At 47.5% G+C, this 72,089-nt stretch overlaps 1 protein-coding gene across 1 annotated transcript; it reads left to right on the top strand.

The window, feature by feature from the left end:
* Positions 1–10,610: 10,610 nt before the first annotated feature.
* ACSBG2 (acyl-CoA synthetase bubblegum family member 2) lies at positions 10,611–42,970 on the top strand. The gene is made up of 14 exons (XM_029217800.1): positions 10,611–10,669; positions 12,208–12,437; positions 16,099–16,187; positions 17,021–17,141; positions 19,419–19,505; positions 24,102–24,251; positions 28,939–29,115; positions 33,429–33,610; positions 33,743–33,976; positions 36,177–36,394; positions 38,231–38,370; positions 38,459–38,705; positions 39,943–40,118; positions 42,336–42,970. Exons 1-13 carry the CDS (start codon positions 10,615–10,617, stop codon positions 40,014–40,016), a joined length of 2,004 nt encoding a protein of 667 aa, XP_029073633.1. The 5' UTR covers positions 10,611–10,614; the 3' UTR covers positions 40,017–40,118; positions 42,336–42,970.
* The last annotated feature ends 29,119 nt before the right edge of the window (positions 42,971–72,089 follow it).

Consider the following 72,089-nt stretch of genomic DNA (forward strand, 5'->3'; position numbering starts at 1 on the left):
TCTTACCTCCCCGACCAGGGATCGAACCCGCACCTCCCGCACTGGAAGGGGAAGTCTTAACCACTGCACTGCCAGGGAAGTCCCTCATCAATCTTTTTTTAATCACCTGTACTTTGTGCTTAGAAACAATGATTTTTTGCCCTTGTATTGCGTTGGTGGGTATAATATTTAATTAAATCATGCTGTTAGGGTAACGAGTACAACTGGCATAAACAGGTTTGGGAATAAACACCTCACCCTCACTAAGCACACAGCTCATCCCATGTGGGATAGATGCACGTGCATTTCAGAGTAACCCCACGAGGGTTCTGTATGAACTAGGGCCATCTGCATGCTTTGTAAGGGGGACAGAACCTGAGTTAGTGGGTGAGTTGGTTAACTGGGGAAAGTTGGAGGTTGGCTGAGAGCTTCCCCCGTTCTCATCCTGAGAGACGGATGCGGAGCAGATCCTGAAAGCAGCCCGCAGTACTCGGGGTCCGACTCCCCCTTGCCCAGCGAGGGGGGTGGAGGACACCCAGGTGAGTCACCCCTTCCCCGATGTCCAATGCGGGCACCTGGGTCCTTTCACAGAGTTGCCCTCAGCTTCAGTTCGTTTTGCCCTTGGCTTTGGGAGAGGGGGAGTCTTCCGGGGTCAGCGGGGTTGGGGTAGATGGATTTTGCCAAATCAGGGCTTTTCTTTCTGTAGCTGCTGCCTCCATGCAATCCTGTTTTCTACTGTCAGACTTTTCTCGATTAAAATGTGCGCGGTGGCCTGGAATAAACTCTGTCCCTCTGCTTGGAGGAGGGGCTCCTCCACCACTCAGAGAGCATGGTCACTGCTAATGGCCAAGACTTGTGGGGAAAGAAGGGTCCCTGCTGCTACATTAGCTGGGGCAGGTAAGAGAAAGGTAAGACAGGGTCAACGGAGGGATTCGAGTGGGAGACGATTACTGCTTTTGCACTATGTTGGGCTCATTGCGAAGCAGAGGAAAACTGAGCTTGCAAAACTGTTTATTTAGGGAGCATTCAGGATGGACACTGGTGGGAGGGGAGGAAGCAGGACTGGGCTTCCAAGGGAGAGAGAAGGTCACCTGCCCCCAGGGAGGCGGCTGGGATGGCCTCTCAGAGTTGCTCTGAGTTGGGGTGACAGGCAGGGACTTTATGCCATGACGTGGATGTGGGCTGCCCTGAGAAGGGAGTGTAACCCTACACGCTGGGGTGCTATTCAGCGGAGGCTGATCCCAAAGGGCCAGCAGCAGAGGTCTGCTTAGCATTTCCGGAAGCTGGCAGCACGCCCTTTATCCCTGAATGAGATCTGGGCAAGCACTGCAGCATCTACCCCGTCCTCACCAAGGCTCAGCTGAGATATCTCTGCACAGGTCTTTCCCAAGTGGACTTTTCTGTGGTGAGAAACTTGTGTGTGCATGTGTGTGAGAGTATGTATCTGTGTGAAGATGTGTGAGTGCACGTGTGTGAGCATACGTGTGCAATCGTGTATCGAATGAGGACGCACGTGAATGTGAGGTTGTCATGCATATGTGTGTGAGCATGTGTAGATATAATTGTGTCTGCATAGAAGTTTGTATGTGTATGAGTGCCTATGTAGGACAGTGTGTATACGTAATTGTGTCTGTAAAAGGGTGTGTGTGACTCAGTGTGTGGCTGTATGCAATTCTGTGTCTGTAGGAGGGTGTGTCTTAGGATGTGAGTGGGTGTGATTGTAGGAGCAGGTGTGCATGCATGTGTGCATGTGATTGCATGTCCATATGAAGGTGTGTTTGAATGTGTGTGTGTGTGTGAGTGTGCATGGAACTCTGTATTTGTCCAGGACTAGCCAGGTGGCTCCACAGTCATTAGGGACCCAGGCTCCTTCTCTCTTGTTGCTCTGCCTCCCTCACCGTCCAGCTCCCCTCTTGTCCAAGGTGTCTGCTTCAGATCCCAGCCTCCCACTAGGGAACTGGGGTGCCATCTCCTTTCCATTAAGGGCATAACCCCAAAGTGACCCCCACCACCTAGGTCCACATCCCACAGGTCAGGATTTAGCCAGATGGCCACATGTCGCAACAAGGGGGCCTGGGAAACAATCTTTAGGTGAGGGGTCTAGAAAAGAAGGGGCAGAATGGCTCATGGTGGATGCTCACTCTCCCAACCACAGCTGTCTCACTGCTCTGCAGAGTGATATTGGTCAGTCGTGGATGGGAACCACCCAGAAGGGTCCAGAGACAACGGAACCCTCCTTATTCTTCTCTCTTGGCAGAGCAGAATACTTGGGTAATAAATCTTTATTTATTGAGCACCTGCTGCGATCCCTGCCAGGCACTGTTTTAGGCACTGGAATGCAGCAATGAGCAAAGCCGACGCATAAAGCAGGGCAGCGTGATAGAAAGTGGTGAGGTCGGGGCTGAGACCCACCCAGCTTCTAGACCTCAGCTTGAGGAACCTCTCGCGACCTCCCTGCCTAGGTCAGCCCTCCCCCCAACACCAACACCCTCTTGACCAACATACATTGGGTCTCCCTGTTTGCATGACTCTAGGTTTCCCCGCTGGCTCCGTGAGCAGACCTCATCTGGTTCTGCACATCTTCACGGTCCCAGCATCTAGCAAGATGCCCAGCGTAAGTGCTGTGGCTCCGTAAAAACGTCACAATCAGGTGCAGGAGTGCAGTGCGTGAACAAATGGATCCGTGAAAAGAGAAGCAGGAAGTGCCCCAGAAGCAGGAGTGGGGGCAGGGTGGGGAGGCAGGGACAGCCAGTGACGTCACAAGAGGTGGCTGGGAGGAAGGTTCCAGAAGTGCTGTCAGGGAGGGGAAAATCCCCGCCTTCCTGCCTCTTGTCACCACCACTATCCTGGCTGGACCCGGTCAGTGACGAGGGCCGGGAAGGGGCAGCCCATGTTCAGGCTCCCAGGAGGAGCAACTTGTTTATCATCTCTGTGGAAGAAGGAAACACCCTGAGTGCCCAGGTGTCTCGGCAACCAATGCCTTGCTGTGATGGCCAGAACCGCACCTGGTGAAGAGTGGCAGGTGCCAGTGGTATGGGAGAGGGGCACACGAGGGTCCTCTGGGATTCGGTGTCTGACTATCATACTTGACTTTTCATGTATCAATACGTCAATGTAGCATCCAGGCATATTTCGGTAGAAGCCGGATTCACCACAGACACACATTTTGGCCTTGGGATACTCTCAGTATCTTTTTCTACTGCTTTTTTTTTTTTTTTTTTTTTTTTGCGGTACGCGGGCCTCTCACTGTTGTGGCCTCTCCCGTTGGGGAGCACAGGCTCCGGACGCGCAGGCTCAGTGGCCATGGCTCACGGGCCCAGCCGCTCCGCGGCATGTGGGATGTCCCTGGACCGAGGCACGAACCCGTGTCCCCTGCATCGGCAGGCAGACTCTCAACCACTGCGCCACCAGGGAAGCCCCTCTACTGCATCTTTTAACTTGTTGCTGCTGGTGTACAAGAAAGCTACTGGTTTTTGAATATTGATCTTCTATCTAATCACCTTACAGAGCTGTTTTTATTTCTAACAGCTTTTCAGTTGACTGAACAGTCTAGGTAGTCGATCACATTGTTTGCAAAATGGCGATGTTGTCTGTTTCCAATCTTTATTCCTCTCACTTCCTTTTCTTATCTTACTGCATTGGCTAAGTGCCTCCAGAACAATGCTGACTAGTAGCAGTGACAGCTGATGTCTTTGTCTTATTTCTGACTTCATGGAAACTCTTCCAATACTTCAGCTGCCATTGTTAAGTATAATATTTATAGTTCTGGTAGGTAGCCTTTATCGAGAAATGGAGAGTCTTCCATTGCTTATCGGCTAAGGGACTGTCATTTAAAAATGGATATTTCATGAAATTCTCTCTTGAGGAGATGATATAGTTTCTCACACTTGTCCCTTAAATTCAGCGAGAATTTGAATGCTGAATAACTTCTGCATTGCTATAATAAACCCTACATGGCTTTTTAAAATTGTGAAACACATCTTGCGTATAAAATGATGCACAAAACATTTTAACGTACAATTTAATGAATAGCAATAAATGTCTGTGTACCTACTTCACCTTATGAGACAGAATATTATTAGAAGGTAGAATATTATTAGAAACTTAGAAGGCCTCTGTGTCCTTTTTCTCATTTTCCTCCCTCGCCTGAATGAGGTAACACTGTCCTGAACTGCCTGTAGAACTTTTCCTTCTTGTTTTACCACCTAAGCCAGGACTAATTTATGTTGCCTGTCTGTGAACTTTATATTAATAAAATCATACTGCCACCTGCCTCTTTATCAGCATCAAGGCTGGGAGATGCACCCAAGTTTTTGTGTCTGTTCCTACATTTTCATCACTGCATAGCATTCCATGATGGATGCATGCATTCTCCTGTTGATGAATATTTGGGCTGTTTCCAGTTTGGGGTTCTTATGAACACGGCCACTGTGATCATTCTTGTCCATGTCTCCTGGGGCTGATGTGCAAGAGTTTTCTCTTGGGTATATATATAACTGGGAGTGAATATGCCAAGTCAGGGATATGCATGTGTTCACTTTTAACCGTTAACACCACAATGCTTTCCCAATGGGACATGTCATCTTTAGTTCCCCTGGCAGTGGAGGAGGGCTCCCATTCTTCTTTCTCTCTAGCATTTGATGCATTTTTGTACATCTGCTGGGGGTGAAATAATATCTCATTGTGGTTTTAATGTGCATTTCCCTGATTACCAAGGAACCTTAGCATCCTGTCCTGGGTTTATAGCCTGTTCATGTTTCCTGCTCTGTGAACTGTCTGTTCATGGTTTGCACCCATTTCCTATGGGGTTGTCTTTTTAAAACTAAAGAGGAAGTCTTTTCATGTTCTGTATATGAATTCTTTCTTGGGATATAAACAGAGCAAACGCTTCATCTTGGGTCAGTGACTTATCTTCACTTACTGTTTCCTGATGTCTTGATAAACAGACATTCTCCATCTGGCCAAGATTCTTTTAATCTATAGCTTGATTTGACCTTAGCTTTGTGGAAGAATCATACTGCCTCCGCTTATGAGCTGCTCATGAATGATGAGCTGGTTTCAGGATCAAAGAGAAAGTATTACACTGTGACCACAGGCAAGCTCAGTTTGCCAGACTCTAGTTCCCTCATTTGTAAAACGGGGAACAATAACAGTAGCTGCCTTGAAGGGTTGTGAAGATGAAATGAGTCAGTACATATAAAACTCTCAGAATCGTCCTTGCAGAAAGACCCACGTTACCTGTTTTTATTGCTTTTGTTGGTTTGTATTAACCAGAGTTTAACCAGAGTTTAACTGTCCCTGGTTTTACAGGGAGCCTCTCAGCCCAAGAACACAGGGAAATGTCTCTCTTCGTAGGGCTCCCTCTACTACTTCTGTGTACAGAAAAGACGCTGACTGTGCTTGCTATTTTCACGTTATAACTGCCTTGTCTAGTCCAGGGTTTCTCAGTGTCGGTGCTTTTGACATTTGGGGTCGAATCATTCTTGGTTGTGGGGTGCTATCCTGGACATTGTGGGATGTTCAGCAGCAGCCCCAGCCTCTACCCGATAGATGCCAGTAGCACCCCCAACTTGTGACACCCGAAACTCTCCAGACACTGCCAAGTATCCTCTGTGGGGCAGGGGTGGGGGAAGCACAGAATCACCACTGATTGAGAACCATAGGTCTATTGAATCAATATATTTACATATATATTCATTCATCTAATATTGATCGAAACCCAGGTGCTGTACTAGGTGTTAGGGATATAATGATCAACAAGATAGTCGCATACACACACCCATACACACACAATTACAAAGCTAGATGGTGCAATATAGGGAAAGAGGGTGGAATGAGAGGGTGTAGGGTCCGGCCCAGCCTCGGATAATACAGGATGTTTCCCTGAAGAACGGACTCATAAATAGAGGAAGCCATAGGTGAAGATTAGTGAGGACAGTGTTTGGAGCAGAATAAACAGCATGTGCAAAGGCCCTGAGGTGCGAAGGAGCTTGGAGTGTGTGTGTGTTGGCGGGGAGGGGGTGGAGAGAAGGTTCCAGTAGCTGGAGCTGAGTAGATGAGGGCATGTGGAATGAGGGGGGGACCGTCTTTGTATTTATCTCCATATGCCCCTTGCTGCCTGGAGGCCGGCCACGCTGCATATTACCTTCTGCACCGGGAACATGCTAAGCTGCTTCCCACCTCACAGCCTTCGCCCTCACGGTTCCCCCTGCCTGGAACACTCTCTGCAGTAGAACTCCGCGTCCTTCAGGTCTCAGCTCAGATGTCACCTCCTCCAAGAGGCCCTCCCTGACCACCCCAGTGCTCTCTATCACAACGCCCTGCTCTATTGTCTCCATTCTGGTCATCATTAGTCTGAATTTTTTTAAATTAATGGCAGACACACCAAACATAAAATTCACCATTTTAAAGTGCACAATTCAGTGGCATTCAGTACTTCCACAATGATGCACAAACACCACCACCATCTAGTTCCAAAATACTTTCAACACCCCAAAAGGAAACCATACTCTCATTAAGCAGCCACTCCCCACCCACCTCCCCCAGCCCCAGCCAACTATGAACCCACGCTCTGTCTCTGTGGATTTGCCTGTTCTGGACACTTCCCATAAATGGACTCACACACTCTGTGTCTTTTGGTATCTGGCTTCTTTCTCTCAGCCTGATGTTTTCGAGGCTCATCCTGTTACCGTCTGAATTGATCTTTGTTTGTTTTCTGGCTGTTTCTCCCAATTAGAATGTCCGTTCCAGGAGGGATTTCTGTCCATCTGGTTGCCCGGTGGCTAGAGCGCTGCCCGGCACACAGCAGGTGCTCAGGAAGCACCAGGGGAGGAGAGTGGCTGACCCCTGGGATGCAGCCCCTCCCTTCCCCCTTGCTGGGTGTGCAGGATGGGTTCTTGGCGGTGGTGAAGCTGGAAGAGACCAGCACAGGCCTGCTGATGGCCACAGGCCCCTGGGGACTTTGTGATCTGAGACCTCTCTCTCATCGTCCCATTCTCAGGGCGTCAGCGGTCAAATCTGGGGTCAGATTGCTGGCATTCTGCACTGTGTCCACCAAGGAGATAATGACCTCTTAGACCGGAGACGCAGAACTTTCCTCTTGAGTCACACACGCGTACCCGTCTGCCTGCCCAGTCACCTTCTTTATCCGTTGTCCTGCATCTTGCTTTTGAAATTTAATGTTATGTCTTGGAGAACGTTCCATTTCGGGAGCCATGAATCAACATTTCTGGTGTTTTTTAATTGAGGTGAGATTCACGTAACGTAAAATCAACCATTTTAAAGTAAACCGCTCGGTAGCATTTGGTACATTCACAGTCTTGTGCAATCATCTTTTCTATTTAGTTCCAAAACATTTCCATCACCCCCAAAGGAAATTCTGTGCTCATTAAACAGTCACTCCCCAGCCGTCCGGCAACCACAAACCCACTCTCTGTCTCTATGTACATTTATATAAATGGAATCACACACTGTGGGTCCTTCTGTGTCTGGCTTCTCTCACTGAGCATCGTGTTCTCAAGGTCCATCTGCGTTGTAGGGAGTGTCGGGGCTTCACTCCTTTCGGGGGTCAAATAATGTTCCATTGTACGAATGGACCACATTTTGTTTAGCCATTCACACGTTGAGGGGTGTTTCGGCTGTTTCTACCTTTTGGCTACTGGGAACTGTGCTGCTGTGAACACGGCTGTGCGTTCCTGGTTCCTGGTGTTTTCTTACACAGCTCTAGAACATTCCACCATGTGGGGATTCCATAATGCATACTACCAGTCCTTCATCGCTGGATATTTCCATTTCTTCCAGTCTTCTGCTGTCCAAACAGTGCTGCAGTGGTCATTCTTTGTATGTAGTTTAAAATTCTGTTAGGTGAATAATACTTTGGTGTTTCCAATTTACTTCGATTTTTTTTTTCTCTTTGGCTGCGCTGCAGCACGCGGGATCTTTGTTCCCCGACCAGGGATCAAACCGGCGCCCCCTGCATTGGAAGTGCAGAGTCTTAACCACTGGACCACCAGGGAAGTCTCAATTTACTTCCGTTTGCCCTCAAGTGGGAGTTCTATTCCCGATTTTATTTTATTTTTTTGTGGAAGCAGATACTTTCTGAAAGTCCTTTACGGTAGCCCCACACAGCTTGTCATGGTGCTTGGCATGGGGTAGATCTTTCATTACATTAAAAAATTTTTTTATATTTTATCAAAAATTTCACATTGGGGTAGGGATATAGGATTTTGGTGTATAGTACATCTTTTCTTTTCTAGTTTGCCAAAGGAAACCTTTATTTATAAAACATTAATTGACTGGAGGAAATTCTTCTCCGTATGCTATCACCACGTAACACATTTGGAAAAGTGATGAAGACTTTTTAACAATCAAAACGTAATCGATATATTATGGACAAGACCTAAGTCTATACTGAAAATGGGAAGCTACTGCTCATATTATTTTCTCCTTACATTTTATCTCTAGCAACACCTGGAAGCCCAGTGAAATTAGCCACGAAATATTTTTAAATTGTCCATCCTAAGCATAGTATAGTATTTTCACATATCATAGAATTTATTTATTTTTGGTGTAGAGTTCTATGAATTTTCAATCACGCACAAATAGAGCTGGCGCTGTCGTGAACCACAACGTACCCACTATTTGGCTACAATAATTGTCAACGTGAAGTTGACCTTGTTCATCTCCACGCGACCACGCCCCCCGCCTGCTGGTTTTAAAGCCAACCCCAGACAGCACGCTATTATTCCAGGTTGGGAACGCCTTAGCGACAGGGATTCTCTTCTGTAACTGAGTCCCAGAGCCGTTGTTATCACGCTTTCAAAAGCTACCATCCTCTCTTCGTGTCACCTGAGATCCAGGCAGCGTTCAAATCCTCGATTGCCTCACAAGCATCTTGTTTGCGTTGGGATCCAGCCAGCAACCACACAGCGCATGCGGGTGATGGGCCCCACCTTGACTGGGGTCCCTCTGGCTCACGCGAGGGAGCCCAGGCTCGAAAGCGGTTGGTTTGGGACTGATTCTGAAGGCTGAGCTGATAGGATTTGCTGGTGGACCAGATGTGGGGGGGAGGGGGGAGGGGGGAGGGGGGGGAAGAGAGCGGGAGGGGGGAAGGGAGGAAGGAAGGGAGGGAGGGAAGGAAAGGAAGGTGGGGAGTGAAGGGTGAATCCAGGGTGACCCTCAGGTTCTGGACAGATCCAGTCGCTCCATCCGGACCTTGGACCTCCTTCTAGTTTCTTCGTTTGCCGCATGCTTTGGGCACGTCTTCACGTGCATGTTTATAGCTTCTTCTAAATCGGCTGTGCTTTGCTGCTTGCTTTGCTCCGCTGATTGGTCTACAGTTCCTGAGTGTGCAAGGACCCTGGGCAGCGAGGAATCTGCAGTCCTCTACCAATGGATTCATGGCCATGTGACCTTAAGCTTGATTACTAATACAACATCCTCTAAAGGGGCTGCATCAACTTTTACCACAGTATTTGAGAGCCCCTGTTATCCCACATCCTCAAGAATATAAGGTCTTTTTCAACCTTTTTGGTCTTACTTCATCTGATAGCTGAAAACTGCATTGTATTTTCTATTGCGTTTCTCTCTGGACCGAGATGGAGCATGTTTTCCTGTTTTTAAAAGTCATTTAAAAATGTGTTTTCAGAGAATTGTCTATTCAAGTCTTTGTCCCATTTCTCATTGGGTTATTGATCTATTTCTTATTGATTGTTTGGCGTTCTTTACATATTAAGGAAATCAGGCCTCTATTGATTAGATGTGTTGCCTATATATTTTTTTTCAGTTTGTTGCTGATCTTTTGATTCTGTTCATGGTATTCTTTGCTATGTGAAAAATTTTAAACTTTTTATGTAACAAGATTTACCCTGTTTTTTCCTTTATGCCCTTTGGGTTTTCACGTTGTACTATCTTTTTTTAAAAATATTTACTTATTTATTTTTGGCCGTGTTGGGTCTTCGTTGCTGAGCATGGGCTTTCTCTAGTTGTGGTGAGTGGGGGCTGCTCTTCATTGTGGTGCGTGGGCTTCTCATTGCGGTGGTTTATCTTGTTGCAGAGCACGGGCTCTAGGCACACAGGCTCAGTGGTTGTGGCTCGCAGGCTCTAGAGCGCAGGCTTGGTAGTTATGGCACACAGGCTTAGTTTCTCCGCAGCATGTGAGATCTTCCTGGAGCAGGGCTTGAACCCTGCATTGGCAGGTGGATTCTTAACCACTGCGCCACCAGGGAAGTCCCTCATGTTGTACTATCTTTAAGGCAACCAACCAGAGCAGAACTCTCTTGTGTGAGTTGCTTTCCTTCAGGAGACCTCAAAATGTTTTCTCACCCAAAGGATCACGTGTGGACTTGGCCCCTATATTCTAACTGTTTAAGCCACTCTTCTGGAAACTCAAAGACTGAACACCCTTTGGACTTTACAACTGCTCTATGATCTGGCATACAGGCCACTCTCCTCTCCTCCTAGGCCCAGGACAGGCATGACTAATCAACCCCAGGATTCTGGGAAGACATGACTAAGCAGACACGGGAGTTGGCTTCAGACCTGCAGCCCCTTTGCCAGGCCTGCTAAGTTCCCTGCTTTGTGCCTTGCAGCACTGTGAAGACTGGTCTCTGTGGACCTGGAAGGGCTGAAACCCCAATGACTCGAGAAGAGAAGGCCGAGGACCTTAAGGCAGACATGAGTCAAGAACGAGGTATGCTGTGTGAGACAGAAAGGTGCACTGAGTCAGCCATGGCTTTTTATAAAGGGGTCTGGGCCGGGAGAGTCAGGCACAGTTCCTCCCTGCCCCAGCTGCTGGCCTTGGCGGAGGTGCCCGAACCTGGGAGGCCAAGTCTCTATATGTGACGGGGAGCAGAGGTGGCACAGGCAAGTGGTTGACAGCTGGGCCCCGTCGTTCAGAGCAGAGCTCTGCTAGCCGGTGACAATGGGCGAGTCACTTGCTCTTTCGAAGCCTCGTGTGTATTGTTGGTACTGGGGGCGGGGCGGGGCGGCATTGATAATAGCACCTCCTTATTAGGATGGTGAGCCTGTGTGGGTAAAGCACATAAATATATAATATTATATGTTACATATTACATATATATTATATATAGTGCAGATGTAACTGTGTGTGTATATATATGTGGCAGATGTAATATGTAATTGTTTATATAGTACAGATGTAATAATATTTAGACTGAGAATATAACTATATAGTACAGATGTAATTATATACATATATAGTGTAGATGTAATTATACATACGGTACAGATATAATTATATACGGTGCAGATGTAATAATAATGTAATGCAGATATGTGTATATATATATATCATTTGTAAATAATGTGGAATTCTAGTTAATGATTCAAATACTAAAGGCTGATTCACACCAAATGATTAAAATGTTTTTAAAAAGAGTGAAATAATGCCATTTGCAGCTACATGGATGGACCTAGAGATTATCATACTAAGAGAGGTCAGAAAGAGAAAGACAAATACCATATGATATCACTTGTATGTAGAATTTCAAATATGCCACAGATGAACCTATCTACAAAACAGAAACAGACTCACAGACATAGAGAACAGGCTTGTGGTTGCCAAGGGGAAGGGGGGTAGGGAAGGGAAGGATTGGGAGTTTGGGATTAGCAGATGCAAACTATTATATATAGAACAGATAAACAACAAGGTCCTACTGTGTAGCACAGGGAACTGCATTCAGTATCCTGTGATAAACCACAATGGAAAAGAATATATATATGCATAACTAAGTCACTTTGCTGTACAGCAGAAATTAACACGTTGTAATAAATCAACTATACCTCAATAAAACTTTTTAAAATGATTCAAATGTTGAAGGGTGAAATGGATGGACAGCTGCAGTTTACTTTGAAATGTATCAAAAAGTAAGATGGAGGAATGGATGGATAAACAGAGGGATGGCTGGATGGAGATGTGATAAAGCAAATACAGCAAAATGCTAGAAGTTGTAGAATTTGGTGGTGGGTAGAGGTCATTAGCTATACAATCCAATTTTTTGTACGCTTGAAAATTTTCATAATAAACTGTTGAGAGGGTAAGGAAGAAATAAATGAAAGAGGAAGCTTGAGTAGATCAGCACTGACCACGTGACTTCACTCAAGGTGTGGGATTAATTCAGGTTCAAGAAGACAGCCCCCCCCCCCCAACTCCTGAGTTATTAAATGAATTAAAAAAGTCTGCCACCCAACCCTGGTGACTATTTGCAGTTACTCCTGGGCCGTGGACCATTCACCGAGATGGAGAAGTCCTTATGAGGCTTTCAAAACACGGGCCAGGCCATGAGACCCCCATGACCATCCCTGAATTTTTTCGGGAGTCAGTCAACCGATTTGGGACTTATCCAGCCCTCGCATCAAAGAAGAATGGAAAATGGGAAGTTCTGAATTACAACCAGTACTACGAGGCTTGTCGGAAAGCTGCAAGAGCCTTACTCAAGGTAAATGAGTCATTCATTCATTCCTTCATTCGTTCATCATGTATTAAATCATTCCTTTTATGTATACATACATATGGGACAAAATGCACAAGGCACCCCCAGATACAAGGTTAACTGGTGAAAAATTTCCTTCCAATCTTTGTCCCCTCTCTTATGGAGGTAGCCATCATTTGCAGTTTTTTCTATGCTCTTCTGTGGAATAAATTATGTGTACATGTTATATAATTCTATAGAAGTACATTTTTACACACATGGTAGCATACTCAAGAGTCTACAACCTGCTTTTTTTTCTGTTAGCACAGTATATGTGTGTTTTAGTTAGCTACTGCTGCATAACAAATTACCCCAAAACTTAGTGACTCAAAATGACAGAGCGGGCTTCCCCTGGTGGCGCAGTGGTTGAGAGTCTGCCTGCCGATACAGGGGACACGGGTTTGTGCCCTGGTCCGGGAAGATCCCACATGCTGCGGAGCGGCTGGGCCCGTGAGCCATGGCCGCTGAGCCTGCGTGTCCGGAGCCTGTGCTCCGCAACGGGAGAGGCCACAACATTGAGAGGCCTGCGTACCACAAAAAAAAAAAGAAAAAAAATGACAGAGCTTTATTATCTCTTGGTTTCTGTGGGTCAGGAATCCAGGAGTGATTTAGTTGGATGTTGCTGGCTCAGGATCTCTCATGAGGCTGTAGTCAAGCTGTCAGCCTGGGCTGCGTCATCTGTACATGGCTTCTGTACATGGCAGGCTCTTGGCAGGAGGCCTCAGTTCCTTGCTCCATGGCCTTCTCTGTAGGGTTGCTTGAGTGTCCTCACAATATGGCAGCCAGCTTCCCCCAAAATGAGTGATCCAAAAGAGAGAATGAACCAGATGGGAACCATGATATCTTTTATAACCTAATCTCAGCAATGACATACTATCACTTCTTTCACAAGGTTAAGCAGACCTTGATACAATATGGGAAGGGATTATAGTAGAACACAAATACCAGGAGATGAAACTCATCTTGGAGGCTGGTTGCTGCATTCTGAGATCCTTCCATATTATTTTTTTTAAATCCATATTCTTTTCAACAACTGCAAATACGTATGTAACAGTATTGACTTAATCAGCCCCCTACGGGTGGGCATTTAAGTTGCTTCCAGCCTTTGCTATGACACGTGGTGCCATATTGAACCTTCTTTGTACAATGAGTTCCTACAAAGACAATGCCCTTTAAGTCCACTCACAATGTATGAGAGAATCTGTTTACCTATGTTATTGTCAACATCATATTATCAAAACTGTTCATCTGGGCCTATTTGATAGGCATGTTAGGCAGAATTCTAAGGTGACTCCACCGAGATTCCCAACCTCTGGTGTACTTGTGCTGTATAATCTTCTCCTTGTGACTGTGGGCTATGATGGGATTTCCCTCCTGAGATGGCAAAGGTGAAGGGATTTCACAGATGTCATTAAGGTCTCTAATCTGTTGACTTTGAGTTCATGAGAAAGGGCAGGTGCTCTGGGTGGGCCTGACTTAATTGGGTGAACCATTAAGAGAGATTCTCCTGCTGTCCTGGAAGCAGGCTGCCATGTTTGGAGAGGGCCATGTAGCAGGGGATGGCATACAGACTCTAGGAGTTGAGAGCGGTCCTCAGCTGGCAGGTAGCAAGAGAAGAGGATCTCAATCATTCAACCACAAGGAAATGAATTCTGCAAACAACCTCCAAGTGCAGGGCCCCCAAGCTTCGGAGGAGGTCATGGTCCCCACCGATACCTTGATTGCAGCTTTGGGAGATCCTAGGCAGAGAACCCAGACGTGCCGCCCCCCAGACTCCTGACCTGTGGAAACTGGGATAATAAATGTGTGCTCTTTTAAGCTGCTACATTTGTGATGACAGGTTATGCAGCCATAGATAATGAAGGTAGCAGACATCTCATACTGTAAAAGGGCACCTCCTGATGGTTCTGATTTACAGGAAATCCGATCACATTTTGACCTAGACCCAAGCTCCTCTCTCCCCTCCTCTGATGCCCATGTGTCTTCATCTAGAGACTGTGAGAGGTCGGAATTAGGAACCACCTGCTTGGGCTGGATTTCTTCTTGGCTGCCCTTACCCCCACGCCATAGTACTGTGCCAAGTTCACCCTTCCTGAAAGATGGTCCTCTTTCCCTCTGCCCTTAGTTCTGGACTTCAAGGACCCCTGCTCTCCTAAATCTCAGGGATCCAATCAGAAAGAAGTCAGTTTATCTACACATTGACGCAGGCAGATGCCTTCCAAATGCTTAGGTTTCCCCCGGGGACAGAGGGTCACTGCCAGCCTTGCCCAGGTGACTAAAACAGCCAACAAAATTGGAGTTTCCAGGACAAAAGGGGGGGCGACCACCAAGCATGATCACTTTCACGTCCAGGTCTCCTGATTCATCCTCAACCACGTTCAGATCAGGGCTATGCCTTCAAAAGTGCAATTTATTACCACTATAGGGTATCACTCTTTGAGTACTGTTATGATTAAAACTAAAAATGAATTCATTAGGATGGCTAATTAAGAAAAAAAAAACAGACAATAACAAGTGTTGGTGAGGATGTGGAGAAACTGGAGCCCTCAGTCACTGTCAGTGGGAATGTAAAATGGTGCAGCCACCCTGGAAGACAGTCTGGCGGTTCCTCACAAAATTAAACTTAGAATCACTATATATGATCCTGCAATTCCACTTCTGGGTACAGACCCAAAAGAATTGAAAGCAGGGACTCGCACAGATATTTGGACACCCACGTTCACAGCAGCATTGCTCACAACAGCCAAAAGGTGGAAGCGACCCAAGTGCCCATCAATGGATGAATAACCAAATTGTGATCCATCCATACAATGGAACATTAACCTTAAAATGGAGTGAGATGCTGACACCTGTCACAACACGGATGAACTAGGGGATGTTATACTAAGTAAAAGAAGCCAGACACAAAAGGACAAATATATGATTCCACTTATAAAAGGTCCCTAGAGGAGTCAAATCCATAGGGACAGAAAGTAGATGGTGAAGGCCAGGGGCTGGGGGAGGGGGTGGGGAGTGAGTGTTTCATGGGGACAGAGTTTCCGTTTGGGAAGATGAGAAAGTTCTGGAGATGGATGGTGGGAATGGTTGCAGGACAATGTGAATGTTCTTAATGCCACTGAGCTGTGCACTTAGAGTTGGTTAATGGTTAAAAAATAAAATACATAGGGGACTTCCCTAGTGGCACAGTGGTTTAAGACTCCGCGCTCCCAATGCAGGGGGTTCGGGTTTGATACTTGGTCAGGGAACTAGATCCCACATGCATGCCGCAACTAAGAGTTTGCATGCCACAACTGAGGAGCCAGCGAGCCACAACTAAGGAGCCTGCCTGCCACAACTAAGACCTGGTGCAACCAAATAAAAATAAATAAATATAGAAAAAAATACATAAAAATTAGAATAAATAAAGGGGGTATTACAGAGAGGGAGGTAAACCGACCTCCCAAGAGTCACACACACAAAAAAATCACACTCCGGATTTTCATCTCAACACGGGCTGTCCCCCTTGTGACTCCGTGGGCTCTGGGGTCTGCTTTCACCTGCCAGTGAGCAGATCCCATCCGGAAGCAAACCGGATTGCAAACTCTGTTGCTTCTGTTTTCTGTTTGTCTGTCTGTTTTTGCCTTCCCAGCTGGGCTTGGAGCCTTTCCACTCAGTCGGCATCCTTGGGTTTAACTCCGTCGAGTGGTTCCTTGCGGCTCTTGGCGCCATCTTCGCGGGGTAAGACCTCGGGCCCGGGTCCCTGTGGATGTTGGGTGGTGCTACTCCGGGACTGGCAGCCCCAGGCTGGTTCCCACGGAGATGTGAATAGGGGTTGCAGAAGCAGCCGCAGGCGAGCCGGCGAGATAGACACACACACCCGTCCAACAGGGGACTAGTATCTTAAATACACAAGGGACTTCTACAACTCAGGAATAAAAACACAAAAAGAGGGACTTCCCTGGCAGTCCAGTGGTTAAGGCTCTGCGCTTCCACCGCAGGGGGCACGGGTTCGATCCCTGTTCGGGGAACTAAGATCCCACATGCTGCTCAGTGCAGCCAAAAAAAAAAAAAAAAAGAAGATTTTTAAATGGGCAAGAGACTTGCACAGAAACATCACTAAGGGAAGTAGCAAATAGGCACTCGGAAAGATCCGTGATGTCATCAGCCAGCAGGGAGATACAAAGGGAACCCACAGCAGAATGGTTCAAAGCAAGAACGAAAGGTTGCGAATGAAGAGAACGGGTGGAGGGGTGGGGGAGTCCAAACCCCACCTCTTATTTGCTGTGGGACCCTGAACAAGTGACTTCCCTGCCCTGAGCCTCAGTTTCCTCATCTGTAAAATGGGGTACTGTGAGGGTTCCAGGTCATAATGACATCCCGGGAGCCCATCCTCTCATCATCACTGTCCAGCTGTGGAGGGAGGGAAGCTGGTGCCGAGGCTGCAAACTCAGACCTTCCCTGCAGACCCTCCCCCTCCCCCGCAGACGCTTCCCCTCCCCCCACCTTCCAGGACGTTCGTTCTCGACTTAAGGTGTGTGGGGCACACTCGTGCATGTGTTTTCTTTTCCCAGGGGCTTCTGTGTTGGTATTTATGCCACCAATTCTGCGGAAGCCTGTCAATATGTCATTGCTCACGCCAAAGTGAACATCCTGCTGGTGGAAAATGACCTACAGCTGCAGAAAATCCTTTCGGTAAACCCCTCCGCCCCCCATTGCTGCCTGCCAGTCACTGGGGGAAGGAGGGGGCTGTGTATGTGTGGAGTTGGATGTGCGTGGAGTGGATGAGTTTAATTTCCAATGCGTATTCATTTCCTACTCAGCCTCTGTTTTTAAAAATGTGTTTGTGTGTTATTTTATATACAGTTCACTGTTTATCAGTTTTCTTTTAGAAACAGTTATTTTGAACCTTGTCATCCTTGCTATGTTCACCTCTTATAATTGTCCTCCTTTCGGAAATGCTTTTGTCTTTCTTTTCCGTTTCTTTCATAAGTCCGACCACTTCCTGTTTCACTGCTTTCTGATGTCTGGCTCTCCCCTCAGGGCTTGTATGTTTGCTTTGTGTTCTTCCTTCCCAGCTGCGTTTACCCCATTACGTCCTAGGTTTTACGTTGGAAGGTTAGGGGGCAATTTTCCTTTGCTTTGCAGTGACTTTTTGCGCACAGTGAAATCTGACCCTCTCTTATTCCTTTTTTTTTTTTTTTTTTACCCCCCTTGTGTTATCTTTGTAATGTTGCAAGAAACGTTTCCAATGACTTGTGTTTGAATGAGCTGCAGTTGCCTGAACCAGCTTTGGGCAGAAGGATTTTGAGGGGAGGGGAGTCCTTGGGAGGGGTGAGCCTCGATGGCCAGGTTCATGGCTCACCCCAAGAGCCACTGCACCGCGTAGCTTGTGGGATCTTAGTTCCCCGACCAGGGATCGAACCCAGGACCCCAGCAGTGGAAGCGCAGAGTCCTAACCACTGGACCACCAAGGAATTCCTGTGACTGTTTCTTTAATACCATATTTCATCTTTCCTGAGTTACTTTTTGATATTTCTCGAGTTGAGATGTCTCGCCATGGATGGCATCCTCTGAACGCCGTGGGCCATGTGTTTCCCCACATTTTAACTTCTCTGAAATCAGGGCAGATTTGCCAGCCTCAATGGAATCCAGCCAGACTCGGTGAAACAGGATATTTTGTGCCACCAGGCCTCCTTCGACGCCTAATTCCTGAGCTGGTTCGGTGAGGACAGACGTCCACTTTCTGAAGTTGCTTTCTGAAGGCATGCTTCTTTGGTCCCTGGTGCTCATGTCATGCCCTGTCTGTCCTGTTCGCAGCAGAACACACTGCGGGATGGGTGATGGGTGATGAGTGATGGGTGGGGCCCTTCTCCTTGCCGTGAATACTGGTTTCCGATTTGGGTTTTTCCACCGTCAGAAGAGGTCACGTGCCCCATCCTTTCCCCTGCAGCCACCTCATTGCTATGGCTTCTTGTCCTTGTTCTGGTATATTCAACCTCACATGCATGAATTATTTCCATCTCTTAGTTTCATCAAAGATGCAGTTTGTGGGAGATTTCTTGTTCTGGTTGCTCTGCATGGAAGATTCAAAGCCAGGCTTCTGATACTCTCCTCCCAAACTGGACGTTCAGCTCCACTTGGAAATCTTTGATTCTGGGGGACGGTCACGGCTCATAACCCTCCAGTGCTTCCCTTCTTCCTTTAGAATAAACTGCAAACTCCTGCTGTCACCTCCAAGGCATGGCCTACCTGGCCCTTCCATCCCTTCCTGCATCCTCCCCCGGCCTTCTCCCTTCCATCCCCATTCCAGCCAGCCTGGACTTTTTATATCCCTCCAACATCCCGGCTACTACCTGCTTCAGGCTTTTTGGATATCTGTTTCTTCTCTCTCTGGAAAACTCTTGTCCAGCTGTTACAAGCACTTCTGTCATCTTTTCTCTCCAGGTCATGCCAGAGACCTGGTTATAAGGAGCGTACTGGATGTTGGAAATGACTTCTTCACTGGATTGGCTAGAAATGTCATACAGGCACACTCCTTCCTTTGCACAAACAGGGGGGCAAGAACCCCACAGGCCTGGTTACCTCAACCTTACAGGTCTAGGTTTAGGTAGAGAGTTCTGAACCCCCGCCAGTTCCAGCCACCTTCATGGAGGATTTCTGTAGCCCTACTCCAACCAGAAGGTTAGCTGGATCTTGGCTGTGAAGCATAAGGTGCCAGGAGACGAAGAGCCGGGAGGGCCTCCTTCGACTCACCGACCAAAACCACAGCTCTGTACAGCAGAATTCAGGAGGCTGTTTCCCTCAACCCTCTGTGATGGTTGCAGTCTACTGTTACCGACCTGTCAGTCAAGACAGTTTTACTGCATGGGCAGGGGGAGGGAAAGAGGCTGAGGTCCCTGAGGGAGAGAGCTTAGAATGCGCTCTTCCAGGGCCCCGTTACCATGAGGTCCATACACAACTTTTTTTCAGATTCCAAAGACCAAGATGGAGACCCTAAAAGCAATCGTTCAGTACAGGCTGCCAGTGAAGGAGAGCAAATGTAACAACCTGTACTCTGTAAGTGTGAGAGGGGGCACTGAGCAAAGGGGAGGGCACAGCCTTGAAAGGGAAGGAGGGCACTCCCAAAGTAAGTGGGTAGTGAGCAAGGGAGAGGGTGAGGCCAAACCAGGGAAGTGGGCAGGGGCTCACAAAGGAAGTGGGTGGTGAGCGAGGGAGAGGAAGGGGCCTCACAAGGGAAGGGGGTGAGGCTTTTGAGATAATTTTTTTCTGGCATGAAGGTTCTGATTTACCAGAAGGTGTCTGTTCTGGTTATTTATTGCTGTGTAACAAATCGCCCCAAAAATTGGTGGCATAAGACAATACCAATCATTTTATTATTAGTTGCTTTTCAGACCATTAGGGTAACTGAAAAAATACTGCATCACTGAAAATTAGATGTGCTGGCACCCACAACATTAAGTTTAAATATTTAATTTGTATTCAAACCAGAACTTATTATAAATTTACTTTCCTGGTTTTCATAGATGCAACGTCATCAACATTTTTATTAAAACCATTAGCCAGTTTTAATATATACAAATAGGGATATAGGGGTGCACATTTCTGCAATGGCTCGGACCAACAGCACTGCTGGAGCCTTTTTTAAACTTTTGATGTTTCATTCATAATGAATTTGCTCTGCTTTGATAATGACTTTTAAATTATTGCATTAAAGTACTATTTATCTTGATTACAAGCTTTTTTTTTTTTTTTCCGCATCCGCTAAAATTTTGCACTCAAGGAGAAGCCCCTGGTCCTCACTCTGGTCCCAACCCTACAGCTGGGGCTCCTCCAGCACATTTCCCTGTCTCTCTGTGGTGTCTCCATATGCTGTCTCCGGCATGATGACTTCAGGACCTCTGGACTTATTGGTGGCTCAGATCTCCAGAGAGAATGTTTTGAGGGAGAGAAATATCCAGGTGGAAGCTGTCCTGCCTTTAACGACCTATTCTTGGAAGTAACACACTGCCCAGCAAGGCCAAGCTGCATGAGGGCCCAGACTTCAGCTCTTACTGAGGGAGGGGCGGGGCCCCTGAAGAGTGGGTGACACCGTAAATGTTGTCGCAGTCATTTTTTTGCAAATTCACTCTGCCTCAGGGTCTTCTAGAGTCAGAAAATGCTTGGGTGCAAGCAACAGAAACCCACTTAAGCCAAAGGGGGGGTTTGAGTTTTGCTTTTTTTTGTTTGTTTGGTTTTTAAATTTATTTATCTATTGATTGAGTTTTGGCTGTGTTGGGTCTTCGTTTCTGTGCGAGGGCTTTCTCCAGTTGCGGCGAGCGGGGGCCACTCTTCATCGTGGTGCGCGGGCCTCTCACTGTCACGGCCTCTCTTGTTGCGGAGCACAGGCTCCGGACGAGCAGGCTCAGCGGCCATGGCTCACGGGCCCAGTTGCTCCGCGGCATGTGGGACCCTCCCAGACCAGGGCTCGAACCCGTGTCCCCTGCATTGGCCAGCAGATTCTCAACCACTGCGCCACCAGGGAAGCCCTGGGTTTTGTTTTTAAGGATACAATGAGTTAACTCGCAGAAGTCAGGGCAGGAGGTCTGTGAGGGGCCAGGATGAGCAGCTGTTAGGCCAGCAAACCCATGTCCCAAATCAGAAGTCCTAAAATGTCATGGATTTTATTTGGTTTGCCCTCCACGCAAGCGGGAGGAAAGATGTCAATGATCCTTTCCGGCCAAAACACTCACCAGCTCGTGCACCTTTCAGAAAACATTTAAATGTTAAGACCAGGACAATGCCTAGTTAAGTAAGACAGCCGATCAGAATTACAGACCTTTCAGAGGTTAAAAATGACCAACACGGAAACAATGTCTTAAGCCTGGATAAGTTACATCAGCTCATTTGTTAGAAACAGTATTTACAGCAGGGTTTCTCAGCCTTGTCGGACATCTGGGGTGGATAATTCTTCATCGTGGGGGCCGCCCTGTGCGTTGTAAGATGTTGAGCGGCATCCCTGGCCTCCACCTACTAGATGCCAATAGCACCCTCCCAGTTGAAACAATCAAAACCATCCTCAGACACTGCCTAAGTGCCCTCGGGGGCAAAATCACCCCTGGTTAAGGACAATGATTTATAGGGAAGAGTTCTGTGACACAGATTAGTATCTACTTCTCTGCAAGGGTGAGTAGGACCTACCGTTTTTAGATTCAGTTTAGGAAGACATTCATTACAACTGAGAGAAAAAGAAAGCGCCTGGGAAATCAGAAGGTGAAATTCGGGGGCAGGGGGATGGCAGAATAAGACTATTAACTGGGTAGGTTACGATGCCTGGGATTGGACTCAGGACCAATTCCAGATTGCCAAGAGAGAGGACTGGATTGGACAGGACTGGGTCTGGGGTCTACCTAATCCAATCACTTGTGGCCATGGGAGAACGAGGTCTTCACCAGCGATTAGGGGAGCATCCTTTGCGGGGGAGGGCTTGAGGCATCTCTCAGAGAAAGGACAGGGTCCTGCAAAAGGCTTCTGTGTGCTGCTCCTCTCACCATCACCCTACCCTGTTAGAGATGGTCTGGGTAAAGGTTCTTCCCTTGCAGATGGGGCCAGCATTGCCCTGGCAGGCTACAGGCAATACTGGCCATTTCTGGAGGACCTGGAGTGCCCTCTGTCTTGCAGACAGGACATTACCCTCAACCAGAGCCTCACTAGGGGCTCAGAGGTAGAATTTTTGCAGGTCCCAGGTGAAATTTGGTTCACACAGCCCAACAGTTCCTTCTGAGGCACCAAATTCTAAGCTAATTAAGAGCACAGGCTCTGGAGTCAGACAGTCTTGGGTTAGAATGATAGTTCCTCTGTCTACCTGCTGTGTGACCCTGGGCAGGTAACTTACCACCTCTGAGCCTCAGCTCCTTCATCTGCCATAGGGAGATGATGTATCTCTTATCAGTAAGGATGTCTTTGGTTGCAAGTGACAAAAGCCTAACACCAAATGGCTTAAGCGTAAAAGACCATTTATTGGCTCATAGCCACAACCTAGGGTGTGGATTTCAGGCACGGCTGGAACCAGGGCCTCAAATAATGTGACCGAGACTCCATTTTGCTCTCTTCATATCTTGGCTCCATGCCAGCCTTGATTCCCCCTAGTCCTGAGTTGGTCCAGCAGCTCCTATGGCTACATCTTATTCACGTTCAGATGACGCATTCATGTCCCAGCACTTCCAGCAAAAGCCCCGACCTTCACTGTGATTGGACCACCTGAGGTCACATGCCCAGACCCAGTCTAACCACTGGGGCCCAGGCAGATGGGACCTTCTAGCTTAAACCAATCACAGTGGCCCTCAGCCACATCAATCTGGTAACTAATAAGTTTGAGGTGCTGAGTGGCATCTGGGAAGGCACAGCACAAATAATATTGAACTCTGCTGTTCTGAGCATTTTACATATATTAACCCATTTACTGCTTAAAACAACCCAAGCAGTTGGGTCTTGATGTCATTCCCATTTTACCTATGAGGAAACCGAGGCACCGGTGCTTGAGTAGCCTGCCTGGGAAGTGGAGGAGAAGAAGCAAACGTCTTAGGGCTTTTGTAAGAGGTGCCTTTCCTCCTGCTGGGAATCATGCTTCAGGAGAAGCTGGTGGGGCAAGATCTGACTGGGGAAGGGAACTCCTAGGTGCTGAGGACCCCACTCACACACCCTGAGTCCCCACCCTCCATTTCTTTTGTTTGTTTGTTTTTTGGAGTATAGTTGCTTTACAATGTCGTGTTAGTTTCTGCTGTACAGTGAAATGTATCAGCTCTACGTATACATAGATCCCCTCTTCTCTGGATTTCCTTCCCATTTAGGTCACCACAGAGCACCGAGTAGAGTTCCCTGTGCTATACAGCAGGTTCTCATTAGTTATCTATTTTACACATAGTAGTGTATGTATGTCAATCCCAATCTTCCAGTTCATCCCACCCTCCCATTTCCCCCCTTGGCGTCCGTACGTTTGTTCTCTACACTGTCTCTATTTTGGCTTTGCAAATAGGATCATCTGCACCATTTTTCAAGATTTCACACATATGTGTTAATATACGATATTTGTTTTTCTCTGACTTATTTCACTCTGTGTGACAGTCTCTAGGGCCATTCACAACTCTACAAATGACCCAATTTCGTTCCTTTTTACGGCTGAGTAATATTCCATTGTATATATGTGCCACAACTCCTTTATCTATTCCTCTGTTCGTGGACATTTAGGTTGCTTCCACGTCCTGGCTATTGTAAATAGTGCTGCTATGAACATTGGGGTGCGTGTGTCTTTTTGAATTATGGTTTTCTCAGGGTATATGCCTAGTATTGGGATTGCTGGGTCATATGGTAGTTCTATTTTTAGTTTTTTAAGGAACCTCCATACTGTTCTGCATAGTGGCTGTATCAATTTACATTCCCACCAACAGTGCAAGAAGGTTCCCTTTTCTCCACACCCTCTCCAGCATTTATTGTTTGTAGACTTTTTTGATGATGGCCATTCTGACTGGTGTGAGGTGATACCTCATTGTAGTTTTGATTTGCATTTCTCCAATGATTAGTGAAGTTGAGCATCTTTTCATGTGCCTCTTGGCCATCTTTTGTGTCTTCTTTGGAGAAATGTCTATTTAGGTCTTCGCTTGTCTTTTCTTTCCGCAGTGGGATGATTTCATGGAGCTTGGCAACGGCATCCCCGAGTCCCAGCTGGAGCAGATCATAAAGAGCCAGAAGGCCAATCAGTGTGCTGTGATCATCTACACTTCTGGGACCATAGGCTATCCCAAGGGGGTGATGCTTAGCCATGACAACGTAAGTGCTGTCTCTGCTGACAGGGACGAAATTTGCAGCATCCAGGGTCCCGTCACTCCGGGGCAGTGGTCTTCAGGCTAGTTTTGTTCTTGACCCACAGGGGCACAGTGGTGTTTAGGGGCCCAGCACATGGGGGGATCCTTGATCTGTGGGTCATAGAGAGTTATGCAAATGCTTCCAAGGCTGGGGGCAGCATAGTGCGGGGGTTGAGATCAGGGACTCTGGGGCAGACCTGGCTCTGTGATCTTGGGCAGGGCATCTGACACCTCCAAGCCTCAGTTTCCTCATCTGTAAAATGGGTGCAATGGAACAGTCCCTGCCTCATGGGCTGTTTGAGCTCAGAACCGTGTTTGATAAAATAAATACATGAAAGGGCAGTATACACATTGTGTTTCAGAGGTAAAGCAGAAGCTGTTTTAGTTACTTGAGGAAGGCCGTGTGCTTGGGGAAAACTTACTCATGTCTGGGTGGAGTCCAAATCTGATGGTTATTTAGGTCACTGTTAGGAAAGAAGAAGGTGAATACGTGCTAAAAGATCCTGTTTATGGGGGACATCCCTGGCAGGCCAGTGGTTAGGACTCTGTGCTTCCACTGCTGAGGGCCCGGGTTCAATCCCTAGAAAACGCAAACTTATCTACAGGGACCAAAAGCAGATCGGTCGCTGCCTGGGGAGGGCAAGAGAGAGGCATTACAAAGGCGATGGAAATGTCCACCATCTCGATGGTGGTGATGGCTGGCTTCACGGGTGCAGACATAGTCCGTATGTGCCAAATTGTACACTTCAAATGCGGTTCCCTATATGTCAATTACAGCTCGATAAAGTTGTTGGGGTTTTTTTTTCCATAAATTTATTTATTTATTTTTGACTGTGTTGGGTCTTTGTTGCTGCATGCAGGCTTTCTTCAGCTGCATCGAGCGGGGGCTACTCTTCATTGTGGTGCGTGGGCTTCTCACTGTGGTGGCTTCTCTTGTTGCGTAGCAAGGGCTCTAGGCACGCAGGCTTCAGTAGTTGTGGCATGCGGGCTCAGTAGCTGTGGCTCTCGGGCTCTAGAGCGCAGGCTCAGTAGTTGTGGCACACTGCCTTAGTTGCTCTGTGGCATGTGGGATCTTCCCGGACCAGGGCTCAAACCCGTGTCCCCTGCATTGGCAGGCGGATTCTTAACCACTGCACCACCAGGGAAGCCCCGGTGTTTTTTTAAACAACAAGAAAGACAGTGATGGTTCATTTCTGTTGCACACTTACTATGGGGCCAGAGGCCGTCCCGAGAATTTTACACTTTGTAAATCCTCACAGCGATTCTACGATTCTATCCGTTCTATCAGGTGGACGCTGTTTCTACAGATGAGAAAACTGAAACCCAGAGAGATTAAGCTGCTGAGCCCAGGTCACACAGCAAGCAGCATGGCAGGGCCAGGAGCTGAAACCCAGGCAGGCAGGCGCCACAATCCACATTTTCAACTACACTGTAGGTCTATGGGGCTAAGGTGTAAAAATGTCCAAAGATGCAATCGTTACAAATATGTTAAAGCTGGTTGAAGAACAGTACACAGAGCACAACGCGATTTTGTTAAAAACTGAAAAATGGCGGCGAGTGACGTACATGTGTTTAAGTTTTAAAAGCAGGAAAGTGTCTGGCAGGACATGCACCCAACACGCTCCGCTCTGTGAGTCAGAAAGACTGCTAGTTTTGTTTTTTTGTTTTTTGTTTTTTGCGGTACTCGGGCCTCTCGCTGTTGCAGCCTCTCCCACTGCGGAGCACAGGCTCTGGACGCGCAGGCTCAGCGGCCATGGCTCACGGGCCCAGCCGCTCCGCGGCATGTGGGATCCTCCCAGACCGGGGCACGAACCCGTGTCCCCTGCATCGGCAGGCGGACTCTCAACCACTGCGCCACCAGGGAAGCCCCAAGACTGCTAGTTTTCAAATGAAGCGTTTCTACTTTATAAGGGCTTTCCCCACCCGCCCAGCTTAATAGCTGGCAGCACACACCGGCCTTTGTACTGGCTGTTCCCTCTACAAGGAATACTATTTCCCAGAGACCCACATGACTTGCTCCTTCACCGCCTCCGGGTCCCTGCTCAAACGTTACCGCCTCTGTGAAGCCCTCCCTGACTTCCACGTTTAAAATAGCAAAGAAAAATAAACCATCCCATTAGCCCCCAAGCCCCATTTGGCTACTGTTTTTTCTTGCACTGCCATATTATACAGTCACGTGTTTATCATGAACAACAGCTCCTTGAGGGCAGGGGCTATCTGTCTGGTTCACTGCTGTGTCTCCAGTGCTTGGTGTACAGGAGGATTCAATCCACTTTGTGGACTGAATGAATGGAGTCTGATGAGGCCCCCACCCAACCCTGGCCAGCGTCCACGCTCCCAGTGGCTTCATGTCTAGTGAGATCATGTCCTCACAGAGGGCAGACAAAAGCCGAGCCCCTGGAGCAAGTCTGCCTGGATCTGCATCCTGGCTCCCCCACTTGCTAACTATGTGACCTGAGAAGATTTCCTTAACTTCTCTGGGCTTCGGTTTGCCCATCTGTAAAATGGAGACAAGAATGGTTGCTACCTCTCAGAGTTGCTATGAAGGTTAAATTATTTCCTATACTGTGTCAGCTACTGCCGTGTAACAAACCATTCTAGAACTTAGCAACTTAAAACACCAAGAGTGTGTTATTTCTGGGTCTGGAATTTGGGAAGGGCTTGGCAAAGTGTCTTTTCTGCCCTACAGAGTGTCAGCTGGGGTCACTCAGCTGTATTCAGCTGGTGCCCAGGCTGGGCTGGCAGGTCCAAGCAGGGCTTCACTCACGTGTTTCACGGGGCTTGCACTTCCTCAAAGCATGGGGGCATCGAGGCTGTCGAACTTCTCAACGTGGCGCTGGCTCCTCCGAGGGCAAGCATGCCCTGATACAAAGGCAGAAGCTGCAGTCTATTAGGACTCAATGTCAGAAGTTTACATGGTGCTCCACTCTGTGGGTCAAAACCAGTCACTAGACCAGCCCTGTGAAGGGAAAGGAAAACAGACTTCAGCTCTGAATGGCAGGGGTGGCAGAGAATTTGCAGTTGTCTTTAACCTACCACACAGACATAAAATGCTCAGAGCAAAGCCTGGCACATTGGGATTAAAAAATAATCCCTGTCGGCTATTATTTTTTAAATCATCATCACCTTTACAGCAGGAAGTCAAAGCTAGTCCCATGTTCTCAACATACGTCAACAGCTCAAAGCTTCTCCCGTTTATAGGGTACTATGCCATGCTGAGATAAACACACTAACCCCTAACAGAAACGCCACAAGGTAAGATGTGTCATTAACCCCTTTCAGAGATTGGGAAACTGAGGCTCAGAGAGGGGAAATGACTTGCATAAGGTCAGAGAGCACAGAAAGGTCTGAGCCAGGATCTGAACCCAGGAGTGTCTAAACCACTGTAAATCACGCTCTACACACACCTAGCCCCTTTTCTCAACCAATGGGCACTGGGTTCCTTGGGTCACTGTGGGTGACAGGGCTTATGGGTACAGACGGAAAATCCCTCCATCCTGAGGCCCAGAGAAAGAAGAGGGACAAATCTTGAGGACTTACTACAGGGCGAGTGCTTTGCATATTTCATTACACTTAAATGTAACTTTTCTTTCCTCATTCATTCATTCATTCAACAAAAATTTACTGGGCACCTACTATGTGCCGGGAAAACCGCTTTGAGCAAAACAGACCCAACGGTGGCGCTCGGGAAGACAGCCAGGGAATGAACAAATGAAACCACTCAGATTGTGGCAAGTGGTACGTAGCGGATTAGAAAGATGCTGGAAACTTCAGTTCGGGTGATGTGAGACTGCTTCCGTAAGGAAGCGACATTTAACCAGAATATAACATCTTGAGGAGTCAGTTGTGGAGACAGCTAGAGGATGCCCATCCCAGGCGGCGGGAACAGCCCGTGCAAAGGCCCTGAGGCGGGACCTTGCCTGATGTGTTGGAGGAACAGTGCAGAGGCCCGTGTGGCTGCATTAACGAGACGACTGTTTGCCAGAGACTTATGGCACCAGTAAAAAATATAGATTGCAAAATCATAGGTATGCTAAAACTTTCCATCAATGTATGCACCGGAGAAAGAAAAACATTAACATACTAATTGTTGGGGTATTAATGCCACGGGATTATGGGTGGCCTTTTCGTTTGTTGGACACTGTTGGTTTTATAGTTTTATGTTGGGCACGAGGAAGCTCTGTGCCCCTTTTACAGATGAGCAAATACAGGCTGCAAAGGATTTTTAAGCAAATAGCCCAGGGTCACACAGCTAGTAAATGGTGGAGTCAGGATTTGATTCTGGGACACTTTCTGAATCCTTCAGATTTCTGACTATCCCCGATAGACATTCTGACTCTAGAGTCTGTTGCTGGATCCTAGGGCGTCTGGTAATCCCCCAAAGCTTCCCATCGAATTTTACTGCTCCTTCCATCCTCAGGCAAGTCAGTGAACCTCTCTGTGATTCTGTTCCCCGTCTGTAAGATGCGAGAATCGCAGTTATCAACCCCAGTGCGTGCGGATGAGGACAAAGGGACTCAGTGTTTGTAAAGTACAAGAGCGGTACCTAAGCAGGTGCTTTGTGTTTGCTAAATAACTGTATTTAAATGGCCCTCGGGCAAGGATGAGGCGCGCTGAATGGTATTGGATTGTAAGCTCGATTTGTGTTCTAGATCACGTGGACGGCAGGGTCGGTGGCGAGGGACTTCAATCTGGCTTATGCTCCTGAGAAGCAGGAGGTGGTGGTCAGCTACCTTCCTCTCAGCCACATCGCAGCTCAGATGATGGATGTCTGGATACCCATGAAGGTCGGGGCTTTCACCTACTTTGCTCAACCAGATGCACTCAAGGTATGAAGGCTAAGGGCAGCCCGGAGGTGTGGATGGTTCCTTCAAGTCCCAGATCTGGGGGGTTCCTTCTCCATCCTCATCTAATGCTCCCAGTTAGCAGCATTGGAAACAGTCAGCCACCTTCTTTTAGTTTTTATCTTTATCCAAGTCATGGTATCCATGGTTGTGCAGACTGTACACTGAACAACCTAAGACTAAGATGTGAATGGTATTGAAAGCAGAACGTGTGTGTACGTGTGTAGTTTTTTTTAAGTCAGTATTCCCAACTCCAAAATGCTCCCCAAACCAAACGTTTTTGGCAGTAAAATCTGACTTAAACTGATGTGAAGCTATCTGGAGTCTTCATTTTTATCCCACTTATTGGGAATATGTGTATCTGCAGAAATATTAACGTGAAGGATTTCAGCTGGCTTGCCAAGACACCGCCGTGGGATTCATATAACAAATAAGCACCATATTACCTTTCTGAAGGCCAGAGAATTCTAAATTCCAGAACACATCTGGCCCCAAGGGTTTGAGATAAGGGATGTTGGACCTCTTTTGAAAAACAGCAGTGTCCTAACCACCCTCCAGAGGCAAACTCTCCAGAATTTTCAAGAGATTTCTTCTGGCATTCACCTCCAGTTTTTAAAAAATATGTAATAATTTTCATGATTCATGCACTTTTAAATATTATCTATTACTTTTCTATTGCAGTAGGCAAGGATTTAATCCTCTTACACCCCCACCTTCACTTGCTTCCCCTTTTCCCACCCTCTCAATGAAAAGATTTCTTAGTTAACGGAGCCATGTAGTTTACTACATGATTACATTTCCTGTCTGGTACAACCTTTTGTTTTCCCCAGAGTTAATAGTTGCCTTTCTTTTCCAATTTGGTGGAAGTTTTCCGTATACCTGTCCAGTTGCTCCATCTCAACTGTCACATGCTTATCAGGATTTTCCAAATGTTCTAATACCTACTGCATTATTTTCTCCTCCATCCTTCTGCCCTGAGTAGGACTGGTTGTTGTTTTAAGTTGTCCTAGATTGGGCCCCCTAGAAGCAGAACCTGAGATGGGATGGAGATTTTTGTAATTAGTTGAGTAGGATCTCTCAGGTGAAAACTGTAAGGGAGTGAGGGGAGCAAGATACGGCAAGGGGAGAAGAGAGGATGGAAGTTCAGCTGGCATGTGAGTGGAATTGCCCTTATGCAAACCAATCCCGTGGGAATCTCTGAAGCATGAATGGCACCACAGTGGTACTGCTTTGAGGCAAGGGGTCTGGGCTTTTGTACCCCCATCTCAGAGTCATTGGCTATAGGTTTATGCACTCATGTGGATGCATAACTTCCCAGGCATTTCTGAATAAGGGCAGTTCTCTGAAAAAGAGGGAAGCTGTGGACAATCAGAGGTCTGAAGAGGACATCAACAGTAGCTTCTACAAGCTGTCATGCAGGGATATCCCTTCCTCCCACTCCTGCGCCGAATCCTCTGTCTTCTAAGGTCCTTGTGTTCTTTTTTGGGGGTTACCTCTTCATTTAGCCGGAGTTCATCTTTGGGAGGTTTTTCATGTTAAGTAAGTGAAAGAATTCTTGTATGTCCTGACCTTGCAGAGGCTTAACAGAGCCAGAAAAGAACTCTGCACTTTCCTCAGCTACATCCTCTGTATTTGCTTACTATGATTGCTGGAACAAATGACCACAAAACTTAGTGGCTTAAAACAACATAAATTTATTATGCCACAGTTCTGGAGGTCAGAAGTCTAAAATGGGTCTCAATGGGATAAAACCAAGACATGAGAAGGACTGTGTTCTTTCTGGAAGCTCTTGGGGAGAACTGGTTTCCTTGCCTTTTTTAGCTTCTAGAGGCTGCCTATGTTCCTTGGCTTGTGGCCTCTTCCTCCATTTTCAAAGCCAGGAGCACATAGCATCTTCAAATATCTCTCTCTCTCTCTCTCTCTCTCTCTCTCTCACACACACACACACACACACACCCCTACCTCTGTTCCCACTGTCACACCTCTCTGATCCTCCTGCCTCCCTCTTATAAGGACCCCTTATGTCATCCAGTGATGACACTGGACCCACCTGGAAAATCCAGGATAATCTCCCCTAGGCTAAGTCTTAGGGCCTTTGTAATTCCTTCCAGGGGGTTCATTCTCCTGTCCTTCACATGGCTGGCTCCTCCATGTCATTTAGTTCCCTGCTTAAATATCTCCTTGACCCCTTTGGGTCACTCTCACATTCCCCATGCTCAGTGTCTGAGACACATTAGACACTCCGTAAATGAATACTTTATTTTCCGGCTGAAAACATAATGTATACACACTCGCCTACAGCTCCTGAGAAGTTCCCAGTCTCCAATATCCTTATCAACCCCGAATACTGTCAAAAATTTTTAAATTGTCAACCAGGAAACACAGCTGTCTTAACTTTTTTTTTTTTTTTTTTGTCTGCACCGCACAGCACGTGGGATCTTAGTTCCCCCGCCAGGGATCGAACCCGCGCCCCCTGCAGCGGAAGCGCAGAGTCTTAACCACTGGACCCTGGCTTTACATCATAAGTAACTGACAGAATGTTTTCAAAGTGGCTGTGTCATTTTACATTCCCAACCAGAAGTGTACGAGAGGTCCAATTTCTCCACATCCTCACCAACACTTATTTTTGTTTTTATTATTATTGCCATCCTAGTAGATGCGAAGTGGTATCTCCCATATTAATTTGCATTTCTCGAATGATTAATGGCGGTGAGCAACGTTTCCCGACTTACTGGCCGTGTGTATATCTTCTCTGGGAAAATGTCTGATCAAATTTTTAACCATTAAAAAATCTGGTTGTGTATCTTCTTATTGTTGAATGTTAAGGGTTCTTTATACAAATCCTTTATCCAATATATGATTTGCAAATACTTTCTCCCAGTTCCGTGGCTTGTCTTCTCATTTTCTTACTAGTGTCTTTTGAAAAGGAAAACGTGTTTACCTCTAATGAGTGTTGACTCTCCAATTTATTGATTTTTTTTCTTCCATGCTTCTGGTGTCATTTGTAAGAAATCACTGCCTACTCCAAGGTCACAGAGATTTTCTTCTATGTGTCCTTCTGGAAGGCTTTTAGATTTAGCTCTTACTTTTAGGTCTGTGATCCATTTTGAGGTAATTTTTGCATTTGGCAAGAAGGTTCTAAGTTAGCTAAGCCCTCGTGTGTTTGTTTGTATACAGATATCCTTTCCTGCATTAAATTGCCTTGGCACTTTTATTGAACGTCAATTGATCATAAATGTGAAGATTCATCTCCAGGTTTTCAGTTTTGATCCACTGAACTTTATGTCTATCCTTACACCAAAACTACACTGACTTTATTTTTCTGGCTTTATGGTAGTATGACCACCTTGTCCCTGTTTACCTGGGACTTTCCCGATTTCATAAGTGAAAATCCTACATTCCAGGAACGCCTCCGGTTCTGGGCAAATCAGGACAGTTGATCACCCTACTCTGTAATAAGTTTCAAAATCAGGTAACAAACCCTCTGACTTTGTTCTTCTTTTTCAAAATTGCTTTGGTTATTCCAGATCCTCTGCATTTCCATATAAATCTTAAGATCAGCTTGTCAATTTGTATGAAATAGCTTGCCTATTTTTTTTTATTTTTTGCGGTACGCGGGCCTCTCACTGTCGTGGCCTCACCCGTTGCGGAGCACAGGCTCCGGACGCGCAGGCTCGGCAGCCATGGCTCACGGGCCCAGCCGCTCCGCGGCATGTGGGATCTTCCCGGACCAGGGCGCGAACCCGTGTCCCCTGCATCAGCAGGCGGACTCTCAACCACTGCGCCACCAGGGAAGCCCAGCTTGCCTATTTTTGATAGGGGTTACATTGAACCTATAGATCAATTTGGGGGAGAATCTTGCATAATACTCCACTGCATTCTTGGGCCACAGTTTCTTTAGCCAATCCCCCATCATTGGCCATGAAGTCTGTTTCCATCCTGTTACAAAATGATGCACAAAGAATATCTCACACGTGCTTCTCTGTGTACCTGATCTTTCATTCAGCTGAATTCTGTCACCCACAGAAGTGAAGTTGCCAAGTTGCATTTAAAATGTTAATAGTACTCTCATGCTGCCTTCCAAAAATATTTTACCTGTCTGTGCTCTCTACCAAATCCCCAGAGAGAGCATGATAATCTGATTGGCCACTGGCCAGCCAATGGATTGGCTCCCTTGGGTCAGGAGCTCACCCTGGTCCAATAAGCCAAGAGAAGGTTCTCCTGGGCTGAGCTGAGCGGCTGAGGAGAGATGGACATCTGGGTTGCAGGTGTGGCTAACCCAGCTCTGCGCCCTGCAGGGCACTTTGGTCAACACTCTGCAGGAGGTAAAGCCTACCGCCTTCCTGGGGGTGCCCCGAATTTGGGAAAAGATGCATGAGAAGATAAAGGAAACTGTTGGCAAATCTTCAAGCTTGAGGAGAAAGGTGTTCTCATGGGCAAGAAATATTGGCTTCAAGGTCAACTCAAAAAGGATGCGAGGGTAAGTGGCGGGCCCAGCGGGGCCAGGCATACAGGGCAGTGGGTGAGGGGGCTCAGCCTTCTCCAGCTGGGTCCCATCAGCCCACTTGTGGCCCCATGGCTATAGAGCTCTCCTTGGCATTCATGTTCATAGGGGACATGACAATCCCATGAGCTACCGCATGGCAAAGGCCCTCGTGTTCACCAAAATCAAGAATTCCCTTGGCCTGGATCACTGCCGCATTTTTATCAGCGGGGCCGCACCCCTCAACCAAGAGACTGCTGAGTTCTTTCTAAGTCTGGACGTACCTATAGGTGAGGCGTACGGTATGAGTGAAAGCTCAGGACCCCATTCCACATCCAGTCCAGAGAACTACCGGATTCTAAGGTACTGGCCTCCTGGGCAGCCTCTGGGTCCTCTAGGGTCAAAGGGATGAAGATGGGAGGGTCGACAGGCCTCTGGGCTAAGATGAATCCTGACTTGGTGCCTCCAGAATGACCCCTGTTCTCCAGCCTCCAAGCCCCAAATTTTCGTGACCGTGGGAAGCCCCAGTTTGTCCGAGAGCCCATGGACAAAGGGGAAGGGCTCTCAAACATTCTATGGACTCTCCCTATTTGTCATTTGCTGGCTCTGCCTCCAGACGGCCCACCCCGGGCTCACCCACCCAAGGTTCACCTCCCTAGACCTCGGGACAGTTCATCTCCACGGTGCTTTATCTCAAACACGTCCCCAGGCCCCTCCTGGCTTTCTCCCAAGCTCAGCTCACCTCGGGCTGCAGGATGGAGCCCAGTGATACTGACACAGTAAGAACATCCAAGCCAAGCTCCACGTGGAGTCTCAGAACCGTGTTCCTTCAGCGGCCTCCTGGTTGTGCCGCTCCCTGACCCCCGCCCTGCCGCCATATTGCAAGGCTGGCTCTCCTCTCATGCTCGGCCGAGTTCTGGCTGCCTCTGAACTTAGCAAAAACTAAATTCAGTCTTCCCAATCTGGCAAAACCATCTCCTGCCTCTTACTTTACCTTGCACATCAGTATCTCCCCTTCTCCAGTCCATAATCCCATCTGGGTCTGTTTTCTGCAGAACCCAAATGCCCACTGGAGTTTTCTTCCAAAACCAAAGAGTGGTCCTTCCTAAAAGAGTGTTTTTCGCTGTGCATAATTTTTTTATCTTTACCTGGTTGAACTCATGAAACTTGTATAGCTTCTGAGTTTTTCCATATTCCTAGGAAAGCTTTTTTTTTTTTTTTTAAAGATTTAATCTTAATTCTTAAGTTTTGGTGTTCAGAAAGGACCTCTTGTAGATCCTGGAAATGAGATACCTTGTTGATAAACATTGAAATCAAGTCAGTTTTTTTGTTTTGTTTTTTAGCCATGCAGTATGTGGTATCTTAGTTCCCCAACCAGGGATTGAACCCTCATCCCCTGCGGTGGAGTCTTAACCACTCGACCACTGGGGAAGTCCCCCTAGAAAAGCTTTTTTTTTTTTTTTTTTGCGGTACGCGGGCCTCTCACTGTTGTGACCTCTCCCATTGCGGAGCACAGGCTCCGGATGCGCAGGCTCAGCGGCCATGGCTCACGGGCCCAGCCGCTCCGTGGCATGTGGGATCTTCCCGGACCGGGGCACGAACCCGTGTCCCCTGCATCGGCAGGCGGACTCTCAACCACTGCACCACCAGGGAAGCCCTAGAAAAGCTTTTAATGGAGGTTGTAAGGAGGCTCTTTATAAATTTTAAGCTTCACAGGCCTGCCTTCTTTTTCCTCTTACTGACTAAGGGAATCCCTACACTTAAACCTAAAACCACTGGCCCTTCTAACTGCCAGTAAAAAAGACCTCAGCAAGGCAGTAAGAAAATACTTCCTTTTCTGCATCTTAAAACCACCCTCCCGAGTAGTATCACTAGTGAAAGGAATTTCACGAAAATCCAGTTATCAGCTGGTGCTATTCTGTCTTGCGGAAGTAACTTTAACCTCTAAAGAGATTCTGGTTCGTTGATTTACTTAAAATCAGCTGTCCTGGTCATTGCGTTCAGGTCGACATACCTGTTTCCTAGAGGGGGTTTTGTTGCTTCCTTTTTTTTTGGCCGTGCCATGGGGCTCGTGGGATCTTAGTTCCCTGACCAGGGATTGAACCCGGGCCCTCGGCAGTGAAAGCGTGGAGTGCTAACCACTGCACCACAGGGGAATTCCCTGTTGCTGTTTTTAACCCGGGAGCACTTTGTCCTTCTCCCATTTATGTGAAGATAAAAACAATCTAGATTCACTTTGCTGTACACCTGAAACTAACAACTATACTCCAATAAAAATTTCTTTTAATTCTCAAAAACAGTAATAATAAAACAATCTACAACTCTGCTGGGTTTCCCAGTTCACCAAGTGTTTGGGAAGTTGGCTCACTTGATTGAACAAGCCCTCCCTCCACTCGGCCAACACCTCTCATGCCCACCGGGGCCTGGGGAGGGTGCAGCAGCAGCTTCCAGCCCAGGCCAGCTGAGCAGAGCATTAGGAGCCTGGGCCACAGACCCAGGCCGACCTGGGTGGGTGACCTCGTCTCCCCGAGCCTCAGTTTTCCTCCCTCCTGTCCCCTGGCAGTTCCGGCAAAGTCATGCCTGGGTGTAAGAACATGCTGTACCAGCAGACCAAGGATGGCGTTGGGGAAATCTGCCTCTGGGGCCGGCACGTCTTCATGGGCTACCTGGAGAGGGAGGACGCGACCGTGGAGGCCATCGATGAGGAGGGCTGGCTCCACTCTGGGGACCTCGGCCGCGTGGACAACCAGGGCTTCCTCTTTATCACAGGCCGCATCAAAGGTACTGGGGCTGGGCTCCGCAGGGGCCTCCTGGGAGCAGGCTCACCTTGAACGTTGAAGGCTCCCAGCCCCCGCCTTTCACAGGGCAGGCTTACACTGATGTACAGGGACACCCCAGTCCGCGCATCCCGGCTCTGTCCCTGGGCCCAGCGTGTGGCCCTTGGCAGGATGGAGCCAGAAAAGAAGCCCATTCTGGGCCTGAAACCTCTGTTCCCTCCCCTGCCATTCGAGGATAACAATAACTACAGAGTTGTAACGATTCAGTGAGGCTTAACTGAAATGATGTAGAGCAGGGATCAGTCAACTTTTCCCATAAAGGGCCCACTCGTAAATATTCTGGATTTGCAGGACACAGGGTCTCTGTCGTAGCTGCTCCACTTGGCCACTGCAGCAGTAGACGATGTGCAGACCGACGGCCATGGCTGTTTGCCATCACAAGTGTCACAGGATTTTCATGTGTCACGAATATTATTCTTCTTTGGATTTCCTTCCGACCATTAAAAAATGTGAAAGCCACTTTTAGCTCGTGGCCATACAAAAACAGGCGGAAAGTGGGATTTAGCCCACAGGATGGAGGTTACCAACCTCTGAGGAAGACCATTTGGCATGGAGCCTGACATAGGCAGTAATTATACAATCAGAGGGCTGTGTTAGCATTATTTCCATGATAAGCAACAGAAAACCCTTCTTAAGCAGCTTTGAGTGAAAAAGTGATGCTACTGGCTCAAAACCAGGAAAGTCCAAAAGGTCACGCTTCCGGCATGGCTGGATCCAGGTGCCAAAATGACATCACAAGGAATCTCTCTATCCTTCTGTTACCATGCTGTCCTCTGTGTTGATGCCATTCTTAAAAAGGCTTTTCCAACTTGGTGACTAGATGGCTGCCAACAGCCTAGGTTCATCCTAACACCCAAGGGACGAGTAAGAGTGTATTATTCCCAGTAGTGTCGGCAAGTTTTAGGCCTGATTCTCGCTGGATCTTCTTGGGTCGCTATCACATCTCAGAATGAATCACTGTAGAGGATGGAATATGCCGACTGGTCAGGACCTGGTCGCGTGCTCACGCCGGCAGTCCAACCCCCCAAAACCACACAAAGATGGAGAGTAGCTCCCTAAAGAAACCCAAAGGAGTCGCCACTGGGCAGATATCAGAGATGTCTGATTTTTTATTACTGATTATTACTAGCGCTGTAACGACCTCAGCGAGGGTGACTGTGAGATCGTGGGACGGGAGGGAGAGAGTCTGGCTGGGTGGCACAGGAAGTAGCAAGCATCCCAGGGTGAAAGAACAAGTAAAAGATTGTGTCTGGGGCAGGAGGAGGGGCTCTTGAAGAATTTCAGGGGTAGCGAGAGAAAGTGACACAACTCTTAGAGCTTGCCAAAATTAGGGATGCGACACCCGCCCCCCCAGGGAGAGCGTGGACTTAGGGTCTTTGGGAGTTGCCAAATGATGGGAGAAGGAGGAATCAGAGAGACAGGGTGTGGTCAGAAGCACCTGACTATCTTCCAGGCAAGACATGCTGGAGGGCCTGGAGCAGGGTATGGGGGACCAAGAAATAGGCAAGGAGCTCGTAAGATGCTGTCCAAGTGGAATGCCCAGGGCTTGGATGCTTAATGGAAATCTGAAGATGGGGGATGAAGGGCAGAGTGACTTTGGGTCTGTGTCCTGGAGAAGGACAGAGAGAGAGTCCTGGCCATGGGCGGAGGTCTTCCTCTGCTTCTGGGGTTTTCTAGGTGAGTGGTCATTGGTGCCAACCTCTGTCCCCTCTGATCCACAGAGGGGCAGGGCTTTTGGACTGTCACGGTTGAACCCACCCCCAGCCATGCTTTGTTTCAGAAATTATCATCACTGCTGGCGGCGAGAATGTGGCCCCCATTCCCATCGAGAACCTGGTTAAGGAGACGATTCCCATCATCAGTAACGCCATGTTAGTGGGAGATAAGGCCAAGTTTCTGGGTGTCCTCCTGACGCTGAAGGTAACGTGGGTGTTCTAGGCGAGAGGGATCCGCTTCTTGGTCCTCAGGGCCGGGTGCCAGGCGTTGTGACAGGGGTGTCTTGGGGCAGTGTGAGGTCGACAAGACGACTGGAGAGCCGCTGGACAGACTGACCTGGGAGGCCATCAGGTTCTGCCGGGATGCAGGCAGCCAGGCGACCACCGTGTCCGAGATCCTGGAGCTGCGAGACCCTTTGGTCTACACGGCCATCCAGAAAGGCATAAATGCCGTGAATCAGTGTGCCGTCTCCAACGCGCAGAAGATTCAGAAGTGGGTCATCTTGGAGAAGGACTTTTCCATCAGTGGCGGGGAGCTAGGTGAGTGGCCTGGAGAGCCAGTGGCCTTGAAACTTGGAGGCTGGTCCCTTGCTAGTGTCCAGGGCCACTGTGGGCTCTGAGGAGACGCATCTTTTTTTCTGGGAGTCAGAGTGTCTGTGGGACCAGCTGTGGACCGGGAGGGGGATGTGGCCGCCTCCAGCTAACTGGTGTCCAGCTCCTCGCGGCCACACACACACACACACACACACACACACACACACACACACCCTTCTCCCCAGGGCCTTTGCACCTGCTGCTCCCTCTGCCTGGACTGCTCTTCCCCCGCAATTCTTTGCCCGAAAGGCTCCTTCTCATTGTCCGGGTCTCACCCTAAAGGACACTTCCTGAGAGCAGCCTTCCCTGGCCATCCTGGCTAAGGCAGCTTGCCGTCCCCCCTAACACACTGACCCTACAGTCCACCGTCACACCTACTGTACCGCCCTGTCTTCTTGCTTCCCTAATACGTCAGAGTCTGAAACTACCCTACTTATTAGTTTAGCTTTGCCTATCTCCCTGCCGAGAGGGGAGGGGGTCGGGGTGGGGGGGTCTTGCCTTCCCCTGAGGTCCCCCCTGGGGCTTGCTTTCAGCACTCAGCTGTACTTCCACAGTGTGGACCGCAGGGAGCTGGGAGCATGGCAAGCGTGCAGCCTTTAACAACCTGGGTTCAAATCCTGTGCCCGCCACACGGAGTTGGGACTTGTCCCTCCAAACCCTGGTCTTTTTATGAACGAGTTGGAAATGTGATCCAGGGTCGGGCGTGCGTGCGTGCGTGCGTGCGTGTGTCTAGGACACCTGGAGGGAAGCCCACACCCCCTGGTGCCTGGAGCCTACAGGGCGTCCTGGGCTGCAGATGAAACAAGTCTCAAGTTCGAGCGTTCGCCCCGCCATGCACTTGCTGCGTGACCTTGGAGCAACTGGCCCTGAGCCTCACCTATAAAATCGGAGGGTCAGGGGCTGTCCCTCCGTGGTCGGGTGCAGCATCCCTGTCAGGCACAGAGCTCACTGTGCTCTCCACCTGCCAGCTCACAGAATCCTCACCGCGGCCCAAGGACAAGGCGGGGGCGGGGAGGCGTCCTCTCATCCCGGTGGATGGCAAAGGGGGTGCCCCCAGGAAGTCAAGGGCACAGCCAGCCACCAGCCCGACCCCAGCCATGAGAACCTGTCTCCTGGTCACGCCCGGGGCACGTGGACTCTTATTGCATCCCTACGTCTGAACTGGTTTCTCCTTTCTCGGCAGGTCCAACGACAAAGATTAAAAGACATTTCATAATCCAGAAATACAAAAAGCAAATCGACAACTTCTATCAGTGACGTCATTGGCAGAGCTGCTCCCGGCTGCCCCAATGGCGAGACCGGCTTCGCTGGGCTGTGCCTCAGATGAGCCCGACACGGCTGGTCTCCCCCAGGCGGCAGGTAGGTCCCTGAGCAGAACCGCAGAGGCCTCGTGTGCACACGCACCCACGCGCGGCTGCCGCGGCTTCTAGGTAGTGTCTGCCCTCAACTCACGCTCTTCCTGGGTCCCAGCAGGGCATGCAAACTCCCTCCTGCTTGGCCACCAACTCTGTTAGCTGTTCTTCCTGCCTTTTACTTGTCTCGTAGAGGGAGCAGGGCAGCCTTCCCATCCAGGACCAGAGCTTTTGGTGAAATGCCCAAATGTTTCATTGTGACTTATTTGGAGAAGCCCTTTTGTCAAAAACTGTGGGTGGGGGACTTCCCTGGTGGCACAGTGGTTAAGAATCCGCCTGCTAGTGCATGGGACATGGGTTCAAGCCCTGGTCTGGGAAGATCCCACATGCCACAGAGCAGCTAAGCCCGTGAGCCACAACTACTGAGCCTGCACTCTAGAGCCCACGAGCCACAACTACTGAGCCCACGTGCCACAGCTACTGAAGCCTGCGCGCCTAGAGCCCGTGCCCCGCAACAAGAGAAGCCACTGCGACGAGAAGCCCGCGCACCTCAACGAAGAGTAGCCCCCACTCACTGCAACTAGAGAAAGCCTGTGCGCAGCAACAAAGACCCAACGCAGCCAAAAATAAACAAATAAATTTATATATTAAAAAAAAAAAGAAAACTGTGGGTGGGAGAAGTTCTACTGGCCGGGAACCCAAGGAATGAGGTGTGTCGACCCACCCTGGGGGGTAAAGGACAGAGACTTGAGCTCCTCCCACCCACCCCTCTTCTCCCCCTTTTCCCCCAAGTCTTGTTCACAGGGAGCCCTGACGACATCAGGAGTCACTGATAGGATTTTGGAACCCCAGCTAGAGGCACAGTGCAGGCAGAGAGGAGGATGTAGCTTCGGTTGTCCCAAGGGTCACCTGTAACCCTTTAGCGGTCAAATCATTCTCTTCTGATGTCCACAGCCTACCCACCTGTATTAGTTTCCTAGAGCTACCATAGGACAAAGTTCCACAGACTAGGGTGCTTAAACAACAGGAATTTCTTTTCTCAAGTTTCTGGAGGCTGGAAGTCTCCAAGGTCAAGGTGTCGGCTGGGTTGGTTCCTTCTCAAGTCCCTCGCCTTTGCTTGTAGACGGCCGTTTTCTCCCTGCATCTGTGTCCAAATTTCCCCTTCTTATAAAGACACTTGTCCTATTGGATTAGGGTCCACCCTAATGATCTCATTTTAACTTGATGACCTCCGTAAAGACCCCATCTCCAAAGACACTCCCATCCTGAGGTCCTGGGTGTGAGGACTTCAACATACGAATTTGTGGAGGGGAACACAATCCAGCCCATGACACCACTGTATCCATTTTCTTTTCTTCATTGTTAACCGATTAAACTTCTCCACACCTTCGTTTGTCAAAGTGCCGTGGGTGAGCCCAGCAGCTAAACCCATCACACTCATCATTCCGCGTCTTTTGCAAGATTCCAGATTTCACTTTGTGGTTGGGTAAGAGATCATCCAACACTGACGTGGGGGTGGGAGGCGGACCCTCTCTGCACCTGTGCTGTCCAGTATGGCAGCCACTGGCCCACAATGCGGCCCGTCTGAACTGAGATGTGCTGTGGGTATAAAACCCACACTGGGCTTCCAAGTCAGGGTACGAAATACAGAACACACAACACCTTATTCATATGTTAAAGTACAGACTGAAGGCTGAAATGATGCTCTTTGGGACATACCGGGTTACATCAAATATAGCACCTAAGTCAATTTCACCAGTTCCTTTTTTGTGTGGCTATTCGAATTTTTTTTTTTTTTTTTTTTTTTGCACGGGCTTCTCACTGTTGTGGCCTCTCCCGTTGCGGAGCACAGGCTCCGGACACACAGGCTCAGCGGCCATGGCTCACGGGCCCAGCCGCTCCGCGGCATGTGGGATCTTCCCGGACCGGGGCACGAACCTGCGTCCCCTGCATCGGCAGGCGGACTCTCAACCACTGCGCCACCAGGGAAGCCCTAGAAATTTTTCAATTACCTCGGTGGCTCATGTGATACTCCTCCTGGAGAGTGCCACTCTAAAGTTCATTGGAGAGGGATTCTTTTTTTTTTTTTTTTCTCATTTCTAAGTGGATCCGTTCATTCTGGAATATTTCCATCTTACAGTACCTCGTGGGGTCTCAGGGAATGAACATATAATACGTGTACCAAGGATCCCCATGTGATAACTTGTCTTTCTCTTCTCTCTAGCCTCCAAGAGGAAGACCCCATCGCGACATGATTTGCTGCTCTGGGCAGGGACTTGAGTCTCTCGTGTTTTTAAGAAGTCAGATTCCCTATGGGTCAGTCTCTTTGTCATCCACCTGTTGAAGAGGTACCCCTCTCTCAGACCTGCCATGCCTCTTGAAGCGACAGGGCCATCACAGACCTCTGAATTCCCATGAACCTTCAGGGCGTGATCCTGGGAAAGCTGATGGGGAGGTCTCTGAAGAACTGCCTGTTTTAAAGAAAGATCTGACCTTGTGGGTTCCAACTGGCTTTTTTTCCTCTTCAGAGGATTGACTTGAGACATCAGAGAAGAAAAGCTTTCACACGTTTGAAGAAGAACTGGGCCCCCGAACCTACTTGCCTTCCTGGGAGCAACTTGAAAACCCTTCCACTAAGTTCTGACAATAAAGCACTTCAACACCCCGTGTTCTGATTTTTGGCCAGATGCGAACATCTTGTCCTTTGTTGAGAAGCTCAGACTCTAAAATCAGTTCTGGGTTCAAATTCTGACTGGCTCTGTGAGTCCAACCTTCTGAGTCTTGGGAGGGGACGTTATCTGTAAAAACAGACCCCATCTCACAGGGTAGCCGTGGAGGGGCAACAAGATGACCAGAAGGGGGCAGTGTCTGATGCCCCAAAGCCCCTCACATGCGTTAACAGTGATCATCACAGCACCCCGTTGGTCCCAGTTAACAGCTGGAATTCTTTTTTTTTAATATATAAATTTAATTTATTTATATATATTTTTTGGCTGCGTTGGGTCTTCGTTGCTGTGCGCGGGCTTTTCTCTAGTTGCGGCGAGCGGGGGCTACTCTTGTGGTGCGCGGGCTTCTCATTGCGGTGGCTTCTCTTGTTGCGGAGCACGGGCTCCAGGCGAGCGGGCTTCAGTAGTTGTGGCTCGCGGGCTCTAGAGCGCAGGCTCAGTAGTTGTGGCGCATGGGCTTAGCTGTTCCGCGTCACATGGGATCTTCCCGGACCGGGGCTCGAACCGGTGTCCCCTGCATTGGCAGGCAGATTCTTAACCACTGGGCCACCAGGGGAGTCCAGCAGCTGTGATTCTTGATGAATTCCATCTTTCGGGAAAGATGAGTTTGCTGTTGTCATGAGGTCCAAGACAGCAGCAGTTTGAAAGAAGACAGAACTTTCTTCCTCTCTCATCCAACAGTCCGTGTATGGACAGACCAAAGCTGATACTGCACATCCACAGTATCTGGCCCTGAAAGAGTATCGGCGGGAGGAGCAGGGAGGGTCAGCCCATCAGGACAGGAGGAAGAAAACCTTCAGTGTCCCTTAAGGTTCTAGATATCCAGAGACACCCCTTTTCTTTTAGTTTCAAACATCAAATTATAAATCGATAAGAAATGTATGAAGACGTTCTCCTCGCAAAAAGCATTTGATGCAGATAAGGCTTAAAGCCCGCCTCCTCAATTTGGCAAGTTTTTATGTTTTTGAATATGTAAGTATAGTCGACCCTCTTTATCTGCAGGGTCCATATTAACAAGTTTGCCTGCTCACTAACATTATTTGTAACCCCCCAAATGAACGCCTGTGGCGCTTTTGTAGTCACCTCTGGAAATGCTCACAGCACTGGCAAATTTTAATGACCCAACGTGCACGTTCACGGCTGAAGGTCGAAGAAGGTGCCTCCTTGCTTCAGCTCAGACTGTGAATGTGTGTCTTTTGGGGGTCTGTTTAGTGCTCTGTTTTTTTGCATTTTTGTTGGTGATTTCACTGTTGAAAATGGCCCCCAAGTACAGTGCTGAAGTACTGACTAGTGGTCTTGAGTACAAGAAGGCTGTGAGGTGCCTTATGGAAAGATTATACACGTGTTAAATAAGCTCCATTCAGGCACGAATTATAGCGCTGCTGGCCATGAGTTCAATGCTAGTGAATCATCAATATATCTTAAGGTGTCCCCAAACAGAAATACACATTACACAAGGTATGTACTGATCAGTGGATAAAAATGTTGTGACCGGGGGGCTTCCCTGGTGGCGCAGTGGTTGAGAGTCCGCCTGCCGATGCAGGGGACACGGGTTCGTGCCCCGGTCCAGGAAGACCCCACATGCCACGGAGCGGCTGGGCCCGTGAGCCATGGCCGCCGAGCCTGCGCGTCCGGAGCCTGTGCTCCGCAACGGGAGAGGCCACAAGTGAGAGGCCCGCGTACCGCAAAAAAAAAAAAAAAAAAATCTACACGTGGTACAATTCTCAGAGCAAACCGACTGGAAACTGACAGAAGAACCCCTATACGACCAAAGCTGCAGTAAAGATCTCTATATAACTGGGTTGGACAAGAAAGAAAAAAAAAAGCATCAGGACAGGACCGGCAAACCTGGGAAGGATCTGTAAGGAAGAGAAGGTCCACACGGGCAGACCCTCGCCCTGGGGAGCCCCGCTGCCTGCTGGGAAACTTGCTGGGACAGGTAGAGGGGCTGGAGAAGCCCAGACTCCACTCACGAGGAGTGCACGCATGCCGGATTGCTAACAGTCAGGGTGGGGAGAGACAATCAGAGGGCTGGCGGCTGCCGCCTCACTGCACTTCTCCAATCCGAAGGACCCGGTGTCCTGGCCTCACACACTCCACCGTAGAGCCTGGTGTGAGATCAGGGCAGAGATTCAGTCTAGCTGCGCAGAGACAGACCGGGGCGCCTGGGGGGTGATCCGGGCCAAACCACAGAGACCACTGTCCGCACACGCACAGGAGCGGCGGATGGAACTGGGCGGACACTGTCAGCGTGCACATGGGGCGGGGCCACAAATATTCACAGCCATGAAGCACTGAATCTTGGGCAGACAGGCCCTGGGAGAGGACTCGATCTACCTGCAGGGGACAGCCCAGAAGGCCTGGGGTCTCATCCGGGGGGGAATCGTGGAGCCCACTGTCAGCACGCACACGGCAAAGGGGGTCTGGCATTGTCGGCCTGCACACCGAATGGTGCCACGGAAACACAGAGCGGCTGGGCGCTGAGTCTCAGGCAGAAAGGCCCTGGGCAGGAGTAGGTGGTGATTCGTTTCCAGCAGGAGCACCCCAGCTCCACCCACTCTACACAGCAGCTTGGAGTCAGATCTGAGGCGGACAGGTCTTGGGAGAGGCCTGCCATGAGGCAGCCCAGGTCTACTCCACGACATAGCCCGGCACTAGGTCTGGGATGAACACGATGGAGAAAGGGATGTGACCTTGGGCTACACTCCGGGCATTGCTGTGACCACAAGGGCCTCACTTGCTTCGGCGGTCACCTCCTTGAGGGCAGGCACTCAAGGGCAAGGGAGACTCATCAAACCCAATCCTCAGGACTTCTACCCCAATAACTGGGGAGCAGACCCCACCCCAGCAGGGTGGTGACAGCCATGGAGCAAAGAGGAAGCCCTGCCCAACACCCAGCACAGGCTCTGGATACCACAACACCAACCAAACCCCCTATCAAGGGGGTAGCTGCTAGCACACCCCGAGGAAAGATGTGGTTGGTGTCCATACCAAAACCAGCCCTTGCGCCAAAAGTACTGGACTCAACACAGTCTACACAGGGACGCTCCCACAGAAAAACTCCGCTTCAAGAAGACAGTAGATAACTGTTTCTCCTAAATTCATGGAGACAGAGAAACTTAAATAAAATGAAAAAGCAGAGGAACTACTCCCAATTGAAAGAATGAGAGAAATCCCCTGAAAGAACAAATAACGAAAAAGATGTCACCAGTCTACTAGACCCCAAGTTCAAGAAAGAGATAATAAAAATGTTAAAGGAATTAAGAAAGATTATTAATAGAAATGCAGATTCCTGTAACAAGGAAGTAGAAACTATAAAGATGAACCAGTCAAAATTAGACAATTCAACTGGCGAGATAAAAAGCAATCTAGGGGCTTCCCTGGTGGTGCAGTGGTTGAGAGTCCGCCTGCCGATGCAGGGGACACGGGTTTGTGATCCGGTCTGGGAAGATCCCGCATGCCGCGGAGCGGCTGGGCCCGTGAGCCATGGCTGCTGGGCCTGCATGTCCGGAGCCTGTGCTCCGCGGCGGGAGAGGCCACAACAGTGAGAGGCCCGCGTACCGCAAAAAAAAAAAAAGCAATCCAGAAGCAATGAATAGCAGACGAAATGACACAGAAGAACATATAAGTGATCTAGAAGACAGAACAATGGAAATCACCCAATCAGAACAGCAGACTGAAAGACAAATTAAAAAAATGAAGATGACATAAGAGTTCTATGGGATAATATAAAGCATGCCAACCTATGCATAAGAGGGGCTTCAGAAGGAGAAGAGAAAGGGATCCAAAATGTATTTGAAGAAATTATGGCAGAAAACTTCCCAAGCCTAAAGAAGGAAACAGATATCCAGGTACAGGAAGCACCCAGGGTCCACACAAGCTGAAGCCAAACAGGCACATCCAAAGACTTATTATAATTAAAATGGCCAAAGTTAAAGAGAAGATTCGAAAGACAGCAAGAAAACAACAGAGTCAGTTAGAAGGGAATCCCCATAAGGCTATCAGATGAATTCTCTGCAGGAACTTTGCAGGCCAGAAGGGAGCAGCGTGATGCACTCAGAGTCCTGAAAGGGAAAAACCTGCAACTTAGGATACTCTACCCAGCAAGGCTATCATTCAAAATAGAGGGAGGAACTTCCCTGGTGGCGCAGTGGTTAAGAATCCGCCTGCCAATGCAGGGGACACGGGTTCAATCCCTGGCCCGGGAAGATCCCACATGCCATGGAGCAGCTAAGCCCGTGCGCCACAACTACTGAGCCTGTACTCTAGAGCCCATGAGCCACAACTACTGAAGCCTGCGCACCTAGAGCCCGTGCTCCGCAACAAGAGAAGCCACCGCAATGAGAAGCCCGCGCGCCGCGACGAAGAGTAGCCCCCGCTCGCTGCAACTAGAGAAAGCCTGCACGCAGCAACAAAGACCCAACGCAGCCAAAGATAAAAAATAAATTTATTAAAAAAAAATAACAAAATAAAATAGAGGGAGAGGGATCTCCCTGGCAGTCCAGTGTTTAAGACTCCACGCTTCCACTGCAGGGGTCGCGGGTTTGATCCCTGGTTGGGAACTAAGATCCTGCATGCTGCATGGTGCGGCCAAAAAAAAAAAAAAGAAGAGACAAAGGATTTCTCAGACAAGCAAAAGTTAAAAGAATTCAGCAATACTAAACATACCCTAAAAGAAATATTGAAAGAGCTTCTTTAAATAGAAAGGAAACAAGACTCTATAAGAAAGGGAAAAGCACAATAGGAAAGGCAGATATAGAAAAGGATTGAAAATCACTTAAGCCAGTATACAGATTTTTTAAAAAAATCAAAAAGTTTTGTAGAAGTGATTCTAACTACAGTTAACAGTAAAAGAAAAAGCATGAAGACGTAACATGGGACATCAAGATCACAAAATGTGGGGGAGGGGAGTATAAAAATGTAGATCCTGTACAATGTGTTTGAACTTGTATGACTATCAGTATAAAGCAAGTAGATACAGTTATGGGTCAACGTACTTGAAATCCAGGGTAACCACAAATCAAAAACGTAGATTCACAAAAAACGAAAAGAAAGGAACTCAAGCGTTCCCCCCCATACATAAAAACCCCATCAAACCAAAAAAGGAAAAACAAAAAGACAAAATGAACAAAAAACTACAAAACCACTGGAAAACAAGGTTTAAAATGGCAGTTAAGTACATACCTATTAATAATTACTTAATTTTTTAAATTAACTTTTATTGGAGTATGCCTGCTTTACAATGGTGTGTTAGCCTCTGCTGCACACAAAATGAATCAGCCACACACATACAGATATCCCCTCCCTTTTGGGCTTCCCTCCCATTTAGGTTACCACAGTGCATTTAGGTAGAGTTCCGCTGTGCTATACAGTATGTTCCCATCAGTTGTCTACTTTATACATAGTATCAATAACGTATATGTGTCATCCCAGTTTCCCAATTCCTCCTACCCCACCCCTTTCCCCCTTGGTATCCATGCATTTGTTCTCCACGTCTGTGTCTAATAACTACTTTAAATGCCAATGGACTAAATGCTATGATCAAAAGACACAGAGTGGCAGACTGGATAATAAAACAAGAACCTACAATATGCTGCCTACAAGAGACCCACATAAGGGCAAAAGACACACGCAGATTGAAAGTGAAGGGATGGGGGGCTTCCCTGGTGGCGCAGTGGTTGGGAGTCTGCCTGCCAATGCAGGGGACACGGGTTTGATCCCTGGTCTGGGAGGATCCCACATGCAGCAGAGCAACTAAGCCCGTGCGCCACAACTACTGAGCCTGTGCTCTACAGCCTGCGAGCCACAGCTACTGAGCCCCCGTGCCACAACTACTGAAGCCCACATGCCTAGAGCCCATGCTCTGCAACAAGAAAAGCCACCACAATGAGAAGCCCATGCACTGCAACAAAGAGTAGCCCCCGCTCGCCGCAACCAGAGAAAAGCTCGCAGGCAGCAGTGAAGACCCAATGCAGCCAACAACAACAACAACAAAAAAGTGAAGGGATGGAAAAAGACATTTCGTGCAAATGGAAATGACAAGAAAGTGGGTGTAGAATACACATATCAGACAAAATAGATTTTATTATCTTTTTTTAAATTTTATTTTTTTATACAGCAGGTCATCCATTCTATACACATCAGTGTATACATGTCAATCCCAATCTCCCAATTCATCACACCACCACCCCCAACCCCTGCCGCTTTCCCCCCTTGGTGTCCATATGTTTTTTCTCTACTTCTGTGTCTCAGTTTCTGCCCTGCAAACTGGTTTATCTGTACCATTTTCTAGGTTTCACATGTATGCGTTAATATACGATATTTGTTTTTCTCTTTCTGATTTACCTCACTCTGTATGACAGTCTCTAGATGCATCCACGTCTCTACAAATGACCCAATTTCATTCCTTTTTATGGCTGAGTAATATTCCATTGTATATATGTACCACATCTTCTTTATCCACTCGTCTGTCGATGGGCATTTAGGTTGTTTCCATGAACTGGCTACAAAATAGACTTTAAAACAAAGTCCAGGGCTTCCCTGGTGGCGCAGTGGTTGAGAGTCCGCCTGCCGATGCAGGGGACATGGGTTCGTGTCCCAGTCTGGGAAGATCCCACATGCCGTGAAGTGGCTGGGCCCGTGAGCCGTGGCCGCTGAGCCTGCACGTCCAGAGCCTGTGCTCCGCAACGGGAGAGGCCACAACAGTGAGAGGCCTGCGTACAGAAAAAAAAACAAAAAAAACAAAGTCCACAAAGAATAACAATGAAGAATGTTATATGATGACAAAAGGACCAAAACAAGAGAGGATATTACGTTCGTTAACATATATGCACCCACCATAGGAGCACTTAAATATATAATACAAATACTAATAGACATAAAGGGAGAAAATGAAGGAATACAATAATAGTAGGAGACTTTAACACCCCACTGACATCGATGGACAGATCTTCCATACAGAAAATCAATAAGGCAACAGAGGTCCTAAATGATACAATAGACCAGCTGGACTTAAATGATGTCTACAGGATACTACATCCAAAAAGAAAAAAAAAACCCAGAATACACATTCTTTTCAAGTGATCACTGAACGTTCTCTAGGAGACCACATAGTAGGTTACAAAACAAGCCTCAGCAAATTTAAGAGGATAGAAATTATTTCAAGCATCTTCTGACTACAATGGTATGAAACTAGAAATCAACCACAGAAAGAAAAACCAGAAAATGAACACATGGAAACTAAACAACATGCTGCTAAAAAGCCAATGGGTCAACAATGAAATCAAAGAAGAAACCAGAAAATATCTAAAGACAAGTGAAAATGACAACACAACCTTACAAAATCTATGGGATGCAGCAAAAGCAATTCTAAGAGGGATGTTCATAGCAATAGAGGTCTTCCTCAAGAAACAAGGAAAAAATCGAAATAAAAAATCTAAACTACCTCCTAAAAGAATTATAAAAAGAACAATCAAAACCTAATGTCGGGCTTCCCTGGTGGCGCAGTGGTTGAGAGTCCGCCTGCCGATGCAGGGGACACGGGTTCGTGCCCCGGTCCGGGAAGATCCCACATGCCGCGGAGTGGCTGGGCCCGTGAGCCATGGCCGCTGAGCCTGCGCGTCCGGAGCCTGTGCTCCACAACGGGAGAGGCCACAACAGTGAGAGGCCTGTGTGCTGCAAAAACAAAAACAAAAACAAAACCTAATGTCACCAGAAGGAAGGAAATAATGAAGATCAGAAAGGAAATAAATAAAATAGGGATCAAAAAAAAACCCAGAAAAGATTAAAAAAACCCAAGAGGTGGATTTTTTGAAAAGATAAACAAAATTAACAAACCTCTAGCCAGGCTCACCAAGAAGAAAAAGAGAGGACCCAAATAAATTAAGAAATGAAAGAGGAGAAATAACATCTGATACAACAGAAATACAACAACAACAAAAAAAATACACAAGAGAATACTATGAACAGTTTTATGCCAACAAACTGGACAACCTAGAAGAAATGGACAAATTTCTAGAAACATACAGCCTGCCAAAACTGAGTCAAGAAGAAACAGATAATTTGAACAGACTGATCATTAGAAGTGAAATAGGATCTGTAGTTTAAAAAACTCCCTGCAAACAAAAGCCCAGGACCAGATGGCTTCACTGGGGAATTCTACCAAACATACAAAGAAGAACTTATACCCATCCTTCTCAAACTATTCCAAAAGATTAAAGAGAAGGGAAGCCTCCCAAATTCATTTCATGAAGCCACCATCACCCTGATACCAAAACCAGACAAAGACACTGCAAAAAAAGAAAATTACAGGCCATTATCTTCTTTTAAAATTTATTTTTATTTATTTATTTTTGGCTGCATTGTGTCTTCGTTGCTGGGTGCGGGATTTCTCTAGTTGCGGCGAGCGGGGGCTACTCTTTGTTGCGGTGCCCAGGCTTCTCATTGTGGTGTCTTCTTTTGTTGCAGAGCATGGACTCTAGGCGCGCGGGATTCAGTAGTTGTGGCGCATGGACTTAGTTGCTCCGCAGCATATGGGATCTTCCCAGACCAGGGCTTGAATCCGTATCCCCTGCATTGGCAGGCAGATTCTTAACCACTGCGCCACCAGTAAAGCCCCCGGGATGTTATCTTTGATGAACACAGATGCAAAAATCCTCAACAAAATATTAACAAACCGAATCCTACAATACACAAAAAGGATCATACACTATGATCAAGTTGGATTCATTCCAGTGTTGCGAGGATGGTTCAGCATATGCAAACCAATCAATGTGATACACCACATTAACAAAAGTAAAAACAAAAATCACATGATCATTTCAATAGACAAAGAAAAAGCATTTGACAAAATTCAACATGCATTCATGATAAAAAAAACTCTCACCAAAGTGGGTACAGAGGGAACATATGTCAACATAATAAAAGCCACTTACGACAAACCCACAACCAACATAATACTCAATGGTGAAAAGCTGAAAGCGCTTCTGCTAAATTCAGGAACAAGACAAGGATGCCCACTCTCACCACTTCTATTCAACATAGAATTTGAAGTCCCAGCCACAGCCATCAGAAAAGAAGAAGAAATAAAAGGTATCCAAATTGGAAGGAAGGAGATAAAACTCACTATTTGCAGATGACATGATACTATATATAGAGAGCCCCAAAGTCTCCACACAAAAACTATTAGAATAAATGAATTGAGCAAGATAGCAGGATATAAGATTAATATACAGAAATGGGTTGCATTTCTTTACACTAACAATGTAATATCAGAAAAAGAAAATTTTAAAAAAAACAATGCCATTTAAAATCGTGTCAAAAACAAAAACAAAAAAAACCACCTAGCAATAAAGTTAACCAAGGAGAAAAACCTATACACTGAAAACTGTAAAACATTGATAAAGGAAACTGAAAATTATTCGAATAAATGGAAAGATATCCCATGCTCTTAGACTGGAAGAATTAATATTGTTAAAATGGGCATACTACCCAAAGCAACCAACAGATTTAATGCAATCTCTATCAAACTACCCATGACATTTTTAACAGAACTAGAAGAAATAATACTAAAATTTATATGGGAACACAAAAGACTCAGAAATGCCAAAGCAATCCTGAGGAAAAAGAACAAAGCTGGAGGCATAACCCTTCCAGACTTAAGACATACTACAAAGCTACAGTAATCAAAACAGTGTGGTACTGGCACAAAAATAGACATACAGATCAATGGAACAGAATAGAGAGCCCAGAAATAAACCCACACACCTACGGTCAATTAATCTATGACAAAGGAGGCAAGAATATACAATGAAGAAACAACAGTCTCTTCAACAAGTGGTGTTGGAAAAGCTGGATAGCTACATGTAAATCAATGAAATCAAAACACTCCCTCACACCATATACAAAAATAAACTCAAAATGGTTTAAAGACCTAAATATAAGACAGGACATCATAAAACTCGTAGAAAGAACATAGGCAAAACATTCTGGGACATAAATTTTCTTATATCAGTTTCCCAAGGCAAAAGAAATAAAAGCAAAAATTAACAAATGGAACCTGATCAAACTTAAAAGCTGTTGTATAGCAAAGGAAACCATCAACAAAACGAAAAGACAACCTATGGAATAGGAGAAAATATTTGCAAACAATGCAATCAACAAAGGGTTAATACCCAAAATATACAAACAGCTCATACAACTCAATGTCAAAAAACCCCAAACAACCCAATCAAAAAAAAAAAATGGGCAGAAGGTTCAAACAGACATTTCACCAAAGAAGACATATAGATGGTCAACAGGCACATGAAAAGATGCCCAACATCACTAATTATTAGAGAAATAAAAATCAAAATCACAATGAGGTACCACCTCACACGGGTCAGAATGGGTACCATCAAAAAGTCTACAAATAGGGCTTCCCTGGTGGCGCAGTGGTTGAGAGTCCGCCTGCCGATGCAGGGGACACGGGTTCGTACCCCGGTCCGGGAAGATCCCACATGCTGCGGAGAGGCTGTGCCCATGAGCCATGGCCGCTGAGCCTGCGCATCTGGAGCCTGTGCTCCGCAATGGGAGAGGCCACAACAGTGAGAGGCCCACGTACCACAAAAAAATAAATAAATAAAGTCTACAAATAATAAATGCTAGAGAGGGTGTGGAGAAAAGGGAACCCTCCTACACTGTTGGTAGGAAAGTAAATTGGTGCAGCCACTGTGGAAAACAGTATGGAGAGTCCTTAAAAAACAAAAAATAGTGCTACCATATAATCCAGCAATTCCTCTCCTGGGTATATATATGGAAAAAACAAAAACTTTAAGTCGAGAAGATACAGGCACCTCAATGTTCATAGCACTACTAATTATAACAGCCAAGACATGGAAACAACGCAAGTGCCCATCAACAGATGATTGGCTTAATAAGATGTGACTATATATATATATACATGTGTGTATACACACACACACACACACACACACATCTCACATATAATGGAATATTACTGAGCCATAAAAAATAATGAAATATTGCCATTTGCAGCAACATGGTTGGACCTAGAGAATATTATATTTAGTGAAGCAAGTCAGACAGAGAAACACAAATATTATATCACTTATATGTAGAATCTAAAAAATAACACAGCTTTAGAAGGTATGAGACGGCTCTTGGAACGGTGCCAGGCATGGGTGCCAGGCATGAATGCAATGTGGCTTTTGATGGCTTCTGGTGGACAGCTGTGTACCAAAGGGATGAGAACCGCTGCTGGGGTCTTAAAGCACAAGCTTAATGCTGCATCCATGGGCCAACAGGCACTATGCAGGTAGTTAAGCACTATGTAGGTACAAAGCTGAAAGCTGAACGGGTGGACTTGAATCCTTGACCTGTCCGGGCCAACTTTTTGATCCTGGGTACACGTTTTTATCCATGGATGGCTTGCTTGGGGTGCAAGTTTTGGATATCTTTTATATAAAGGTGTCAAGAGAGGCACTGGCTACAACGCAGGGAGCAAGCAGTTTTAAGCAAAGGGCATTTATGACAGCAGTCATGCATCTTAACAGTTGACAGGCAGCTGGATGGATGCTCATGGGATAGGAGAGGAAACAACTTTCAATTTTTTTTAAAGCCTATTTTATTTATTGGCCATGCTGCACAGCATGTAGGATCTTGGTTCCCCCAACAGGGACTGAACCCGTGCCCCCTGCAGTGGAAGCGCAGAGCCCTAACCACTGGACCACCAGGGAATTCTCCAACTTTGAATTTTAATAAATATTTATGAACCATCAAAAAATAAAAATAGATAAAAAATAATACAAATGAATCTATATACAAAACAGAAACAGATGCACAGGTTACCAAAGGGGAAAAGGAGAGGGAGAGAGATAAATTAGGAGTATGGGATTAACAGATACAAACTATACATAAAATAGATAAGCAACAAGGATTTACTGTATAGCAAAGGGAACTACATTCAATACCTTTTAATAACCTATAATGAAAAAATATGAAAAAGAAAAATATATGTATAACTGAATCACTGTGCTGTATACCTGAAACTAACACAGCATTGTAAATCAACTATACTTAAAAAAAAAAGTTGTCAAAGCAGTTCAATGCAAAAAAGATAGCTTTTTCAACAAACAATGCTGGATAATACGCAAATAAATAAATAACTTAGAAAACTTAAGACCTTTACTTCATACCATATACAAAAATTAACTCAAAATGTATCATACACCTAAAATATAAAAGTCAAAACTACAAAAGTGTTGGGAGAGAAAAAAACATAAGGGAAAATCTTTGTGCCCTCAGATTAGGTAATGATTTCTTTTTTATTTATTATTATTATTTTACTTAAAATTTGGTATTTGTTAATTACAATTTGTATACTCTTTTTTAATTTTATAAATAATATTCAACAGTTTGGAAAAAAGATCATATTTGAAAACAAATGTGAAAATAATTTTAATTTTTCACATTTAGTATATAATTTTTATGACAGTATCTTCAAATTTTATACTTTTTAAATAAACCACATTTTATTTCATTTTTTAACATATTTATTGGAGTATAATTGCTTTACAATGTGTTTTAGTTTCTGCTGTATAACAAAGTGAATCAGCTATACATATACATATATCCCCACATCCCCTCCCTCCCACCCACCCTATCCCACCCATCTAGGTGGTCACAAAGCACCGAGCTGATCTCCCTGTGCTATGCGGCTGCTTCCCACTGGCTACCTATTTTACATTTGGTAGTGTATATATGTCAATGCCACTCTCTATGTTCCAGCTTAGGTAATGATTTCTTAGACATGACACCAAAACACAAACCATAAATGAAAGAAATGACAAAACTGGACTTCATCAAAATTTAAAATTCTTGCCCTTCAAACCATACTGTCAAACAAATGTCAGCTTTGAAAATGAAGACAAATGTATTTAAGAATCATGTATCTGCTAAAGGACTTGTAGCCAGAATATACAAAGAACGCTTACAATTCAATAGTAAAAAGACAAATGACTCAACTTAGAAATGAACAAAGGATTTGAATGAACATTTCTCTAAAAACATACAAATGGCCAATAAACACATGAAGAGACGATCAACATCATGAGCCATCAGGGAAACGCAAATCAAAACCACAACGAGATACCACTTCACACCTACTATGACAGCTAACATAAAAAATCTGATAATACCAAGTGTGGCTGAGGATGTGGAAGGACTGGAACCCTCACAACCACTGGTGAGAATGTAAAATGGCACAGCTACTTTGGAAAACAGTTTAGAAATTCCTTAAAATGTTAAATATGGAGCTACTACATGACCCAGCAATTCAGCTCTTAGGCATATATATGCCCAAGAGAAATGAAAGCATATTCACACACAAAAAGTTGTACATGAATGTCCGTAGCAGCATTATTCATAATCACCAAATGCTGTGGAAAAGTCCAAATGCCCATCAACTGCTGACTTGATAAACATGATACATCCAAATAATGAAATGCTGATCAACCATAAAAATGAATAATCTATTGATACATGCAAATGAACTTGTGCTAAGTAGAGAAAGCCAGACACAGAAGACTACAGTTGTATTATCTCATTTATGTGAAATTTCTACCAAGGGCAAAACTACCTTGACAGATTACAGATCAGTGGTTTCCTGAGGCTGGGATTAGGAGCAGGACTGATCTCAACAGGCACAAGGGAAGTTTTTGGGGTGATAGTGTCCCCAAACTAGATTGTGGTGATGGTTTCATGCTGTATGAATTTATTAAAAGTCGTTGTACTGTTACAAGAGGTGAATTTTACAGTTTGTAAATCATAGCTCAAAAAATCTGGAAGATGGACTTCCCCAGTGGCACAGTGGTTAAGAACCTGCCTGCCAATGCAGGGGACACGGGTTCGATCCCTGGTCCGGGAAGATCCCATATGCCATGGAGCAACTAAGCCCGTGCACCACAACTACTGAGCCCGCACACCACAACTACTGAAGCCCGCACGCCTAGAGCCCATGCTCCGTAACAAGAGAAGCCACCGCAATGAGAAGCCCGCACACCGCAACGAAGAGTAGCCCTCGCTTGCTGCAACCAGAGAAAGCCAGCATGAAGCAATGAAGACCCAATGCAGCCAATAAATAAATAAACGAATAAATTTTTTTTTTAATCTGAGGAAAAAAATCATCGGTGGGGCTGGAGGAGTATGTTCCGAAAACAAGCCCTAGTTCATCAGTCCAGAAGGCTCCATCATCTCTACAGCAGCTGACAGTGGAATCATGCTGTATCTGCTGTGACCAGGAAAACTGCTTATACTCAAGAGGCCGCTGAGTCAGGAAACTGCCGGCCAAGGCAGAAAGCTGATGCCACTGCTGCTGGCCCCAGAAGCACCTCGGCAACCAACCTGGCTCTCCCTGTCACATGTGGCACTTCCAAATCAGTCACGATTAGCAGAACCCAAGTTATGTCCAGAAACTTCCCTGCATGGGATTCTGGGGAATACAGTTTTTAGCTTTCTAGCTTCCGACTGTTAGAATGGGGTTGGGATCCATCATCCTCCAGGCAGTAGTGGTTGTCCTAGTGGCTTCTCTCAGGTAGCATAAGTTCATTTGTGCATATCAATAGTTTGTTTTTATGGCTGAGTAGTATTCCATTACCTGGATGTACCACATACATCCATATGCATATCTTCTTTGGAGAAACGTCCATTCAAATTCTTTGCCCATTTCTGAACTGAGTTCTTTGTCTTTTTATTGTTGGCTTACAAGAGTTCTTTGTATATTCTGGTTACAAGTCCTTCATGCTGTTTTAATGATTATAGCTTTATAAGGTTTTGATTTTGGCAGGACAAGACCTCCTTTGTTATTTTTTTCTTGCAATTTACTATCTATGTAAACTATTTTTTTAATATTTATTTATTTTACTTATTTATTTTCTTTTTTCGGGGGGGGGGCTGCATCGGGTCTTAGTTGAAGCACGCACAGGGTCTTCATTGAGTCATGCAGGATCTTTTGTTGTGCCGTGCAGACTTCTCCCTAGTTGTGGCATGCGGGTTTTCTCTCTCTAGTTGTGGTGCGCGGGTTCCAGGGCATGTGAGCCCAGTAGCTGTGGTACGCGGGCTTAGTTGCCCCGCTGCATGTGGGAACTTAGTTCCCCAGCCAGGGATCGAACCTGCATCCCCTGCACTGAAAGGCAGATTCTTTACCACTGGACCACCAGGGAAGTCCCCCTATATAAATTTTAAAACCAACCTAAGTTCCATAAAAATTCCTGTTGTGATTTTTACTGAAATGGCATTTATATTGATTAATCTGTTGAAGAATAACTTCTACAATGTTGATCCAGCCTTCTCATTCATTAATATGATGTCTCTTTCAATTTATTCATGTCTTTTCTTTAGTAAACCTTAATAATTTTGTTTTTTGGCCACGTCCCGAGGCTTGTGGGATCTTAGTTCCCTGACCAGGTATTGAACCCGTGTCCCCTGCAGAGAAGGCACGGAGTCCTAACCACTAGACTGCCAGGGAATTCCCTAAACGTTAATAATTTTATCTTTAATTATCTCGTATAATTTCTGGTCAACTTAATTCTAGTTTATAGTTTGTGTTTCCATCGTGGATGTGATTTCTCCCTTTTTCTAGGAGGTTAATGTTGATATATGGGAAAGCTGGGTTTTTTTGTGTTAATATTATAACTAGACACTTCACTGTCAATGTATTTCTCAAAACATATCGGCTTTTTTTTTTTTTTTTTACAGAGATGAGCATATATCTTCGGCAGTATTTTTTTACTTCCTTTTCAATATTTATCCCTCATAAAGGAAATACATATAGCTGATTATATTGTACAAAAAATGCTCAAACTCAGTAGAGAAATACATGTATTTTCTCAACGGTTCTCATCCTGGCCTCACTGTTCTCTTAACAGCTGTTCTTTAAGAAATGAAAGGCTACTACGTTCAGAAAGGCTTTTATATATATATATAAATTTATTTATTTGCTTTTAATTTTGGCTGTGTTGGGTCTTTGTTGCTGTGCATGGGCTTTCTCTAGTTGTGGTGAGCGGGGGCTACTCTTCGTTACGGTGCACGGGCCTCTCATTGTCATGGCTTCACTTGTTGCAGAACAGGGGCTCTACAGCGCAGGCTAAGTAGTTGTGGCGCACGGGCTTAGTTGCTCCGCGGCATGTGGGATCTTCCTGGGCCAGGGATCGAACCCGTGTCCCCTGCATTGGCAGGCGGATCCTTAACCGCTGTTCCACCAGGGAAGCCCAGAAAGGCTTTTTTTTAAACTTATTTTTTAATTTGTGGTAAACACAAAACTTACCATTTCATGTTAATTTACCATTTAAAAATACATAGTTCAGTGTGATTAAGTAGATTAGATTGTTGTGCACGTTGCAAAACTGAAACACTATTCACATTAAACAACTCCCCACACCCCCTCTCCCCTGGCAACCATCATTCTACTTCCTGTCTCCGTGAATGCCACTAATTTAAGTACATAATAAGAGTGGAATATTTACCGTTTTGTAACTGGCTTATTTCACTGAGCATAATATCCTCAAGGTTCATGCACATCATAGCATGGGTCAGAACTTCCCTCCTTTTGAAGGCTGAATAACATTCCATGGGACCACATTTTGTTTTTCCATTCATCTGTCAACGGACAATGGGTTCCTTCCTTTCGGCTACTGTGAATAATGCTGCTGTGAACATGGGTGTGAAATCTCTCTTCCAGTCCCTGCTTTCAATTCTCTTGGATATATACCCAGAAATAAGATTCCTGGGTCATATGGTAATTCTATTTAATTTTCTGAGGAACCAGAGAGGCTTTTAAATGATTTCTCAGTTTATCAATCTCAACAGCATCCAACAATATTTGAAAATGCAGCTGTACACACACAGGAGACTATCTATAGATCATGCCTGGTGGGCAAATGAATTCATGAACCCCCAGGCACAATGACTCAAAGTCCTTGACCTTTTGGGAGCCCTGGGTCCTGCTGACCCTGCCTTGCTTTTGGAAACCCTCTGCTTCTTTGGCCTCCATGACATCACACCTTCCGAGTCTGCCTCCTCCATCTCCCTACTCTTTTTCAGGCTCCCTTGTGAACTCCTTCTCTGAAAGCCAACAATGAATGCTGAGCAGTGACTCTGGAATCCCTCTAGCTTTCACACTTGAACCCAAGACTCTGCCGCCAGCTCCTCCCTGGAAACTGTCACCTTGGGAACCATGGGCTGTAGGGGCACAGGGTGAAGGGGCTTCTTGGGTGGACCCCTGCCCCCTAAGACTGGCCTCTGCAAAGGCGCAGCAGGCTGTGTTGCCATGATGGATGCAGGCTGCAGAATCCACAGACAGAGGGGTGAAAATGCGTTGTGGGTGGAAGGCAGGGCCTGGGAGCCCAGCTATTTCAGCTTCCACCAGGGATGAATCTCTGCACGTGGGTTGTGGGGTGGGGGGGCGCCGAAAATACCAGAAAACAATTCTTTACTAACATGGCCAATAGGACCCCATGTGATCTGGGCCGCACCACCTGTCTTGTCTCATTTCCTTCCGCACCGCCCACTTTTCCTTATCCTCCAGCCCCAACCGTCTACGTCACATCACTCTCTTCTCAGACGCTTCTCGCTCCCTTTGCCTGGTCAACTCCTACCCACTGTTCAGAGAGGCCTTCCCCGATCACCCCGTGATTCGGGGGGAGCCCAGTGCCTCCCCATCGCTGGTCACTCCCCGCCCTCCACTCGGCTGCAACCTTGCTTGTATGAATATCTGTCTGCCCAATCCCAGGAGACCAGGTGCCCCGCAGACAAGTGCGAACAGACGTGAAAGTAACCTGGACACCATGTCTTCGCCCAAGATACTGAGTTCAACGAAGGAGAGACCTCACCCACCAGTAATGAAAGCCAGTGGTGGCGGGCTCCTTGGGCCCTGGCTGTGGTTGGTGAGGCTCCTAGACAGACTAGTTTGAGGGCTGGGCCCCGCAGAGACGACCCAGGGTCTCTGAGCCAGCTTTGGGATCCCTGAGGTCCAGTCAAGATTTTTTATTTTGGAGAGGGGGACACTGTTTCTCTGCCTGGACGCTAGGCTGGGAGTCTGTGTGTGTGCAGGTGGTCACTCGCTGTCAGAGGCGCCTGGTCCCGGAGGGGAGGGGTCTAGAGGACCAACAGTTGGACTGAGTTGCCTGCTTGCTGGTGGGTCTGCTGCTGTCCTCTGCTCTCTGGGCCAGTGCATCTGTCTGTCCACCTGTCCCTGTGTCCTTTCGCCATTAGCGAGCCCCTGTCTTTCTCACTGTATCCCTCACGCCTCTCCCCTCATCCCACTCTCCCTCGACTTTCTCTGCCTGCATTGAGACAGGCTGGGACCTGGGACCCTTTGCTGCAGTGCCTGCACCTGGACACACCTCTCTTTGAGCAACAAAATACAAGGAAGCCATATGGGACTAAAAACTGCGTGCATAAGCAGGTGGGGCAAATTATAAACAATAAGATACAAAAAGACCAAAACCCTTCACAGCACCACCAAGCGGGTGGGCCGACCGCCTGAGCCACCACTCGCGCCCGACCCCTGGACCCACACCATATAAGGAACCAGCAAGCAAGAGAATTTGTGACTTGTTTTTTGCTCCTTCCTGCTGCAGCAGGGGCCGCCAATAAAGCCTTGCCTGAATTTTCCTCACGCCTCCTATCAATTTCTGAAGACTACGGAAGCCAAGATCCCTGGTTGGTAACACCATCAGTGCCACACCCCCGCCTCTGTGCCCGTCCTCTCCCGTCTCTCTCACCTACCTGGGGTCTGGGCCTGCCCTCACACCACCGCCGTTGAACCACAAAGCGGGATGGCGAGGTGTACCTGCTGGCACGAGGTCTCCTTCGTCAGAGAGGCACCCATCACTGTGGTGGTCTCTGGCACGGCCATCAAGTACGCCAACTACATAGCGCTTGGCTCCAAGCAGAGGAACACTCTGGCACCTGCTAGCCCACATCAGGTACCACGAGGAACGGCGGCGCGCTAACCAGGCCTTCCTCAAGGTGCCCTCCTGCGCCTGCGCACCGCCCCTTCCCCCTCCTGCGCCTGCGCGCCACTCCTTGGCGCCGCTTCTTCCCTGCTGCGCCTGCGCACTGCTCCTTCCTTCCTGCGCCTGCGCACCATTTCTTCCCTCCCGCACAGGGCCCTCGTTCCCCTCTGCGTCTTTGGCCGGTTTCTTTAAGGCTTCCTGAATTCATGCGTTTGAATCTCAGCTCCACCACTACCCGCGTATTCTTGCTCAAATCACTTAGCTTCACTCATCAACATGTGTACATTAAATTCGTGTGTTTTTGTGGAAAAAAAAAAACCTACTTAGGGGCTTCCCTGGTGGCACAGTGGTTGAGAGTCCGCCTGCCGATGCAGGGGACACGAGTTCGTGCCCCGGCGCGGGAGGATCCCACATGCCGCAGAGTGGCTGGGCCCGTGAGCCATGGCCGCTGAGCCTGTGCGTCTGGAGCCTGTGCTCTGCCGCGAGAGAGGCCGCAGCGGTGACAGGGCCGCATACCGCAAAAAAAAACCAACCAAACAAACAAACAAAAAAACAGGGCTTCCCTGGTGTCGCAGTGGTTGAGGGTCCGCCTGCCGATGCCGGGGACACAGGTTCGTGCACCGGTCCGGGAGGATCCCGCGTGCCGCGGAGCGGCTGGGCCCGTGGGCCGTAGCCGCCTAGCCTGCGCGTCCGGAGCCTGTGCTCCGCAGCGGGAGAGGCCACAACAGTGAGAGGCCCGTGTACCGCAAAAAACAAAACAAAACAAAAAAACCCTACTTAGCATCACTGTGCCTCAGTTTCCCCATCTGTAAAATGGGGTATTATAGATAGATATAAATAATATTAAAATTTTAAAATTTATATGTGAACAGATCCATTTTATAGTTTAAATTTAAAATGTATTTCTTATACTGGCATTTTTACATAAATATATTAAAATGTATAATAGCACCTAGCACAAAGATTTGCTACAAGGATTCCGTGAGTTTACGCATAGCAAATAGATCCTGGACTTCTCTGGTGGCTCAGTGGTTAAGAATTCGCCTGCCAATGCAGAGGACGCGGGTTCGATCCCTGGTCTGGGAGGATCCCACATGCTGCGGAGTAACTAAGCTCGTGTGCCGCAACTACTGGGCCCATGTGCCGCAACTACTGAAGCCCGCACGCCTAGAGCCCATGCTCCACAACAAGAGAAGCCACCACAGTGAGAAGCCTGCGCACCGCAACGAAGAGTAGCCCTCGCTCGCCGCAACCAGAGAAAGCCCACACGCAGCAACAAAGACCCAACGCAGCCAAAAATTAAAAACAAAAAAGACAAAAGACTCACGAAGTCTTTCTTAAAATATAAATTAATTATTTTAAAAAAATAGCTCCTGGCACACTAAGCATTGCATTAGCATTAATTATTCTTCTTACAGTGGCTGTTATTAACTATGTCTCTTCTCCAGCGAGCCTCATCCATGGCCAGGTCGTTCTTGATCACCCTGACTCCCCAAACTCACCACCCAGACTCACTCTCTATCACACACCCTTTTAAAATTTTCTGCCCGGCCCTACTGGCCCCCTGCTACCATGGTTGTATCATTTATTTGTTTAGTTGGTCAATTCCATGAGGGCGAGGGGCTGGACTGCCTTGTTCCACGTGGGCCCCAGGATCTAGGATAGCACTGGCCCCTCAGGTGTGTGTTCAATGAATAAATGCCCATTTTCCAGATTCGGACAGGGCATAAGAGACTTCCAGGGGCTTGTCCAGTCAACATAATAAAGTATCCAGTGAGTACACAGTGATCCAGAGAAAACTGAAACATGAAGGGGGTGGACTAGTCAGGGCTGGGGTTTGAAATTTTAACATATGGTGGCCAAGGAGAACCTCTATGAGAGAGAAATTTCAAGAAAGACTTAAATGAGGTGGGGGAGGGTGCTACGTATCTGGTGGAAGGTGCTCTAGGCAGAGGTAATGGGGCAGTGTTAGGGCCCTGGGGCAGGAACGTGGCTGGCAAGTTGGAGGAACAGAGAGGAGACCACTCTGGCTGGAGCAAAGTGAGGGGGTGGGGGGAGTGGGAGAAGGTGAGGGCAGGAAGGGGACACGGCCTCGTGGGCTGCGGGGGCAGGTGAGGGGAGGACCTGGGGCTTTTACCCCGAGGGAGCCCTGGAGGGCTGTGGGCAGCCCAGAACCGAACCTGACTCAGGTGCTCACAGGCGCCCTTCGGTGGCTTCAGGGAAAACAGACCGGGTGGAAACATAGTTGAGGTTGAGATGAAGATGCTTTGGACCTGGATGGTAGTGGGGGAGGGGATGAGAAGCAGTCAGATTCTGGAGGCAGAGCCTTGACGGATTGGGTATCTGAGAGAATGAAAGGCGCGGAGGATGGCCGAGATTTCTGGCCTGTGCAACTTGCAGGATGGAGCTGCCGTTAACTGAGATTGTGGAAGGCTGGGGTAGGGGATGACATCAGGGATTCTGTTTGGGCCGTGTTGAGTTTGAGATGCCTGTTAGACAGGGACACAAGGAGTGGGCAGTTGTAGCCGAGAGTCTGGAGTGGAGGGGAGAGGCCCCACCTGGATCAGAGGGCCTCACCTGGTTCTGCCAAGATGAATGAATGGTGCGCCATCTTGAATTTTCAAGTCAGTCCAGACAACAGCACAAGTAATCATGTGTGCAGGCATAGCTGAAGCTACGAGGATGTTCACCCTGACATTTTATCTAATAAAAGTGGAGGGAAGAAAACAACCCACCTAAGTATCAAACAATAAGGGGGATCATTGAATGGTGATCGGGCGGCACAGGGCTCCCTGATGGACATGCTGCGGCAGGTGAAGCCCACCATGTTCTACGGCAACCCCTGGGTTTGGGACAGATTGCTGGATGACCTGAAGACCAGCCAGCTGGTCTTGACCCCGTTCCAGAGGAAGACTGACCAGTGTGCCATGGGGCTGGGGCTCAGGGTCAACAAGAGTCGGCTGTCCAGGGAAGGCTGGGGCACAGGTACCCACCGAGGTGCCGGGAATGGGAGTCCAGGGAGATGGCAGGTGGATCTGCGTGTGGCCTTCCTGGCCCGTAGGAGGCAATGGGGGTGGGGACCCAACCCCCCAGGGTCGAGGCGAGAGTGACACGTGACCTGAGAGGGGGAGCCCCTGGCCTAGGGAGCTGGGTTTGGGGGTTGCTGGTGGATGCAGGGGTGGCTTGGGAGCTCCCTGACCCCTCAGCCCCAAACAACAGTGCCCGATCAACGTGCACACGCCGTCGCCTTCTGCCGGCAGCTCAAGAGCCTGTCCAGTGGGCTGTCAGATGTCGTCTACGACAGAGACCCTGTGGTCATGGAGTTCACTGGGCAGGCAGGGCATTGACACTGTGAACGTGGAGGTCACCTCAGTGCCAAGATCCTCAAGTGGACCATCCTCAAGCAGGGTGAGCGGGTCCGGGCAGGGTCGCTGCGCCCGAGGCCCTGGGGTGCTTCTTAAAATGCCATCTCCCTAGCGGGCACCCCCGGCATCTGCGTTTTAAACCGGTGCCTCTGGGGAGTCTGACACACAGGGGAGGCTGCGTCCACGACAGGATGGAAGTTCTCCTGGCACCCTGGGATAGGCCTATTGCACCCCTGTTCTCGGGGCTCCCCAATCAAGGCCTCCCGCCATTCCGATGCCACTTGGCCCTCTGTATCCTTAGAGCAGACTCGGCTGCTGACCCCTCGTCCTGTGGTGATAGGGGCTCCTGTTAGGGGTGGAGGGAAGGCCCCACCTGGAACTTGATGCCTTTACAGGGGTGACCATGAAACTGAAGAGGGCTGTGGTGCCCAAGGAAGCCTAGCTGAAACAGAAAGATTTTACAGGGAATATGACAAAGACTAGGGGCCTGGAGAGCACTGTGGGCTCCTTTCCTCAAGGAAGTGACTGCCAACACCCCCCCATCCCCTGCCCACCTGTCTCCCCTGTTTGATGATAGAGGAGCCGCCTTCTAGAGGGAAGGGAACTGCTCCCAGCGAGGGAGCCGGTTTGAACTAAGATGCCCCTCTCTGGGGAAGCGTTTTAAATGTAGGAGAATAATAACCTTGGTTTCACTAGAGCAGTGGTTCTTACCTGGGTGATTCTGCCCCTCCTAGCCCCAGCCCAGGAGACACTTGGCAACATCTGGAGACATCTGTGGTTGTCACAGCTAGGCAGGCAGGTGCTCCTGGCAACTGGTGGATGGGGGGCCAGGGATGATGCTCAACACCCCACAGTGCCCAGGATGGCCCCGCCCGGAAATGTCCATAGTGCTGGGGTTGGTGAGGAGTTTCACGCTGAGGGCTCCGAAAGAGACAAAAACGGACGTGATAAAGCTCATGGGTGTCTTTACTTTGAAAAATACAGTTACTCTTTCAGTGAGATGTTGAGGGGTTGCTGCACCCCTTTTGAGAGATGGTGTGGGAACACCTCCTAGTGTTCACGGTCACCCTGAGGTCCATCTGCGGAAGGGATCGACCAGCTCCCGTTTATACAGCGAGGGGGCCTGGCTGGGTTCAGGGGTTCACACACTGGACTTGTGGTTCAAAGGGTACATACTAAATGCCACCCTGCACCTGACCCATAGAAAAGAGGTAAGAATTAACTGGTAGGCGTGATCGTGCTACACAGCAGGGCCTCTGGCTCAGATAGGGGAATGGGGGGGGGGCACAGCTGAAAGCAAGGCTCAGAGGGAGGATGATGAGGCCGTCACAGCCCAGGACACACTCAAGGGAACCCTCCTTCAATAGTCGTGTTAACAGACTCCCCTGGTGGTGCAGTGGTTGGGAGTCCTCCTGCCAATGCAGGGGACACGGGTTCGAGCCCTGGTCCGGGAAGATCCCACATGCCATGGAGCAACTAAGTCCGTGCACCACAACTACTGAGCCTGCATTCTAGAGCCCACAAGCCACAACTACTGAGCCCGTGCACCACAACTACTGAAACCCATGCGCCTAGAGCCCGTGCTCTGCAACGAGAAGCCACCGCAATGAGAAGCCGATGCACCGCAATGAAGACCCAATGCAGCCAAAAATAAATAAATAAAAATTTAAAAAACCAAAAAAAGAGTCGTGTTTACAAACAAGGAACATGAAGTGTCCAGAGAGGCCAACATCAGGAGACAAGAGGCTGACACAGAAGAACTGACACCCAGGGAAACAGAGCTATTTCCTTGGAGGGGGACTAGGAAATCACATCCAAGAGATAAGCTAGGGGAGCTGGTTAGAGCAGTTTGCAGTCTGACGGGTAAAGGACTTGGGGGCTGTCACTTCTGTGCTCACAACAAGAAGAATGCTGAAAAACTGAGAATTGATGACACTTCTTGGGTCCGTCAGTGAGTTGAGGTCGCAGAGCAAACCCCTACCCTAAAAACAGGAGAGGGGTGGATACACAGACACTCCGCTTACCTGGGGCAGAAACCACTGCCGGAGCCAGTGTCCGGTGGGGTGTGGAGCTGACTCACTGCTGGAGAGTGAGCGTGGATGAGCTTGAGGGGTAAGAACGCCTGGAGACCCAGGCTTGGGGCGGGGGGACACACATTTCAAGAGCCCCCCAGGTTCTCACAGTGAAGATCTGAGAGAACAAGTAAAAATAAAATCAACTCTGGTGCTTCCTGCAGAAGGAGGGGGAAAGTACCTGTTTTGAAACACGTCTCAGAGCACTCTGTTCTCCTTAATAAAGGCCTGCCCTCAAGGGAAACTATCTTAGCAGGGCCTGACCAAAGTGGGTTTTACCAGCGTTTAATTGACCTGGGGGAAGGGAAACACCCATCTCCAGGCCTCTCTAGGCTTCCTCTCACCTAAGGATACCAAAGGAAACAAAAGAAAAAGCTGAGAAGCACTTGTGAAGGTCACGGTCCAAGGGCACAAGCTCCCTAAAAGGCGGAGGCCACAGAAGGCTTCCCCTGTCACACATTTTACCACCACACCAATAGGCCTCCTGTATAACAGGGTTTTACAGATAAAAAGGACTGCAAGGCTCAGACCCTGTTTTAAATACAAAGAGTCACTAGGGAAACCCAGGGTTTCAGGATAGACAAAAACAAGAACACCTCCAGCTTCAGCAAACAGTGAATACAGCCTAACTCCTGGCCAGAGGAACATAAACCCTCACCCTAAAGGCCTGTTCAGCTCAGTTCCTTTTCTCCAGTATACTGGGTCTAGCTTTCAACAAAAAAAATTACAGAACATTCTAAAAGGCAAAAAAATACAGTCTGGAGAGACAGGGCAAGGGTCAGAACCACACTCCAAGGCAGCGGAGATTTTGAATTTATCAGACTGTGAACCTAAAACAACTACGATTAATATGATTGACGTGCTACAGCTAAGGCCCTACTGGACATCATGCAAGAACAGATGAGTCATGTGAACAGGGAGATGGAAACTCTAAGAGAAAATCAAAAGGAAAGGCTAGAAATCAAAGACTTCCCTGGTGGCCTCCCTGGTGGCACAGTGGTTAAGAATCCACCTGCCAATGCAGGGGACATGGGTTTGAGCCCTGGTCCGGGAAGACCCCCACATGCCGCAGAGCAGTTAAGTCCGTGCACAACTACTGAGCCTGCGCTCTAGAGCCCCCCTAGCCACAACTACTGAGCTCGTGCGCCACAACTACTGACGCCCACGTACCTAGGGCCCGAGCTCCACAACAAGAGAAGCCACCGCAACGAGAAGCCCACGCACTGCAACGAAGAGTAGCCCCCACTCACCGCAACTAGAGAAAGCCACGCGCAGCCACGAAGACCCAGTACAGCCCCCCAAAATAAATAATTAATTTTTTATAAAACCAGAAAATTAAAAAAAAAAAGAAATCAAGAACTATAATAGCAACAAAGAATGCCTTTGAGGGTCTCATTAGTAGGTTGAACCAGCTGAGGAAATAATCAGGGACCTTGAAGATATGTTAATAGAAACTTCCCAAACTGGAAAGTGAAGAGGAAGAAAAAAAAAGGAAAAGAGAAGGAAAGAAAGGAAAGAAGGGAGGGAGGGAGAGAGGAAGGGAGGGAGGAAAAGGATATCCAAGAGCTGTAGCACAATTGCAAAACGTGTAACATATGCATAATGGGAGTTGGTTAGAGATCTGAAAGGTGAATAATCCTGGAGGTTCAAATCTATGTCATAGGAGGTCCAGAGAGGGAGAGAGAAAACGGGAGGAGCGACATCTGAAGACACAATGGTTGAGAGTTCTCTGGGAGTCCACCAGATGCTACCCAGGATATGTTTGTTTTTTTTTTAATTAGAATTAAAAACAATGTTAATGTGAAACTTCAGAAAACGATAAAGAAAAACATTTTACAGCATAAGCTAATTAGGTTATATGGAAAACAAACATGCAAGAATATCTGGGAAATTTCTTTAAAAATATTGAGGGCTTCCCTGGTGGCGCAGTGGTTGAGAGTCCGCCTGCCGATGTAGGGGACACGGGTTTGTGCCCCGGTCCGGGAGGATCCCACATGCCGCGGAGCGGCTCGGCCTGTGAGCCACGGCTGCTGAGCCTGCGTGTCCGGAGCCTGTGCTCCGCGACGGGAGAGGCCGGCGTACCGCAAAAAAAAAAAGAATATTGATGAAGGGGGACTAGACCTACCAGATATTATATAAATTACAAAGCAGCAGTAACTAAAAGCTCAGTGATGGGGCATAAATAGATATGCAGAAGAGAGAAGTCAGGGACAGACAGAAATATATGCAGGAAATGAGTAACGCATCAGTGGGGCCCTAGCTCACGGCAAACTGGAAGGTGAGAAAGAAAAAAGGAGAGAGGGAATAAATCATGAGAGAACTTAAAAAAAAATAGAAAAATCATCCTAGACAAGAAGTAACAACCTCTAAAGCCACTGAAAGGAAAGACTCCAGCACGGTGGGAAATGCCATAAACAAAACCTGCAGGCAAACTGGGGGGAACAGAATACATTGCAAAGTCCTACATTTCATATTCCATAAGGAGCTCCTAAAAATACACATAGACACACAAGCACACAGACATAAATACCAAGAAAATTGGTAGAAAATAGGCAAGTCCACTGCCAAAGCTGTTAATCATAGATGCTATCACACACCTGCACGTGTATAGTTATGTGTGGTCACGGAATTAAACGAGGGAAAATGGTCTAAATGCCCACCAGCAGGACTAGTTATGTAAACTACTGTGCGTTTACACAACATGCTAATTTGGAATGAACTCTAAGATATATTAAAAGGATGCATGTATGCTACCACTTGTAAAGGAACTATGTCTTCTTCATGCACAGATGGCTCTCAAGAGCTGTATAAGAAAGTGGAGAAGGAAAAGAAGTAGGAATGAGGTTCATTGCTTACTGCACATGTGCCCTTGAAAACTTTGAACTTGTGCTTGCATCACTCAAATATACATTTAGAATTTGAAAAAAAAAAGATTTGAAAAAATTCAAGGCAAAACATTGAAAAGGGCAGAGATGTCACATCGATAGAAGAAACAAATCACTAAAATGTACGAAACTGTTTCCAACTAAAAGACAGAATCTTAAAGACACCAGAGATGAAAGTCACACGATACCCACAGGGGCAACAATGAGACTGAATGGCTGACTTCTCCACAGAAACAATGGAAGCCAAAGGACAATGGAGCAGCACGTGGAAAGTGGGGACAGACCATACCTGCCAATCTACAATTCTATACCTAATGCAAATATCCTTACAGAATAAAGATGAAATGAAGATGTTTATAGATGAGCAAAAGCTGAGGGAATTCATTGTTGCACTAAATGCAATGCTAGTGAGATTTTTTCAAGGAAAATGATTCCAGATAGAAACACAGAAAGAAAGAAGGGGACCCCAAGGAGTCAGTATATGGATAAATACAAAGAAAGATTGACTGTAAGCAACAAAATTAACACATACCTGGTCTTGAGTCTCAGGGAATGCGCCTACTAGCTGTATTGTTGTAGGCGGGTCAACGCTTGCAGGCTGTTTCTTCATCTGTCGGTGGGGATTCTGACAGCAGTCCCTACCCTCATCGAGTGTTTGTGGAATCTGTGAGATAACTCTCAGTCCAGCGCCTGGCTCGTAGCAAGCCCTATTGTATTTTTACACGTTAAGTCGTCCTTTACTGTGTTATGGGGGTCTGGGAGCGGTGGGAACCACTCTAGACCCTCTTTCACTCTGTGTCCCTAATTTAGGAGCTCAGATGAGAAACTGTCCCCAAAGGCCTGCAGAATCTCTGGTAGGAAAGACAGGGCAGGGAGGCCATAGCCTTGATGTTGGAAATGGAAATTCTGGCTACTGACTAGAAGAAAGAAGAAATGCTCCCGAGTACCCTGGTGTGGCCGGCTGTCTCCCCAAGTGGCTGCCAACCGACAAAAGTGATTTTAATTAGCTGCTGTGGGCAGAGAGTATTGGCCTGCAATGCCGACCACTCAGGAATGGAACTTCTGCTCCGTTGGTGGGACTGGAGCCCACAGAGTGGACAGGGCTGCTCAGATAGGGCCTGGGAGAGCCATCTCCTTGGGGTTCACTCAGCTTTGCCACACCAAGTCCAGAGCAAAACCCACCACAGACAAACTGGCAGACAAGCACCCTGGCCCCTGGCAAAAGATGTCTCACATTTTCTGTCTGGCTATCATCCATCTACCCACCTATCCATCCATCCATCTACCTGCCCATCCACCCTTCCATCCACCCCCCCCCCACCATCCACTCACTCATCCACCCACCCATTCGTCCACATTGTGAAGTTAGGCTTGCTTTTCAACCCAAAACTTGCTGCCTGCGTGCAAGGAAAGAACACGCCATCAGAAGCAGGACCAGACACTTAGTCCTCTGCCATCTCGCGCCTCTTGGGTTTGTGGTGGTGCCGACTCTCTTCCTCCGGGATGCCAGCCTCGCTCGCATTCCCTGTCCCCACTCCTCATGACCGACAGGCTCGGTTCCAGCCCTCTCTCCTCTTGCTGGTCATCGATCTGGAAGCACTGGGACGGGGAGAGGAGACGAGGAACCCCATGGTGCTTTGTGGCTCCACCCACCAACTCCACAGTGGGGAGGAAGCAAGCAGATGCATGAAGCTCTACACAGAACTCTGCTTTCCCATCTGACTTTATTTCACTTTTTTTTTCTATAAAACTCCTCCATAATTTCACAATTTAACAAAAAGTTTAAAATCCAGGACAGAAACAATCCTGTAACTTATTACAAACACAATTCTCCTTTATTCCTCTTATCCAGGAGTTGGTCTCGGGCCGATGAGTGTCCTAGTTCCTAGTTAGACACATTCTTTGTAAAAACCCTTG

The sequence above is a fragment of the Monodon monoceros genome, unplaced genomic scaffold (assembly GCF_005190385.1).
Source record: "Monodon monoceros isolate NGI ecotype Baffin Bay Population unplaced genomic scaffold, NGI_Narwhal_1 Super_Scaffold_12, whole genome shotgun sequence".
Taxonomy (NCBI): Eukaryota; Metazoa; Chordata; class Mammalia; order Artiodactyla; family Monodontidae; genus Monodon; species Monodon monoceros.

Excerpts from the sequence above, each read along its gene's own strand:
- ACSBG2 (XM_029217800.1), top strand. The coding sequence starts at position 10,615 with ATGACTCGAGAAGAGAAGGCCGAGGACCTTAAGGCAGACATGAGTCAA. Across the intron at positions 10,670-12,207 it reads AGACATGAGTCAAGAACGAG|TTACTCCTGGGCCGTGGACC; the intron begins GTATGCTGTGTG and ends GACTATTTGCAG. Across the intron at positions 16,188-17,020 it reads CTTGGCGCCATCTTCGCGGG|GGGCTTCTGTGTTGGTATTT; the intron begins GTAAGACCTCGG and ends TTCTTTTCCCAG.